At 37.7% G+C, this 72089-nt stretch overlaps 1 protein-coding gene across 3 annotated transcripts; it reads right to left on the bottom strand.

Moving 5' to 3' along the window:
- Positions 1–14401: 14401 nt before the first annotated feature.
- On the bottom strand, positions 14402–67819 carry fli1.S (Fli-1 proto-oncogene, ETS transcription factor S homeolog). Of its 3 annotated transcripts, none has more exons than XM_018226877.2 (9): positions 67256–67819; positions 49269–49480; positions 40651–40802; positions 39096–39299; positions 34570–34638; positions 21956–22021; positions 21149–21211; positions 19676–19723; positions 14402–18048 (listed from the first exon to the last, which is right to left on the bottom strand). In XM_018226877.2, the coding sequence occupies exons 1-9, from the start codon at positions 67286–67288 to the stop codon at positions 17519–17521; spliced, it is 1377 nt and encodes a 458-aa protein (XP_018082366.1). In that variant the 5' UTR covers positions 67289–67819; the 3' UTR covers positions 14402–17518.
- Positions 67820–72089: the final 4270 nt, after the last annotated feature.

The following is a 72089-nucleotide window of genomic DNA, read 5'->3' as shown; positions in this document are numbered from 1 at the left end:
AAAATCTTCTGTGTTATTTCAACATTTCGGCGCCAACATTTGGGCCGTCTTCATATATATTTATATATATATCTATATACAGGGCCGCCATTAGAAATCACGGGGGCCCCGTACAACAAAATATTTAGGGCCCCCCCACCCCAGATCCTGCCCACTCTACAGCACAGTTAAAAGACCACACAGACATCAGCACTAAAAAAGGTAATCCACCCCCACACACACAAGTTATAAAAAGCTATTGGTGATCATGGCCCCCATATAAGTTATATAAGTTTTTATTTTTTAAAAAAACATTGGTGCTATGGCCCCCCCTTATAAGTTAAAAAAATTGGGGCCCCAAAGTATATTTAAAAAAAAAAACATTGGTGCCAGGGCCCCCCTTACAAGTTAAAAAAAATTGGGGCCCTTTGGATATTGATGGATTTGGAGAACTATAACTCGGACATCAAGGGGCATATTTATCAAGGGTCGAATTTGAAAAGCATTCGAATTGAAAAAGACCAACCGAAATTAAGTCGAAGGTTTTTTTTGGCCAAATTGATCCGTATTCGGCAAAATTTGAATCGTATGAATAGATTTCATTGAAAAGCAAAGCAGAAAAACTGCCTAGTGCTAGTAAAGTAAAAGTGCATAAAAACTGAAATAATTAAAGAAAAATAATTTTTTGATAGGATTCTATAAAGTATGGTAAAAGCAGGCTAAATGGCTCTAGAAATCACTTTAATAAATGTATTTTGGGGTTAGTTAATTAACTCATTTCATCATTCATCTCCAATATATTCACAGAAAAGTGTATAGTACTAAAGAAGAACTCTGTTTCTGTCAGCACTGGGGTTCATGCAGGGCACAGCTGGTTTTTGGCACTGGTCAGAACAAATGTATAATTAATGAGGAGAATTATTCACAAATAGCTCTTGGCTAAAGACGCATGAGCTGGATGGAATGTTTCCAATACTTTACACACTTGCTTATTAATCACAAGGAAAGGCTTAACTAGCTAGTCATATTTCATATTGGTTATACTAAGTGCTCTGCAAGATCATTTAATACATATTTTTTGGTCCATCTGCACTGTACAAGTGAAGAGATTGAATTCGATAGGTATTTGTTTAGCCAAGAAAGTGATTACTTCTGGAAATAATGAATCCCATTAACATTTGCATTGGTTAATGAAAAACTGGGATGTTTATAAGTACAAAGGTCTAGTGACTCTAGTCCTGGAGAGAAATCACTTAATGGATCTAGACAATTTAGTGGAATGAATCAGCTTTATCTTATTTTAACTACATTAGCTACAGTATGAACTTATGTAAAGTGTGACATTTCTAAAGGAACATGCAAGGGAACTAGGGAACTAAAATGCTACTTTCCCTGCTGTTCAGGAAGTCCCTGATCAATAATAAATAGGGATGCACTGAATCAAGGATTCGGTTCGGGATTCAGCCAGGATTCGCCTTTTTCAGCAGGATTCGGATTCGGCCAAATCCTTCTGCCCGGCCGAACCAAATCCAAATCCTAATTTGCATATGCAATTTAGGGGCGGGGAGGAAAATCGTGTGACTTTTTGTCATAAAATAAGGAAGTAAAAAATGTTTTCCCCTTCCCACCCCTAATTTACATATGCCAATTAGGATTCAGTTTGGTATTCGGCCGAATCTCTCGCGAAGGATTCGGGGGTTCGGCCGAATCCAAAATAGTGGATTCAGTGCATCCCTAATAATAAAGTATTATATCACATCCTATGTCATTAGTGTTAAAAGGGAGGGGGAATATAACCATGATCATGATAGCATGCAAGTACCCATGGATGAGGGAGGTCAGGGAAGCTAGTATGGTAAAGCTCAATGGTTCAAGTAAGAGATAGTGGAACTAGGGTACAGTGGATACTCCATCAATTAGGGAGCAAGTGTGAGCACAGGACCAGATATTGCAGACACCAGTCCAAGAGACCATCATCTGTGAAATTTCTGCTTGGGGAAAGAGAAGACGTGCACAGCAGATCGATGATCCCTCTAAGTTCTGTGCTCATGCGCACGCACACAAATTTTGAGGCCAGTGCACACAACAAATTGTGGTGCACACAAAGAATATGGCGATAAAACACAAAATTTTGCATTTATTGTGACCGTAGCGTTTTAAAAATGCACACGCAAGTTTAAAAAGTCTGCACAAAATATTTTTTGTGCACATAGCCGAAAAGGAATTAGAGGGAACATTGCCACAGAGGGAGTATCAGACTGGTAGGAATGAGCAGGTAGTAATGAGCGAGTGCTCTCCTCTAACTACTATTGTATGGACTCATAGGGGATTGCGGTAACCCTTTATGGAGGCACCAACAAATCTATTCTAGCATCGGCAGAGCGAAAGAAAAATCTCCCTGTTGTTCACAGGTGGGGATAGGAGTGCCAGGGTGATGGCAAGAGAAAGGAAAACTTGACCTAATGGAAGAAAGTATGTTGTTTGAAACCACTGTGGATGATTTAAGTGAATGTATGTATAATGTAAATCCTGGTGTCCGGATGTGATTTACAACAAGTTCAACGTAGAAGGACTTTATTGGAAAAATACACTGGATAATGGAAATTAGTATTTACTATGTGTTGGAGTGTGGGTTTCCAGCTGCCCACATGTGAGACTAGCTCCTATGACAGCTCACCCCATAACTGCAAACATAAAAACAACAGGCTGTCCTAATAAATGATCCTTGAAATGAATGATCTAGGCAGCTTGCAAAGACACAATATAAACCCATGATTTGTGAACAGCACTGCATTTAGTAGAATATTAATAAATAAAGGAATTTCCAGCTGATTACCCCGCCAAAACTTTCTAATAATTATTAACATTAAAATACTAATGCCAACAGTCCATTAACTCAAATTACAATATTGCCATTAGCTATGGTCTGTTAAACATCAACAATCTCGTATAGCTCTTTATCGTGTATGTTCCTAAAGTGGACACTAGAGGGTACTATTTAGCCATGGCCAATGTCATACATTTATTTCATGGAATAAAGAAGATTACTGTGCACCAGTGATTGGCAGCTCTTCTACTGCTGGGCTGCATGTAGTTCTGATGAATTTCATTTAGTACTTTTGCATAATAATAACAATATAATAAACAAAGAAACAACCTGTGGTAAAGTCTTAGGAAAACTATGCAGCAAAAGAGTGGAAAAGTACATGTAATGCTTCTTACTTCAGGGGGCCCATTCATTAAGTTTGAGTGAAGGAATAGAAGAAAAAATGCTTCGAATTTCGAAGTGTTTTTTTGGCTACTTCGACCATCGAATGGGCTACTTCGACCTTCGACTACGACTTCGACTTCGAATAAAAGGATTCGAACTAAAAATCGTTCGACTATTCAACCATTCGATAGTCGAAGTACTGTCTCTTTAAGAAAAAACTTCGACCCCCTAGTTCGCCACCTAAAAGCTACCGAACTCAATGTTAGCCTATGGGGAAGGATTTAATCATTCGATCGAAAGATTATTCCTTCGATTGAAGTATTTGCGCAAAATCCTTCGACTTCGATATTGAAAGTCGAAGGATTTTTATTCACCAGGGGAATATCGAGGTGAATTAACCCTCGATATTCGACCCTTGATGAATTTGCCCCCAGGAGTCATCTTTATATTCAGCAGCAGAATATGCCTCTCCATCAGTGATAGACCTACAAACAACAATAAAAACCTTGTATTTATTTGAGTTGTACATCAGCCAGCTGAAAAGCAGAAATGATTGGCTCCTATGTCACCAGAGCATTTTCAGGCTAGAAAGGGTGCACACCTGCACCATGAGAAAACCAGGTATACTTGGGAGCTATGTGAATAATAACTTCTTGCAATACTTATTGTAATTGGGTAGGTCATTTGGCAAGATAAAAGCAGTAGTGATACTGCATTTGGTTTATAGTACAGGTATATGGGATCCGTTATCCAGAAACCCATTATCCATAAAGCTCTGAATTATGAGAAAGCCATCTCCCATTGACTTTGTTATAATTAAATAACCCAAATGTATTATAATAATAAAACAATACATTGTACTTAATCCCAGCTAAAATATAATGCATTCTTATTGGATTGGATTTATTTAATATCTAAATAGTTTTTAACTAGACTTAAGGTATTATATCCAAATTACAGAAAGTTCCCTTATCCGGAAAACTTCAGGTCTTGAGCATTCTGGATAATAGGTCCCATACCTGTAAGGAAGGTACACAAAATCTTACAATTAAATAAATTATTGATTTAAAGAAGGGGTTGGATGGATTTTTAGCATGTTTAAAGTCCAATTGCCACTTTGGAGTCAGGAAGGATTTTTTTTCTACCATTTCTATTGCCTTCCCCTGAATCAGTTAGGTAAGTTGTTTCACTTGGTGGACCTTTTTTTAGCCTCATCCACTATTGGGAGAATGTAATAAAAGTTGGTAACGGACAAAATAGCTTATGCCTTTGCGCAAACAAATTTTCCTTTGTGTGAATTAAATATAGCTTTTGCAGAAACTGTTTAGAGACCACTTTCGACCATTGAAGAAGGTTTGCGAATGTTATAGTTTGTGCCAGTGCGCAGCCAATGTAATGAAAGTTCTTACTAAAAAAGTTATGTATGCTCCAAAAGATTATGACACCATCAAGCACTTCTTAAACGTACACAATGCAACAACAGTTTAAGGGCTCTTACTGACGAGCACTTGAAGCTGCACTCCCCTGCGTTCCGTTTTCTGTGTTCAGCCGCAGGAATATCGCAGGAATAGACGCATTAAGCTTTTTTCAATGGGGCTGTACTCACACAGGAGGATGTAGGTGCCGAACGCAGGTTGAGACGCAAAATGCTGCATTTTTCCTGCGTTTGGCACCTACACGTGCCTGTGTGAGTACAGCCCCATTGAAAAAAGCTTAAAGCATCTATTCCTTCGCTCCCCTGCGGCTGAACGCAGAAAAACGGAATGAAGGGGAGCACAGCTTCAACCGCTTGTCAGTAAGAGCCCTAAGGATGAATATTACATTGTGAGATGCAAGTTTTTATTCTTATTTGTGCAAAGTGTCTTTCTATTACAATCCCCGATTTGTGTTTTAATGCACATACCTTTCAATTAAACATTAGACAAATCAGAGAAGAGGCAAACAAATTGAAAGATGCAGAACTTGGAAAGAACCTCAGAGTGGACATGACAGATACGTATCATTTGCTGTTGCAGGTAGGCTGCAACACATTAAGGGGCAGATTTACTAAGGTTCGAGTGAATTTTCGGAGTACAAAAAGTTTGAATTTCGAAGTAATTTTTTGGATACTTCGACCATCGAATAGGATACTATGACTTTGAATTTACTTCGACTTCTATTCGAAGTAAAAATCGTTCGAATATTCGACCATACAACAGTCAAAGTACTGTCTCTTTAAAAAAAACTTTGACTTCAATACTTCGCCAACTTAAACCTGCCGAAGTGCTATGTTAGCCTATGGGTATCGAAGGAGAATCGTACGATCGTACGATAAATTCGTTCGAATCGTACAATTTGAAGTACTTCTAATTCGAATGTTGGAGGATTCTATTTGATGGTCGAATTTCGAAGTATTTTCCACTTCGGCATGCGACCCTTGATAAATCTGCCCCTAACACAATGCAGAAACTTACCAGACTGGAGGAGAACCAATATATATATATATATATATATATATATATATATATATATATATATATATATATATATATATATATATATTTATAGGCACCAGAGGGCCTGTGCATAGGGAGGCAGCTTTACAGGGTGGCTTTGGTGCCTATATAATAATTATTTTTTTTCTAAGAAAGCTTCACTACTTGATTTGCAGAGAAAGTCTCCCGCGGCTATCTTCTGGGGGGATGTGAAAGGTTACCAGTCACGTTGTTGGTGGAAGTGACGTTTTGCGGGTGACACCACTTCTGCAAACTGGGGCCACACGTAGGTCCAGTGCCTAGGGTAGCACCAGACACAGCATTGGATTGTATACTGAAAGTTGCTTATAATTATATTTTCTTTCATTACATAAAATACAGTTTTTGGGCAGATGTCCCCTTTAAAGAGGTTCACTAATTGGCTATTATGAAATAATAATACAATGTTCATTGTTGTTGTTAGGGAGGGATTTGGCAGAAATCATCATAAAAATTCGGGATGTAACCAACATATCAGAAATTAGCATAATCTTCAGTATTTCCTATTGAGTATGAAAAATTAATGATTTATTTTGACATGGCTTAATAATATATGGTTCTTCCTGTGGCATAACTATAGAGGAAGCAGATGCTGTGGTCGTGCCAAAACTATGGGGTCTGATTTCTCTAAAGTTGTATAGAAATACCCCACTATCCCCTTTCTTCTTTTGAAGCTGAATCTCACAAAAGTGATTTAAAATGTGAGTAAATCAGAAAATCATTTTAAGGGAAAGTCAACCCCACAATCTGCCTTATAAAAGAAAACATAGTTCTAAGCATCTTTCCAATATACATTTATTAAAAACGCTCATTTTTTTTAAAAAAAAGTTACAGTATTTGTAAAAACAATTTTATTTGAAAGCAGTATGTACTTAATTCCTGGTTGTTAATTTTTAATTAATGTTGCAAAAGTCTGAGTTCCCCAACAAAGTAAGGTCTGTTAATCAGCTGCATTACATTACATTGTATCAATAGACTGTCTGAGCCATCAGGGCAAAGAACAGAAATGTACAGAAACTGCTTTCAGTAGCAATACATATTCAAATAATGTAAAAACCATAGAAAAATTATAATGAAAATGCAAAGTGGCTTAGAATTATGTTTCCTTTATTAGGCAAAAAAATGTTTTTGGGGTTGAAATTCCTTTTAAAAGATAAATGCACAATCCTTTAAATGCAATTGTTTAATACTGCCCTACATTAAAATGCTTTTCAGAAGCAAATATTTGCAATTACATTTTTAAAAAGATAAAATGGTTAATAATTATATTTTTAATTAAAGGGTTTTTTTTAACTTTGAATTAACTTTTAGTATGATGTAGAGAGGGATATTCTGAGGCAATTTGCGATTGTGTTTTCATGTTTTTATTATTCACAGTTTTTGTTATTTCGCAGTTTTTTTTTTTTTTAACTACCTAGCCCAAATTACCCTAGCAACCATGCTTTGATCTGAATAAGAGACTGCAATATGAATTGGAGTGGACCTGAATAGAAAGATAAATAATAAAAAGCAGCAATAACAATACATTTGTAGCTTTACAGAGCATTTATTTTTGCATGGGGCAGTGACCCCAATTTTGAAAGCTATAAAGAGTCTGCTAGGGCGCATATGCACTGATTTAAATAACAGACTGGAATATGAATAAGAGAGGGCTTGGATAGAAAGACAAGTAAAAAAAAGTAGCAATAAGGATACATTTGTAGCTTTACAGAGCATTTTGTTTTTAGATGGGGTCAGTGACCCCCATTTGAAAGCTGGCAAGAGTTTGAAAGCTGGCAAATCATTAAAAAAATATAAAAATAAAATAAAGAAGACCAATTGAAAAGTTGCTCAGAATTAGCCATTCTCTTACATACTAAAAGTCAACTTAAAGGTGAACCACCCCTTTAATAATTTGATGATTTAGCCAATAATTTTAAACACAGAAATTCATACATATAGTTAAGAAGTTCTCCACTGCACTTTACCCTTAAAGTATGGCAAACAAAAATTATGCTAGTGGGCCATATTAACATGGTTAAGCCATTTAAGGACTGCTTTAAATGAGAGAGGCAGTAAACATAACAAAAAATATGAATTAATATTTTGGATTAACAAACCACTTTATTCCTTTCTTTGGTTCATTATAGACACATTTTAATAAATCTCTAATTAGTAAATTTTTGCATTTATTAACCTGAAATATAAACAAAACAACCAAAAGCGCAGTAGAAAACAGATAACTTGACTGCTGACATATAAAATAATATAAATCTCCCTAATACATGTGTTAGAGAACAATTAAGGTCATAGGTCCACATGCCTGCCCTAAAGAAAAATAGGTTAACGTGGGGCAAAGGGGTAAACTATACTGTATTTATTATATTGTCAAGTGTAATTTTCAGTTAGGTCAATAGATGGTAGCAACCCCTAAAACTAGGAAGTTTCTAGTTAGGGAAAGTCCCAGAGTGCTATGTAGGAAGCCCCTCATTTGCCTGAATAACATCAAAGCAGAAAAATTATCAAGTTTTAAAGGGTTTGTTACCAGTTGAGTTTACATATAGTATGATGTACAGAGTGAGACATTTTGCAATTTTTATTTTTTATTTTATATTACTTGTGTTTTTATATTATTATTATTATTATGTTTTTTATTATTATTTTGTGTTTTTTTCATTATTTAGCATTTTATACAGCTGCTTTTCAGTTTGTAATTTCAGCTGGTTGCTAGGGAGAGGAGAGGGCTTGGATAGAAAGACAAGTAAAAAAAAGTAGCAATACATTTGTAGCTTTACAGAGCATTTTGTTTTTAGATGGGGTCAGTGACCCCCATTTGAAAGCTCGCAAGAGTCAGAATAAAAAGGCAAATCATTAAAAAAATATTAAAAATAAATAATGAAGACCGATTGAAGAATTGCTCAGAATTAGTAATTCTATAACATAAAAAGCTCATTTATATGTGAGACACCCCATAACGTAGGTGCTTCCCCAGCCACGGTCCAGTTGGAGCAGACTAATATGTCCCTGTGGAGCTTGCCTTAGAGGTAAGTTGCAGCCAGGATATTTAGCAAGGGCAGTTTTACCCCAAGAAGGCAGTTAGGGTGACTAGTAAACCTCAAGTTAAAGGACTTGAATGTGACTATTTTTTGGACACACTCCAATAATTGCAAATGATAATCTTGAACCCCAAGCCAGTGCTCCTTTAATGAAAATGCACTGGCCTGTGGTATATTCCTATTAACACTGTGCCACCCATGTTCAGCTGCTTCCTAGTAGTCATTTGGGCTTTCCAGAACCATTCACCTGCGTGATTTACTAAAGAGCTGCACAACTATATCAGACCGTACATTGTGCAACAATATTCCCCTCTGAGTACTTTTTTTTCACTATTGAATATGGAACCTTTCAATTCTAGAGAAATGCCCTCTTTCTCAGTTAATGAACTGACTATGAGAGAGAGTATGAGCCCTGTTTATAGCTAAATAATTAAGTCCCCTGAGGTGCTGCTTTTCTACTATAAACAAATCAATCACTGACAGATGCTCTTCTATTCTCCTCTTCTCTTATAAAATGAACTGCCCTCAGTTCTATAATGTCCTATTAATGAATATGTTCCCAGGCTGAAATGGAATCACATACAAGGTAAACTGGACCTTGTTTTTATTGCACACAGTAGAGAACAGTAAATTATTTGATCTAATTTCTTTTTGACAGTCAATTTTTTTTGACAGGCATTGGGGATGACTCTGGTCATTAGCTCCCTTGACAAGGGGACTCCTCAATTGACCCTTCGCCTTCAGACTTCCCATTAAACCTCATTATTACATACCGCAATGAAACACCGGGAGCAAGAAATTGTGTAAAATGGCCACACCATTTATTATCCTATATCAAATAAATAGGACCTTGCCAGCCTCGCCCCAAGGCAATATTCAAAGCCAGAATTCCATAAGGGATCGCTACTATGCCCTGCCGCTCCTCACTTGAGATCAGCACTATGTTATTATATCCACCACTGAGTATTAGGCTGCCTCTACCTATAGAGAGGAAGGCCCCAAGCTCTGCTATGAGCAGGAGCTGCATCTCCCACCATGAGAGAAGTTCAGCAGCCCTGCTGTCGGTCCGGAATCTGCAGTTTGTGTCGATTATAGGAAATCCAAGCAGGCTGTCACCTAGCACAAGCAGTAGTAGCGTCGGTATCAATCAACCCACTGTGCAGTCACAGGAGAGAACCTCCTTTCTCCCTCTTCTAAATTTACCTGTGCAATATTCTGGCAAGCTCCTACCGTTGCTGTGACAAATAAAACTTAAATACATTATCATATATCCACTGTTTTGATCCAGAGGAAGGCAAAAAATCCAGCCTGAAGCCCAGGCCCGGATTTGTGGAAAGGCCACATAGGCCTAGGGCGGCAAAAAATAGGGGCGGCATGCCGCCCACCAGCATTATGGGGACGTGTGCATCCCCATTCAATTACACCAGCTGCGCCGGCATTTTTTCGCCCGCGCGCTGGGAAGGGGAAGTGTAGGCGGGCGGTAGGACGCGCGGCCGTCTGGTGGGACCGCGCGGCCTAGGGGCGGCCAGCAAAGAAATCCGGCGCTGCTGAAGCCACTGCCATGTACGCCTCAAGAGGGGAAAAATTCCTTCCTGCCAAACCTTTAGCTAAAAGGAGCAGAATTACGTAAAGACAAGAAAACTGGCTTGTACGTCAACTAAATCCAACAACCAGGCCAAGTAAAACAGTAAAAAGTCTTTATTTAAATGACATGTAAAAAAGTTCCATTCCCTCCTGGCACGAAAACGTTGTTTAAATGTCAGGAGGGCCCAGAATGTGTAAGGCTTATTAGTGTGCAAGACTTCTTTTTCCATCATCTTTATGGGCTTTCGATTTACTCATTTAATTTCTGCTCTGAAACAATTAGTTCCAATTCAATCCTCTTAAAAGTCAGGAGTTTGATATTTGGTATTCGTGCCCAGCGCTCTTTTTTTATAACTTCATTGTTCACTAATACCCCATAGGAAATTAATTTGTGAATGGGGTTTTCTGGTTTTGTTTTAGACTCTAGCGGGTGATCTATTGTGGGGAACTATTGTGAATGATGAAAACAGTGCTGCATTACATATCAGTGCTATATAAATCAAGAGAGTTAACATAAAATAACTTTACGACAATACACAGAAAATTGCTACTACAGCATCATTAAACACAGTAAAGAGTGAGATTAAAACCCTCTCCTTTTGCTTTGAGTACACTGCAAAGTTCTACATGGCCCACTGGCTGATGGTACGGTGTGTGCAGTGGAAATCCTTAAGCAATAAGCAATCGTTCTTTAACTTAATGCAGAACTCAAGTGCTTCTGTTTTAGAGAATAATCTTATTTATTCTGGGGGTCTGCCATGACTGTAGAGTAAGAGACTGTCTCATTCTTGGGTTATGATTTCCAGCACAATACATTTCATTGTTTGTCTTAAACGAGAACATTTTCTGTCAAAGCAATTGCCTGTGTCTGTTTAAGGGATTACAGAATGAAATGCTTCTTTAATGTAGCAAGACATTTGGAAAAATAAATTGATTAAACTACTGCTTCATTTTGCAGCTTTCAACAATTACGACTATTGTTTCATACAGGTTTCATAAAAGATTCAGTGATACGTTTGTCTAATAATATTGTGAGGCACACTTACATTGATAGCTTAATTTAGCACAGAATAAGAAATGTTTTTATCATCTGTGATGCTTTTACTTTTTTTCAGTTCCCTAGATGCTAAACCCTGTTACACACCAGCTAATGCTACCCTAAAAGAACTTTTTAAAGAGAAATAAGGACATTTACATGGCAAGAAAAATATAAAAATTCATTATTTATCATATATATATATAAAATATTTGTTTGACTTTTTGTACAAATAGGGGCATGTTTATGAAAAAGAAATGAGAACTTGCCATTGTGAAGTTATACCACTTTCTTTTCAACTGTATTGGATTTTCAGCAGCATATCTATCAAAGGGTTAAAATGGGATCTCACCTATGTCTATCTCTGCTGGAATTTGAACTAAAGACCTCCTGGGTTCTGGGTGCCTTTCCTTAAGCCAAAAAATGGTCAGTAGAAGTTGCTGTGGAATATATTACAACAATAGAGTCCTTCCATTGGAGTATTATTTTCTGAACTCCACAGTAGTCAAAACCAAAGGCGGATAGGACTGTAGGCATTCTTGTCTAGCATTTTAGCATGTCCTTGTCATTGTATTCTTGTATCCTGCTCCAGTTTGTACTTTTTTACACCCCTTAGTAGTTCCAATTTCTCTTTGGCCACTCCATCTTGGATTAGTAATAAATAAGGAGTCCTTTTGAGGCAGTACTCCACTCTTTTCTATTCAAAAATGATTTTGTGTATAACTCAGTATTATCAACATAATAGAAACATAATAAACATTAAGATATTCTTTCCAAAAGACTTTGAAACAGTTAGTATAGTTTTATTTTATCATCTTAAGGTATGGGATATTTTATGGGTGTTTCTGGATGAGGTTTTTTTCTGTAATTTTTTTTACCATACCTTAAAGGAGAAGGAAAGTCATCCTGCCTTTGGGGACGCCAAATGTTAGGCACCCCCAAGTGATTGTATTGACTTACCTGAAACCCCGTCCGGTGTTCCTATCAGCAGAAAACTGCACCAGCCCGGGGTTATACCAGTGAGCACCATGGAGTAATCCTCTTCCGGCTTTTTCTTGCTTCAAATTTCCCGAAATAGCCGACTTTTTAGTTCAGCATTTCATTCTACTGCGCATGCACAGAAAGTGAAAGATTGAAGAGGATCGCTCCGTGGTGCTCACTGGTATAACCCCGGGCCGGTGCAGTTTTCTGCTGATATGAGCACTGCCCCGGGGTTTCAGGTAAGTCAATACAATCACTTGGGGGTGCCTAACATTTGGCACCTCTAAGTCCAGTAAACATTTAAATATTAAATAAACTCAATAGGATTGTTTTGCCACCATGCAGCTTAGTTGGGATCAAGTATAAGGTACTGTTTTATTTTTTTTTGTTATTATTACATACCTGTACCAATTTTGCAACATTAAACAGCTAAAGTATGGAGTGTGACCACATTCTATGACCCCCCCTAAAGTCAAAATGTCAAACACCTTCTCCATTCCAGTTCTATTAGCAGAATAGGCTTTAAAATTGCCTCCGGTATGAGAAAGTTCTAGAGAATATAGACCACTAAAATGTGCTAGGCATGCTCAGAGTCCAGAGCACAGAAACAATGGTCAAAGCAAAGCACTCCAAGACAAGGAAATAATTAGCTACAGAATTTCCCTGCCTTTGCTGTTGAGGGAATGTGACTGAGCAGCTGGAGGAAGTGGCCTGGTGCCAGAAACAAACCAAGGAGGACATTACACATCTGTTGCTTGAGATGGAAATGTATAAGATTACATCTGATGTGGATATAATTTCATTGTTATTTCATTGATGCAGCCAAGATAAAATAGATATTAATAGTGCCCACATGGTACTTAGGATCAACATGAGAAGATGAGACCAGATATAATTGTAGTGCAGAACTACCAACAGAGCTAGAACTGGTCAAATATTATGTAACCATATAAACAAACTGTCTGTGCATAGAGATTAGATAATACAGGTATGGGACCTGTTATCCAGAATGCTCGGGATCTGTGGTTTTCTGGATAACAGATCTTTCTGTAATTTGGATCCTTAAGTCTACTAAAAAATAATGTAAACATTGGATACACTCAATAGGTTGATTTTGTTTCCAATAACATAGTAACATAGTAAGTTAGGTTGAAAAAAGACCCACGTCCTTCAAGTTCAAACTTTTAACTCTATTTTAACCTGTCTAACTGCCATTTGATCCAGAAAAAGGCAAAAAAAAAAAAAACCATTTGAAGCCTCTCCGATTTGTCTCAGAGGGGGAAAAAATTCCTTATTGACTCCAAAATGGCAATTGGACTAGTCCCTGGATCAACTTGTACTATGAGCTATTTCCCATAACCCTGTATTCCCTCACTTGCTACAAAGCCATCCAACCCCTTCTTAAAGCTATCTAATGTATCAGCCTGTACAACTCATACAGGGAGAGAATTCCATATCTTCACAGCTCTCACTGTAAAAAAAAACCCTTCCGGATACCTTCCTCCTTTCTTCTAATCGGAATGGGTGACCTTGCGTCAGCTGGAAAGTCCTACTGGTAAATAAAGCATTAAGGACTAACTATATATTAATTTGAATCAAGTACAAGTTACTGTTTTATTATTACAGAGAGAAAGGAAATAATTTTAAAATTTGGATTATTTGGATAAAATGGAGTCTATGCGAGATGGTCTTTCAATAATTTGGAGCTTTCTGGATAATGAGTTTCCAAAGGCATCATCTTATAGACAGGTGAATCTCATTTTCTGCTTGAGGATTTACAACTACCCCTTTTCTTAACTTCCCAACAGCTGCCCACACCGAGCATGTGTGTGTCACAGACACTCCCAACAAAACTCAAGATGATGAACTCCTGTGACAACTTTGAAGGCCTGGAATATTACTGATCTAGAGATGCTGAACCTCTAGGCTTGTTCAATAAGTTCAGAAAGTACTATTTGGCATTTCTTTCCATATTCATTTTTAGGGTTTAGTTCTCCTTTAAATAGTTTGGAGTAAATATCTACTCTAGAAAAAAAATGCAGTGCACTGAAACATATACATCCACATTTACACAATGCTCTTTATTTATGTTCTACTGACAAGATCGGAAACCTTTGCATATTTATCCATGAATATCTGAGTTTTTACAAAAGGACAACTAACCCTTTGTCATGTTCTTGAAGTATCTCCATTTTCTGTGAAATTATAAGGCAATTTTAAGGAAAGATAGTCACACCTTTTTAAGAATATGAAAATACTTTTTTTATTTTCCCTTTTCATTGCAAAAAAAAAGAGATTACTGTAAATACAAAGTTTAAAAGCCAAAATGTACAAAAAAATGGAAGATTAGAAAAATAAGTGGAAAACATCCTGTAAAACACTTAAATCAAAATACAGTTCATTAAAAATTAAAAAAAAACTGCATTTCTGTGACCGAGGTCAACTCGTTAGTTATAAACTTTGTTAAAACTTTCACTGCTAAAGAGAATGCCATGCATGAGACTCTGTTAGTAGTGAATATGTTTATGCTGTGAAACATAGGAAAATATAATTTATACAGTAAATTGGCCTCATGGCTTGTGGAGACTTCAGATTGCTGCTCTGACAAACGCACAGCGTCTGTGAATCATTCAAGGCTGTAAACGAAACGTGGAAATCACTAGCTTTTTGGAAGGGAAAGCCATTGTTTACTAATCCAACCATAATTTCAGCTTTATTTTTAAAAAGAGAGCATCTCGTTCAATGCTTTTTACAGGGATCATGTTACCTATACCCCTGAACAATACTGCTTCTTGAGGGAGCAACACCATATATAAATATTTGGAGGGCTGCAAAGTTGGATTGATCCATGGGTAATTTACACTTTTGGAATTACAGGTGCATTGTTGGTCCCCATCTTAGTTATTCACAATGACCAATTCGTTATTTGCATTCAGATAACATAACCAGTGAAACCTAATGCTTGGATTGCTTCTGGACTACAAGACCTGGACTTTACATGTGTTATTAAATCACCCTCTTACGTCCCATAAACATTTTGCGAATGTAGTACAATGTTAGCACAGATGCCCAGATTTAATTCTGAAGTAGAACTAGCAGTGCAGTACTCAGTAAAAACACAACAGGTAAATGTTCATTCTGTTGTTTGACATTCATTGACAAAATAAAATAACTATGAAAAGCAATAAAAAAAAGTGATCAGAGTCACAATAACACTGTAAAAGAGCTATAAATTACTTTTCACTGGGTTCTATAGTATGCCGTAACAGGATGAACATGAATCATTGGTTATGAACCATGAATCCATGGTTATTTCCATTTGTACAGAACATTTAGCCAATCAATTTACAAAAGCCTTTGTTTTGCAGGCTGATCTGCAAAACAGAACAATGACTCTCGTTAGCAACATCTAATTACATGTTCTAGTTCCACAGATCCCATTAGGGTTCCCTCCTTGTTAGCAACATTAATAAACACATACAGCACTAAAATAATGCTGCTCTGAACAAGTTTTAACTTATCTGGGCCGAATACTTAATAGCTAGCTGAATTCATTTTCAGATTGGAATCCTCTAGTGAAGGCACTGAATACAGCCCTTACTGAGCCATTTGTTCCTATTGCAGCAACCTTAAATTTGAAATTGTCTATTCCTTTAAGAACTTGCAACACTGATAAGAACAGCCTTTGGAAACCTATATGCTCTGGTCAATATAAAAGTCCTCTTTCCCCAGACCCTGTTCCATTTTTTAAGGTTGTGTTGTCACTGGGGACAAAAGCAGCAAAGCATTAGCATAATACCAATGACATATTTAACGGACCGGGAGGATCAAACACTCTATCAGGACCAACAGATAATTGCATTTCACTGCTAATAAACCCAACAAATGAAGAACTAACCATTTTTGTTCTCAACTAAATCTTATGCTGCAAACAATATTAGTGTAACACAACAGATGTTGAATTAACTGAACAAAATCTGAACAATATAGAAATATGTTGCATAGCACAATATTGATGCACATTCTATGCAACTATCTTAATTCTTGAAACTTTATCTACTTACATAATCATTTGGTTGCATTTTTATTGCACACGTTCCCCTTCCCACAGACTGTTTGTCTGACCTTTAGTCTGACTGGATTCTCAACTTTAGATAGAAACATCTATTCTAATAGGCCCTGGTACCACCCATGTGTCATAAGCCAATCCAAATGTATGTTGCTTATTCATATAAATTAAAATAAACTTGGTAGGTGACACAATATACTCAACGGACTGATAATTGGAGAATATATTCAATTTCCATCTTTATCTTTCACTGAGAAGTGCACAGGTTACGTGAGTTTCTCTGCTGCAAGACGTATCTGCATTAAACATTACTTTTCCAATTACTGTGCCGAGCTTTTAAAAGTGCAATCAAAACAGTCTGTAGACGTTAGTAGTTCCAGAAGAGTCATACACAAACAATTTGTCTATTCGGAACTTTTAGAACTACTGTTATCCAGGTAAGAGTTCCTGAACTATCATAGGCTGTTTGATGATTTTACTTTTCAACATCATTAGTCCAATTAAGTATGTTGTATTTTTTTTTCTTAAAACACTGGGTGGGTAACCTGACTGGCAGTGAGATGAACTACCATATACCATATTTACAGCATGTTTAAAGTAGAACATGTTGAGACCCATAGCTTGTACATTCCAGAGGAGGTGGTTGAAATGTCCTAATGGGCATTACAATAATAGTATTTTATTTTTTCCAGTTGTTTTAAAAATGTATCACTATTGCCATCCAGTGCGTCTGATTCTATAATTTTCCAAGGCAGAATTATATTAGGAACAACGTCTTTAAAAAATCACTTGCTTGAAGGAATTAAAGGGCATATGTTTGGTTAGCACAGAGGAGCTGCTTATTTGCTTTTTACCATATCACATTTATAGATTCATCCAAGAACTTTCTCTTGAAACCATGTTAAGGCAAGTGCAAGCTTTAAGTAATACTGGCCCACAAAGATCAATTTCCACTTTTGGCAGAGAGGAATAGAGTGTCTGTCAAAATACTGGTCTTGTGTCCATTTCTGACTGCTTTTGTCTCCAAGGTCAGAAATTATCCAAGAAACGTGATATTTTCCAGGTCAATGTAAAAATACTCAGTTAAGTCATCTGACATGAGGAACATGTCTAGTAAAAACCACCTAAGTGGGACTGCACATGGGTATTAGGGTGACGTGGCACATTTGGGTTTGGATAAATGTTTGCACTTGGTGAATTCCAGTAAGGAGATGTTGCTCCAAAGAAGCCTGATGATGTTACCGGCATAGAGGATGGGTGTGAAGGGACAAAATTAACCTTCTGTTGATGTGAATGGTAAGAAGGCATGTAAGAGAACTCAGAAGGATATTTGTACATTGAAGTATCAGTTGGATGAGGCTGCAGTGCCTGAGCAATGCCGTGAAAGTCAAATTTGTAGGCATAACGTTTACCATGGACTTTAGTCATTATACTTTTATCATAATAGTATCTTAGTGCTCGGCTTAATTTGTCATAGTTCATGTTAGGCTTGCTTTTCCTTTCACCCCAACGTCTCGCTACTTCATCTGGGTCGGTCATTTTGAACTCTCCATTAGTGCCTTCCCATGTGATACAACTAGCGTTTGAACTGTCAGATAGCAACTCCAAGAGAAACTGCCACAGCTGAATTTGGCCACTCCCTGCAAGATAAAATGTTACAAATCAGCAAAGTGTTTAAACCCATTCTTTAAACGTACAATGCTTTAAAAAATTGTTTTCATAATAACAAAAGACCAGATGTAGTACGATTTTCATCAAGCTATGATTTGAGCTTTCCTTTAAAGCTTCAGATACATTAAGTCATTTTTACATTTTGGATAGCAAAAAGAATTTGTGTATATCCTTTATTTCCTGCTGTGCTTTCCAATATATGATTCTCTTGTCGCTTTATATGTGATATCTTGCATACCTTGAAATAATCTATTGTTTAAAACACAGTTGTGAAGCAGTTTGAAGTGTTTTTTTTAATATAGGCTAAAAGGCACCATAATTACTCCAGTCATCTGCGGAGAAGTCATATTTAAAGGGAACATATTTTTAATTTCTGCTATAAATACAGTAAAACTCAGCCTTTATGTTTTCCAAGGCACAGGTACAAATTAATGTAAAACTCAGAAAAATTAAAAATCTGTGATGTGTATGAGTGCTGGACTGAGAATAATTGTCAAATAATCCTAGAAAATGTAAACACGAAGGACATAAAATCAGGGTTCTACTGTATACCATTGCTTCAAAAGAATATGTAAAATACCTTGCTAAACATATCATGAGTGGAAAGCAAAATGTCCCTTGTGAGTTGCAACAGTGTGAGGCTGTTACACACCTCCTGAAACTTTCTATTTTGATGTGATATAAAAATTTTAAATAAACACACACTTTTGCTTGCAAGTGTTACACTTCATTTTTTTGCTGCGACATACTGGTTGGGAGGTACCAGAATATCTCCACTTGTGCTGAATACCCCTTTGTTTTTGGTATGCAGTGCAACAGCTACAACTCAGTTGTAGCAAAGAGCTTAACTAATATTCTGCTTAATAAAGATTTGCTGTTGTTATTTCACTAATAAAGGCCGCCTGCCTAGTGGATCTCATTGCTACCTTCTTGCTGAGCTATAAACCACACTTAACCATTACTCTGAAATAATATGGAATATCTGTGCACTCAAGTCCATGCCGTTACTGATTTTCTTTTCCTGAAAGGGAGCACCACCTCACATTCTTCTCATATCAACCCAGGACTTGGTGTCTAGACACTGCTGCAGGGAGAAGTGGCAAAGAGTTTGGCTTGGATAAGGGTTTGTTACTGCCCTACGATTGTCAAACCTTTTCATTTCAAGCCCCCCCCCCCAGGTCTTTTGGTGAAGGCCCTCGTTGAAAATCCAACCTTTGATCACAGCCCCGTTAGCTCATGAAATAGAGACATATAGGAAAATATGAGTGTATCAGCCTTTGAGTCTGATTCAGTCTGAGAGCAAATACATATAAGCCCCAAATAACACCCTAACTAGCATTCAAGCTGGGTTTTCAGGTCTGTTTAGAAGAGACCATTCTCCCCAATTCTCACCTAATTGCCCTTCAGTCTGATCTCATTCGCCTCTGCTTCAATCTCCCCAGGGGGCTCCCACAGTTTTATAAAAACCTACTGCACCTAATACCATTAGATTTATGACAAAGCAAGCAATTACCCAAAAGTTAATGCTTTTATGTAGCCTTGAGGATACATTTGTTATTCATGGGACCAGCAAATGATATACATAAACATCCTTACCTGGGTTAGCCAGTCTGCTGCTTGTGGGCCCTAATATTTGGTATGGATCTGGAGAAGAAAAATACATTTTATCTACCATTTTCATACATCTCAGCAAACACCTATTTCTATTAACTGATGATAAACTTAAATCACACTTTATAGAACAAACTCTCTGTCACGGCCGGCACCCAATACCAGAACAGGTGCCAAGTACCCTGGTCTCGGCTCAGCTTCACCAGTAGTGTGACCACCGTTGGGCTTCGGGAGGAGCCCTCAGCTTACTTGGGTGCCACCTGGACTTAACGAGGGGTACAAGGCGAGATGTTCTGGCTGGCAGAGGGGCACGGCAGGTAGCCTTTTGGGCCGAAGGTCACGGTACAAATGGAGCAGGCAAGAGAATCGTCAGACAGGCTGGGTCGAGGCAGGCAGATATCAAGAATTGTCAGGCAGGCAAGGGTCAAAACCGGGTAATCCAACAGATGGGGTCAGGCAGAAAGAGTAGTCGAGATGCAGGCAAAAGTCAGGATTCGGATATCAGAATTGTCAGGAACAGGCAGGGATCAAAACCAAATTAACAGACTGAAGTTACACAGGAACAGATAGCACAAGGCTTCAGGAACCACAGAAACAAGTTTCTATCACGGGCACTGGCTGGGAAAAAGAATGGGCCTTATATAGGTTCAAATTTCGCGCCAAACGGGCGTCAAAAACGTGCTGGAGCAAATGCCTTTAAGAGGCGCGCAGGCGCGCCGCGCGCGCCCTAGAATCAAAGATGGCGCCGGTGCCAGCGCCGGCTCATGGACCATGCGGCGGGCGTCCCCGCCGACGGCGCGTCGGGCGACCCTGCCGCACAGGTATTGTTACACTCTCATTACATAGCATTTGATTGCAGTATCTGAAATTAAACCATGTTTCATTAACATTATATGGGTGGTGGTGTATAGTGGCCATTTATATAATTAAGTACAACTAGGGAGTTCAACAAGATACTTGGGAAAAAAAATAAATTAAGAAACATATAGAACTTCAGATGAATGTAATCTGCACAAAAATGTGTTGAGTAGCTTGTAGCTTCAGACAGGGCTAATTTGGATCCTCTGGACAAACATATTGTTATGTTATTTAAAGTAGGGCTAAATGCTTTTATTTTTTTGTTAAAAAATGTTTTTTTTAAAATTCTGGCTCTTCAAAATACAGGCATGGGTTCTATTTTCTGGAATGCCTGGGGATTTCTAGATAATGGGTCTTTCTGATGCCTGCCCATTGATTAAACATTAAAAAACCCAATAGAATTGTTTTGCCACCAATATGAATTGATTCAACTTAGTTAGGTACTGTTTTATTACTACAGATAAAAAGGAAATCGTTTTAAACCATTAGAATTATTTGATTACATTGGACTCTGTGGGAGATGGCCTTACAGAAATAAAGAGATAATGGGTTTCTGGATAAGGGATCCCACACCTGTACAAACTTCATACTGCTTCTTACCTGGCTGAGAACGTTGCTGATCCCCGCTTTTATTCACATTTTGGGTTCCTCCCATGGGAGGACCTGAAAGGTGAAAAGTGAAAAGATAATAAGACAAACAGAAAGAAAAGGGAACCTGTATGTATGTATCTACTTATCTCTGCACACACAATATATATATATATATATATATATATATATATAAATATATATATATATATATATATATATATATATATATATATATATATATATATATATATATATATATATATTATAGCATTTTTAATATTCAGAAGCACACAACTGTTTCGTCAATTTTTGACCGTGTCACAAATTTTTCTGCAGTTTCATGCATTTTCCGTCAAAGAGAAATGGGACATTTGCTCATCACTTAATATAAATGTTAAAGTATAGGGCTGATTAGTAGTTAATATGGATAATTACACAGTACATGTCCGCACAGAAACCAGTGAAATTAGCATCAGAATTTAATAATCAGCCCTGTGGCATCAGCTTATATTACAGGCCAACCTCATTTTCTGCTTGATAATTTGTGACATCCCCTAAGCTTAGCTTCTCAACAGCTGCTCAGAGCCCACTGAGCATGTGAGTGTCACAGACACTTTCCAAGATGGTGACACCACGTGATAAGTTTGAAGTCCTGGATCATTGCTGCTATTGACAAGCTGAAACTTGACTGGTGCAATAAGTTCAGTATATAAAATATGGCATTTTAGCCACATTCATTTTAGTGTTTAGTTTTCCTTTAAAGAGGTATTTTTAGTCTTCAATTCAAATTTTTTTTAATAATACACAAATACTTACTTTTTGTGACAGGTGAGCTCATGGAATTTCCCCATCCAGATCTCCTTACCGCTTCATAGGAGGGATCTATGAAAATAAATAATTATGCCTGTTAAAAATGTTTTTTTTTACATTTTAAAGGGGATGTAAACCCAAACATAAAATGTTGCCAAATGAAAAAATTAAATTCTAAATACATATTAAAGAATTAATTACAATTTAATTAAAGAATGCCAGTGGTTTTAATGTTATTTGTAAACATCAATGCAGTTAAAAGCAGTATGAATCTGTTTCTTTCTGCACTATTGGATCTTACACACATAAAAGAATTAAGCTACCCTACAGCAAATGCTTTGTTTTCCACAATCTCTTGCATGCTTCTTTAGAGATCAACTGTCTCAGGCTACAATGTTCCAAAAGAACCAGCAGTGCAAAGAGGAGCAAGGGAAAGATAATACTTTTAATTGCAATTACATTTACATTTATTGCTCTAGAAAAATCACAGCAGTCCATTCACCTGATGCTAATATCATTTGGGAGGGGATATTACAGCAACTGGAGGCTATTGGAGTTCCAAGTACTAATTCTACTTTCTCGTGTGGGAGATGGATGCATGAATGATCCACAAACAATCACCCAGGATATTAGTGCTTGGATTTTAATGCTTCAGTGGCTAAAAGGCCTCTGTGTTTGGCTTCTCACTAGGAAAACTGTGATCAGCTTAAAATTCATGTGATTCAATTTGGTTTTCCCTTATGCCAAACTACTTATGGGCAGTGTTAAGCTGAGGTGAAAGGGACTCACCAGAAAAGCATAGGTCACTTTCTTGACACAACTTAATTCTCCTGGTCTTTCCACTTTACATACATCTATCCTTCTTTAATTTTTTTACTCTTTACTGTTATGTAGAAAAAGTGAATGACCACGGTATAGGCATACAAGGCCAATATGCGTGTTTGATTTTAAAGGGGTGAGGTGGCAGCCCTAAATGCAGCACTCGGACAGTTGAAGAATAACCACATGCATGTAGAGCTGTAAGGCCACAGGTAATGACAGTTGACATCTTAGCTAGGCTTCATATGGGAGGCTGTGCTGTATCATCATCCATCTGGCTCCAGCCAATGTCCTATGACAGTTGAAGTGGCAATATATAACTATATACACCATAGAATTTTCTTAATTAAAAAAATAGGCAAAAAGCATGTTCAGCCAATTCATTGAACAAAGTGAAATACTGTTCCTTTAGAAGTAAAAAGAAATGCTCAGTAATACAATTATACTGGTCTTAAGTTTTTTTAAATACATAATTTTTTCCATAGTTATAAAAACAAAACCACACCATATTTCCCCTTTTTCAAATACAACTTAAATATGAGTATAAAGTATCACATTCATCTAAGCGTATAGATTAATGGAAAGTAAATAAATATTCTGTTGGTCTCCAAAAAAGCAAAGTTCTGGAAACAAATAGGTTAAGTCATATTTAAGATTGCCAGAGTTTTTTGTACTTCTAAAGCCAGAGATTCAGACACCACCCACGTAAATAGAGAGTGTTTTAAGAAAAGAAAGTTTTAGGCTGACACAGCCAGGGAAGGCAGCCAATCTCCCTGGAAAACAGCAGCTACCCATGTCTACACAGTCAAAGAAGAGGAACATTGGATTGGGAAGCACGGGCCTTTTATCTCCAAGGAAACAGAAGGATACTTAGTTTTCTATATACAGCTCTGTCCTTTCTCTGTTGTTTCTGGTATAGACAAAGCATAGTCACAATACATCCTCAATGTCACATGGCACACTTAATAAAACAGTTTGATCTTATCAAACTGTTTCACATACCCAGAAACATTTCAGGTCCCCCAACTGTGCACTCAGCTCTGCTGTAGTATAGATAAGGTTGGTTGCAACCAGATGAGTTCTACTTGGGTAGCAGCGAGTGACGTGATTTAGCATGGGTTGCAGGTGACCCATTATTTTGCTTGGGGGCTAGGTTCTATACATTTTTGCGGGGGGGGGGGGGCTCAGGGCTTCAATGTTACACCATTGGTTGCCACCAACTGTTCTTGAGCAGAACAGAGCCATAAGCAGTCTGAACTTGCAACAACGGCTACAACTTGGTCCAATATGACATTAATTTTACAGCAATACACTCAAAGAATTTCTAAAACTGCATTGATGCCTATATAACTTCCGTGAAATGTTTTTCCATACATTTACATGCACTTTGCATATGCATTGTCAAGCATAAAATGAATGGAAATGATGGAGATCTTCACTGGGATGAGCGTCAACAGCCATGGATGTTAACTGGTGGATCTTGTAATACTAAGAGCAACTGGTCACAATTATTATTAGTATTCTACTTGTTTGCCGCCTGAGAAACTTCCGTCTATTTCTTATTAAAATACATTTTTATGTGAAGGACCACTTCAGAAAAAATTAAAAAACAAACAAAGATCTTTGAATTATGAAAAAACAAGGAAGCTCTTCATTTGGCACTATATATTTCTTTTACAATACAGTATACAGGTATGGGATCTGTTACGGTTATTTGAAAACCATAATATAAAAGCAGTTTCAAATAAAAGAAAGACCTGTAGAAGCCATAAAATGAATTACTGCCAGTGATGGTGAAAACTTTGTTTAAATAGATTTAAAGGATACATATCCAGGTTTTGTTTCGCTAATGAAAAGTTGAAAATCTTTGTAACCAATCACTTTGTGCATTTAATACAGACTTAATAAAATTGTTGTTCTTTTACTTGCAGAAATGGATGTATCATTACTTAGAATGTGTCCCAGACAGGCTGTCAGGTTTAATTCCACAAGCTGGAGTCGGACTCTGGGACAGGCAGAGTTGGGAGAGTCCCATGTGAGTTGAGTTTCCTGCCTCCACCCCCCAAGTTTAACACAACCAGTCTTTGTCTCGGGCTTCCCGTGAAAAAACACAGTGGCCAGCCGCTGAGGTGGGTCAGAACGAGAAATCAGACAAAACATTAGCTAAGGAATTTCAAAGGAAAACAATTAAAAGAAGGAAAAGAAAAGGGCCAAGAGAAAAGAGACTTAAAAAAAAGACAAAAGAGAAAGATGACTCAGCATCATATTGTAAATTACAGAGAGACAATAAGAAAAACAGAATAGAGAAAACCCATTTTAATAAAGAAGAAAAACGTTTCCTATTATTATGGGAACTGGAACATTGGCGCTGCTTGAAATATTTTAATCCTTTGCACCAGCAGTTTCTGTTTCCAAAGGAATCTGCAGCAACATTTAATAGACTTTTGCCACCAGTTATGCTGTAAAAATCTAGAGAAACATAGTACAGATCCACTGATTTCTCAAACATCTAACTGGGGAATCCAGAAGGTTTCTGTGCAGTTCTATATGTTTTATGAAATATCAATATTTTCCAAAGTTTCAGAAAATTGTTTTGTAATTGACTCATGTGTCAAAGATTAATCTGTCAATTAAAGGAAAACTTTACCCCCAAAATGAATTTAAAAACAGATAGTTTATATCATAGTAAGTGACATATTAAAGAATCTTAACAAACTGGAATATATATTTAAATAAATATTGCCCTTTTCCATCTCTTGCCTTGAACCACCATTTTGTGATGGTCTGTGTGCTGCCTTAGAGATCACCTGACCAGAAATACTAAAACTCTAACTGTAACAGGAAGAAGTGTGGAAGCAAAAGACAAAACTCTCTCTTTTAATTTGCTAATGTGACTTAATATGTATGGTTTGTTTGGTTTGTTTGTGAACCCTACCGTGAATCACAGTGAATCCTACGATCCCAGGGGACGGCCCCTATTTTTTAAAATGGCAGTTTTCTATTTATGATTACTCAATGGCACATACTACTAAAATGGATATTATTATGAAAATGGTTTATTAACATGAAGCAGGGTTTTACACATGAGCTGTTTTATGTGATATCTTTTTATAGAGACCTACATTGTTCGGGGGGGGGGTATCGTTTTCCTTTAACATGTGCGGAGAGAAGTTACAAGCTATTCTTTTCTGTGGCAGAACAAATCAATCAAGCACAGAACATCCTAAATATCCAGTAAGTGAATATAGAACTGTAATGACCAATTTTTGAAAAGTTAAATTTTTCCTGTACATATATATCTTCTATTTATAAAAATCTGAATTTGTTAAAAATTGTCCATAAAATTTTCCTTTTTGTACCTATTTATGGTTTTGCAAGATATTTTTGCCATTACCGTTCAATAGCTAGTAGCCCAATAGTGTAATAATGTAGCCCATTTAGGAGTTCAAAAGTCTTTTAAAAGTTTGCATTTAAAATCAGAAAATTAATAAAAACATTATCCCCTAATTTAATTCTGGCACATAATAGAAAAAATGTAATTGATATAGAAAATGTTTTGCTTGCTTATGTTTATACTAAAGATCATTTGATGCTTAAAAGGCACCTGTTAAAAATAGGTGCCTGTAAAAATGCTATCCCCAACCAAAGGTGCGGGCTAATAGAGCCCACATTCCGGTTGGGTATAACAGTAGTTAAAAAAAAAAAATGCCCCCACCAGCTCTACTCTACCTGCACCGGGAGGGAGCTCCCAGTGCGAGCAGTCATGTTGTGACTGCTCATGGCGTATTTATTGAGGCACCGGAGGGCCTGTGCCTAGGGCGGCAGGTTTTGCCCTCGGGTGCCTCTAAATTCATGTCGATTAATATTTTGAAAATAACATTTTTTGTGTCCATATCACTTTAAGAAAGCACCTTAAGAGAATATAGGAAAGCTGAGATGAGGACAAAAAATAAAATTTTCAATCTATGATAAACACAGGCCTACAACATTAACATGTGCCTGAGGGTTTGAGAGCTTGCACAGCTAAACACAGCTTGTGTAAACTCAGCTTAGTTAGTAAAATAGCAGAAGACATTTGTGTAATACTACTATTTCAAAGCAATTTACTAAACTTACGCGGCTCTTTTTCTTAAGCCACTGATGCTCATGTACCTCTAAAATATGAAGCAATTTTCTGTGACTGGTATGGTGTACATCTGTTATTATATCTTGTACTTATAACACCCGTTAGTTGTATCTAGCCTTGAGCATCTAGTGCAGGGCTTGTGTTCACAGGGCTTCTGGCATTATGGTAAGGGGATGCCCAATCACTTACTTTACATGTCAACAGGGGAGTATTTATCAAGGCACCCGAGGGCCTGTGCCTAGGACGGCAGGTTTTGCCCTCGGGTGCCTCTAAATTTATATTTTAAATTAAAAAAGAATTGCCCAGCCTCTTCCACGGATTTTTGCATTTACCACCTTGCCCCCTTATGCTTAAAGGAACAGTAACGCCAAAAAATGAAAGTCTTTTAAAGTAATGACAATATAAGGTACTGTTGCGCTGCACTGATGAAACTGGTGTGTTTGCTTCAGAAACTCTACAATAGTTTATATAAGTAAGCTGCTGTGTAGCCATTAAAGGACAACTTAAGCCAATACAAGTAATCATTGAATGCAGGGTCGGACAGGGGCAGCCATTCAAAGCTGAAAAAGGAGAAAAGGCTCAGGATACACAGCATATAACAGATAATCTCTGTAGTATACAATGGGATGCCTCAGAACGTATCTATTATCTACTGTGTATCCTGTGCTTGAACTGCTGCCCCCATAGTTACACAAGAGCTTGTTTATATAAACTATAGTAGTGTTTCAGAACCAAACACCATTTTTACCAGAGCAGGGCAACTGTACATTATATTGTGATTCCTTTTAAACACTTTTATTTTTTGGTGTTACTGTTCCTTTAATGAGTCCTTTATTATCTCAGAATTTCTTGTTGGCTATTGCCTGTATAATTTGTGTTCAGTTAAAGGCATGAATGCAAATCCTGTTTTTAAGAACTTTAAATATGATGCTTCTCCTTTGCACGTCAAACTCGCTGTAGTAGCTTAGATATTATTATTTATATAAATTGTGGTAATTGCAGCAAAATGGAATTACTAAATGTAGCAGCTCCACCCTCTTTCTGGCTTACATTGCCAAACCTCAAGATATTGATAGAACAGGTACATGGTAAGCGCCCTGCAAAATACAAATACCAGCAAAGAGAATGTTGTTTCCAGGATAAAAATAACATATGAGATTACTTCAGAGTTACCTCATTTTTTCCTGCTGACACAGTGTGTGCCTGTTTTGGACAGGGCTGATCTGTTCTTATTCTTGTATTGTGTAGTTCTGTATGCTTTCCTGGCCATTGCAGAATGTGCCCTCTTGTTGCATGGCATAGTTTGAAAGATCAGATACTTATTAAACTGCAAACCAGTATCAGAAGGCAGACGTGTATGCTAATATGCTAAAACAGAGACCATCATTGGTTCTGTGAGCTCCTTCACTCTTTCGAAGTCAAAAAGTCATGATTTGTGGCATGAATTGACAATAAATAAACAAACCCTACCTTGTAACAATTTTGGGCAGGCTGAAGGGCAGATTCTGCTGGGCAACACACACATACAGTATATATCTATATAATACACAAAAGCCATGAATATCTTGTAAATGATATCCTTATAAACGGTGAGTTCTGATGTCATCAGTTATAAAGGTGAGTTCTGATGTCATTTATGTCACATGACTCCCTAAAATGTGTGTATTATAATAAATAAAGTACCCCCAGTTGCAAAATATGAGGATATTAGAAGTAACCTCGGAGTTCCATGACCTGTATAAAAACACTCGGCCTTCGGCCTCGTGTTTTTATATGGTCATGAAACTCCTCGGTAACTTATAATATCCTTATATTTTACAAGAGGGGGTACTTTATTCACTATATAATCTACAGTCTGGTCATTTCCCTATGGGACCAGACTGTAAATGATATCCTTATAAACGGCTCGTTCTGGTGTCAGAATGCGCCATTTATAACAGGGGTCCCCGGCCGCCGAATTTTAGGCCCATGTCCGTAGCTCCTCTACGATAAGACATCATAGGACCTTGTTGGAATTCTGAAATTGAGGGGTATGCTGAAATAGATTGGCTTATGTATCTCAATATAACTCAGCAAGTCCGAAATTTAAATCTATATTGGACAAACATTGGCATTTGTTAAGAGAAGCATACACCTCAATTTCAGAATTCCAACCAGGTCCTATGATGTCTTATCTTAGAGGAGCTACTATAGGTAGTAAGTTAGTAAATGCAGATATACGTATATCCCCAAAGAATGCGATGTTTTGGGATCCCAAGAGAGAAGGCATGTACAAATGTCAAGGCTGTGCTTAGAGCCGATATGTACTCAAGGGCCCAGAGTTTGATCATCCCCATACAGATAAGAAATACAAAATCAGGGGCTACAATACATGTGATACGAACTTTGCTGTATATATGCTAATTTGTCCATGTGGGTTGGTCTATGTTGGGGAAACTACACAAAAGGTGAGGGATAGATTTTCCCAACATAGATCAACCATAAATACAGGTAATAGATCATTGCCAGTTTCCAGACATTGCTTAGATCAGGGTCATACATCTGATGACCTGAGATTTAGGGTCATCCAATACGTTCCACCTCTCAAGAGAGGAGAGGATCGTACTTTAGCATTGAAAAGGGCATGGTTAAATGGATTGATAGGTTAGGTACTCTCAGTCCACAGGGTTTAAATTGTGATTTTGACCTGCATTTGTTTTTGTAAGTATTTTATGGAATTTATATCAATAGTTCGATGTATAGATGTAATTCAAACTGGTCAGGATATAGTGAAAAATGTCCATGTAATTTGCTGTTATCGCTATTTACTTTGTTGTAACTATGGATCTAAGATAGTAACAGGAGGGTGGAGAGATGCAGCCGCTTACGTGCAGATCAGTCCCTATTATGAGGACGCATCATCACAGTGACCGGCTGCATCTGCTCCGCCTGACAAGGAAGTAATCTGTGCAATGGAGTCCTACATGCTATTACACGATACAAACGCTTGAGAAAGGGAATAGATGTTTCCCGAAACTTTTCGTGAGTGTGGACGAATCTAGCGTTATTACTGGACTTCAAACAGATAAGTGTTACAAATGACGCTACATTTTGTTACATTTTAAACAAGCTAATAAATGCTATGTTTTAACTTCGGAGTGCGACCTGGTTGTGCTGGTCCATTCTGAAGGTTACACATTTCTCTGACCATAGCACCCACAGATAAAATAACGGAAAGAGTGCAGGTACTGTCTGGACATTTTTTATATATATATATATATATATATCATTATCAGCAACAATTTTTAAATACAAGGTAAAGAGATTATTCAAAGTATTAACAGTATTTTTTTTTTCAGGCTGCTGTGCATGACTTTTGGCACAGTTGCCAAGAAAGAAAATTTTGACGCATGCGTCAATTTTGATGGCCCGCGTCAATGTTGACGGCGGCGTTAAAGTATATGGGTGGCCGAATAATCTTGAAGCACGGCGGTTTTGATGCAAGCAACTTTTCCAACACATGTCCAAGATTATTCACCGGCAAATTTTTGCGCCAGTTTCCTGAGTTTATTCGCTGGCGCTGAAACGCATCTGGCGAATTTATTCGCCCATCACTACTGACATGGTCTCCTCAGTTTGGAATGCACTCATTTGGGGATGGGCTTAGCTTCTTCTTGTTGCTATTCTGTGCCTCTAAACAGGTAAGGAGTGAGATGCTTCATTTAGATTATTTAAAAAAGTGTTAGACTGTGCAGGTACACTAGCGATGAAGGTGTAGGGAGGAATTTTCTTGTAGGATTGATAAGTATAAACATTAGAATTAACAGAATAATGAAGATGTTGGTGTTTTTATTAAATGTTTCAAGTTAACATCGCAATTCCTTTGTCATACAATGGCATTGGGCAAAATTTTTAAATTCAGAGGGGAAAAAAATAAATCCCACATCGTTCAATCAAGCAGACCTTAAGTCAGCAAGTTGCCCATTACATTGCACCTGCCATTTACATCATTGCCAAAACAGGGAGGGAGAATAAATAAAAAGACAGCAAAATGCAAATTATAAAAGAGGAGAAGATCAGCAGGAGAATGTCGGGCAATATAGTGAGGAAAGGAAAATAAAAGGATCATCTTCAAAAAATGAATGTGTGTGTAAGAGTGTATTTTGGGGCTTAATGTGAAAGTACTGAAGGGGTCTTTTGTCGGCAACCATCAAAGCTCTGGATAAGGAGAGCTTACTGATTATCTTTTGTCTTGCTAATGCACCTAGATTTATAGAGTGAAAGCCCTAGTACATCCAGGTAGGCAGGCGGCTGGAAAAAGCCAGAGTGAGTAGGTACTTGAGCTCTTGAGTTTATTATGTAACAGACAAAAGCTGCACCTGCAATGACATTGTGATTTACCATATATGCTGTGATACATGTGTCCCAGGCTCCAAGCAATTCAAGTGTTAGCTTAGCAAACAAAGATGAGCTAAACCCTTCCCATGATATAGTTACAGCAGCAGGTCATTAAGCATTTTCCATAGACCCATATGTAATGGGTTTCATAGAACTGTCCAAATCATGGTTAGAAATTATGAGCTAGGACCAGTGGGCCAGGAAACTGGGTATTCTAAAAGATGGTTAGAAATTTGTAAACACATTTTACAATATTAAAGTTGAAGATTTTACACACAGGTCAAAAGGGAGATAGTGTTATATATATATATATATATATATTTATATATATATATATAAGATTGAGTATCAGACAGCACCTCATACCAGACAAGCAACACCTTGGCTGCCCCTGTGCACGGACATAATTAGTATATAGTCCAATCAAGAAAAAAACACCTTTAACACCCTTAAAGGACCTTGAAAAAGGTCCCAACAGGGACCGAAACGTCGGTGATACATATGTTATAATACAAACTTTTTTCATTTCTAAAGACCCTTGGTGCTGTTTTTTTCTTGATTGGACTATATATATATATATATATATATATATATATATATATATATATATATATATATATATATATTGCAAGTTTAATCTGTATGTTTCTTTTATATTCATTTTATACGTGGAACTTTATATGTGGATCATATGAAACAAGGCTAATATTTCAGGGGCTTTATAGAACTTGGTACAAAACTAGAATCCAGAAACACACGTTAAATAAGGATATGGCTGAAATAAGGATATGGCTAAATGAGATTATTACTTAACAGATGATGATAATAATCATTTACATTCTCACCCAAAAACACACAGGAACACTCTCACTATCCATAAAAACGCCACACACTAGTAAACATTTTTGAAATGTTGTTTGGGATGTAGTTTAAACTATCCATACACAAGTCACATTCTAGCTTTGTTAATTAAATTTGGTCTGAGCCTCTGTCAGTGAATTTGTATGCCCCCTAATGATTGATCTGACACTCAAACTCTGTTATGGTGACAGTAGGAAAACACTGGGAATGAACTGCTTTGTCCTGCCCCATTAAAATGTGTGGCAGTTTTGGCCAACCTTGTGGGGGTTATTTATCAAAATCAGTTTTTCTGAAATATACTCAGACCAAGTCCGCAACGGGTTATTCCCCCTTATTTACCAATACACTGTCCCAAAAAATTCGAGAAAAATCTCGAAAAAAATGGTGAAAATCGTACGAAAATTCAAATTGTACAAACTTTTCAGATATTCTGCCCTAAAACTCAGATTTTTTTGGATTTTTGCTATAAAACCACAAAATCTTCAGATTTTTGCATGAAACCCAGCGAAGGTCAGGATATCTTCGGGACTTCTCCCCTTGACTTATATATACAACCTCGGCAGGATTCTGACTTTTTCCATCCTCGTGGCATAATAAATCACAAAATTCTAGTTTTTTTACCAAAGATTGTTTTTGGCATTCAGACTTTAATAAATAACACCCTGTGTGTAGATTAGTCAGACATCATGAAAGTTGGGCTACAACATGAGTCATGTTTAGTAAATATCCTAAAGAGATTTCACCACAATTCACTGGGGAGGGAAACACTGTATACGATTTTTAGGTAGTGAAAACATAATTTGCAGTATTTTCACCTTAATATAACCCTAAAAACACATTAAACAAAATATATAATTATAAATTTCCCTAGACAACTGAGAAGCTCCAGGAAAAGTTCACTCGATCCAAACAATCTACTATTAAAGGTTCCCTACATGTTCCCCATAAAAAAGAGCTTTACTGACAAAGGTTAAATGATAGACTTTGGCAAAATGAAACAATTCAATGCAAAACGCATGCCCTGTTACGTGTATGACATGAAACTAATGCATTACATATGGTAATCTTTAATGTACATACATAGAATTAGTATTTATGGTGCAACACAAAAAGGAAAGTAGAGTTAAATAAACTATAAACATTTAGAGAATGGGCCTTGTCGCTTACATATGCTGCTCAGATCTATTATCAAAACATTTATCCATAAAACTGTTCAACCCTCGTTGTTCAGAGCCAGTGACAATAATAAAGAACAAGTAAAATATTTATCTTTTAGCTGCATTAGAGCAAAACTGCATAGTCTTGCTGGTCAAATGATGACACACTGCTGCACAGAGAGTTCTTATTGCTAGAAGGTCATTTTTAACTAAAACATTTAAAATGAATGTACATGTAGCTTTTATCAATAATGGTAACAACTGTACCTGGATTGAATAATTACACTTTCTTATTATTGTCAGCAAACTAAGGTATAAAGTGAGCATACACATGTTTTCAGTTTTGTTGTAATAAAATTGTGCCCATATACATGGAATTTTCCTTGTTGTCCTTGGTGGGCACTTTTAAAAATGAGTTAATATAATATTCTCATTGTTTCTTTAGCTGGTTATGTGTATTTTGATACGTTTTTAAACCAAAACAAACAAGGAAAAAGCCCAGTAATTTTTGAGAAATATAATTTTAGCCCTTCTTACAGCCACAGATTTCACATTTGCATGTTATAGGTTATTCATTGCGGTATTGTGATGGAATTCAGCTTGCACACAACTGTCTGGCATGCAAAGAGTTTAAATCTAGGCAAATTACTCAAAAGGGATTGTTATACCTTTGTTAAGTTTATCACCAATGCTCACCAATTTTGAAAGAAGGCAAATATTTTAAATGTCATAAAACAACACTCCTAGCTCAAATATCTGCAGCTATATAGTCCTAACAGACCGACTGATGACAACAACCTTGTTAATAAAGATTTCAGATCTTCACATTAATCAGCTGAAAAAAGGTTCAACTTATGAAATGCATGGCGATACAATTTCTCGTACAAAAGCTTATGGGAAGCGGGTTGTATTGGTGATTAAAGGGATACTGTCATGGGAAAAAAAATGAATCAGTTAATAGTGCTGCTCCACATGACCATGTCACATGACCAGGGGCACCTGGGAAATTGACAAAATGTCTAGCCCCATGTCAGATTTCAAAATTGAATATAAAAAAATCTGTTTGCTCTTTTGAGAAATGGATTTCAGTGCAGAATTCTGCTGGAGTAGCACTATTAACTGATGTGTTTTGAAAAAAAAACATGTTTTCCGATGACAGGATCCCTTTAAGATATAGATGTCTCTTGTTATCCAGGAGATAGTCACAATTGCAATTTACTTTCTATAAGTACTGCTATGAGAGAATATTACAGGATGTTCTAAAGAGAATTAATACTTACCCTCTTTGGCTGTCAAACGCGATGATTGGTCTGTATGTGCCTGAGTGTTATAACCCAATGATGAGCTACCTAAAGAACAAATTGAGTATTTTATTTTGTAATATTTATAACAAATTGTATCAAGTTATATAACTATTAATAGTTAAAAAATTATAAACTAATGAGGAATATCAAAGGTCCACCTTTACGTTAACTTTTAGTATGTTATAAATTGGCTAATTCTAAGTAACGTTTCAATTGGTCTTCATTATTTCTTTTTTACAGTTCTTGAAATATATGCCTTATTCTTTTGATTCTTTCAAGCTTTTAAATAGGGGTCACTGACAAATGCTCTATAATGCTACACATTTAGGGGCAGATTTAAATACTTTGAAATCCGACCATCGTATTTAAATACTTCGAATTCGAATGTCAAATTAGAAGTTTTTTCAGCGAATTTGGCATTTGTTCGATCAAATTAAACGACTCAGCGATCGATCGAAGGATTCTAATTCGATGTGTAAAGACTTGGAAAAGGTTTGTAGAAGGTCCCCATAGGCTAACATAGCAATTCGGCAGGTTTAAATTGGCGAAGTATTGAAGTCGAAGTTTTTTTAAAGAGACAGTACTTTGATTATCGAATGGCCGAATATTCAAACTATTTTTACTTCGGATCGAATTCAAAGTAAATTTAAAGTCGTAGTATCCTATTCGATGGTCGAAGTATCCAAAAAATTACTTTGAATTTCGAATTTTTTCTATTCGAAAATTCCCTCAAATTCACTTCGACCCTTGATAAATCTGCCCCCAATTGTTACTTTTTAAAATGTAACTATAATATCTGTTCAGGCCCTCTCCTATTCATATTCCAGTCTCTTATTCAAACCAACGCATGGTTGCTATGGTAATTTGGAGCCTAGCAACAAGACTGTTGCAATAACAAACTGGTGAGTGGCTGAATAAAAAGTTAAATAATTCAAAAACCACAAATAATAAAAAATGGAAACCAATTGAATATTGTCTCAGAATATCACTGTCTGCATCATACTAAAAATGTATTTAAAGGTGAACAACCCCTTTAAGGCTTGTTAAAACAATATATCTACATTTCTTATAACAATGATAGCTATATTACCCAAATGTTTTCCTTCTCTACCACACAAAGCAACCCATAGCAACCAATCATGATTAGTTTTTTTTAGCCAGCTGTAGATAGAACAATGAAAATGAAAAATCTGATTTCTTGCTAAAGCTTTCTGTCCAGGTGCAAGTTTGCCCAGTGTTGAAAAAAGTCTTTCAATGTCCTAAAACATATGTCTTTACTCTTCTCATTAAACTGGGTTGCCTTTATTGTACGAATAAAGTAAAGTAGTTTATAGTATGAATGGCAAGTACCATATAGGAGGAGGGAGGAGAATCCTGCTTGTATTTTAAGGAGAATCTAATAATGCCACGTGAGTGTCTATTTTAGTTTGCATATAATGATTTTAAATTTACTGAAAGAGTTAATTCAGATAAAATCCAATAGACATTTTAATGCTTATAAATGAGGACATAAAAACACAAATGTTTGGCTAGAAGTTTCCATGCCTTTAGTTATGTTTGTTAATTATTTTAGTAATAGATCAGTAACACAAAATAATGATGTTTATAAGGATTTAAAAAATGGTACTGTGACCGTGCATTGGTAAGCTGGTACAGTTTAAATAAATCAGCAGCTGTGTAGCCAGGGGGGGGGGCAACTGTTACAGCTGAATAGTGCAAACAGGCACCTTTATCCTCAGCATATAACCTGTGCATTATAAAGTAAGTTTAGTCATAAGGCCTCACACATTTTTTGTTGCTCATGTAGAGGTGTAGCTTTGATTTTATTTACGGCTAATAGTACAAGTTTTTTTTAAAAAAAAAAAACACGTGCAAAAAAAAGCCCATTAACTTTCCATGAGTATTGACTGCAAATGCAATGGTAACTAATGCATGTGACTGAAATACACTTTTCCCGTTGCATTGCAATGCATTGAAGTCTATGGGCGGAAAATTATTTTTTGATGCGCAACAATTTTTTTCACCCATTGGCGTTTATGAGTATCTTTTTTGCATCAAAACCTGGCGAAACATTTCGGTCATCCATACTCTCTACAAAACTGAAGAATGAAAGCCTTTCTCGTATAAAAGAAGGCATTTGTTGCAAATAAATAGTTACATTTTAGCTGATTGATTAACAGATACCAACTTTTAATACAAAGAAATATTTACACAACTTCAGGTGATCCTAGTGGTGACCAAAAAATGAGCAACTACTTGGGATTAACCTTGAAAGCAAGCAAGTTGCAGGTAAAACTTAGTCCCAGTGTAAAATGTATGATGAAGAAAATGGAGGTTGGCCTGAATTATAAACTGATGCTAAAGGGTGATTATTAAATTCTGATGCTAATTGCACTGGTTTATGTCTTGCAATGTAGCAATTATCTGTATTAATTGCTAATCAGCCTTATACTGTGACATTTATATTCTATGTGTACTGTATATTTTGAGTCAGTCCCTAAGCTCAGTAAGTGACAGCAGCTCAGAGCATGTGCAGTAAATCACCAGAAAAGAAGATGGGGAGCTACTGGGGCATCTTTGGAGGCACAGCTCTTCCCTGCAAAAGGGCTGTGGTTGCCTTGGGCTGGTACAGAAGCCCAAAACATAATGTACAACATTTCTATGCCTACGCCTTTAGTTAAGCTTTAGTTCACCTTTAAGTAGCTTTATTGGAAAAATGTCTTATGGGCGGATTTATTAAAGGTCGAATTTTGAATGTATGTGAATTTTTTTACTCTAATAAATAAGAATGTACTCAAAATTCGAATGGGAGGTTATTTCTGAAAAAATTTGATTGTCTAAAATTTGATTAGAATAAGAACGAAATTCAAATCAAATTTTCCTCCAGACCACACTGATAGTGATGGGCGAATTTGCGCGATTCGCCGCCAGCGAATAAATTCAAAAAAACGTGCGCCGGCGTCAAAAAAACGGGCGCCGGCACCGTTTCGCAAATTTTTCGCTGTTTCACGAATTTCGCGGTGAAGCGAAACGGCGCAAATTCGCCCATCACTACACACTGAGCATGTGCATGGTCTTGTTCTTGCAAGGGGTTTAACAAAGTTACAAGATGATGACACTCTGCGGCCAACATTGAAAATAAATCATTTGTTTTATTAGGCTTCTGGTGCAGTAAGTTCATGTTTATATTTAGTATACAAAATACAGGATTTCTAGCAGTATTCTATTTTAGACATGAGTTTCCCTTAAAAGAGTGTAAAAATAGGAGAAGCAATGGATGCAATCAGCAAGATTTTTGGTCACTCCAAATGTAAAGACAAACATCTGACACTGACAGATACGAATGTCCATTCTAATAAATCTGATGTAAAAGCAAACCTTTTAGTTATGTTATGAGATTATTGACCGTTATATTGAGAAAAGGATTGGGCTCCCCCATCAAGTGTGCCCTTACTGCAATTCTTGGCTCTGAGCCTTTTAACTTGTCTTCAATAATATCATAATATTGTGTAACTTTATAACTTTCACCCACTCTTTAAAACTACAGTTGAATAAAAATCAAATGTTATTAGACAGAAAAAACATGTGTTTCTAGGATGAAGAACTTCCAAAACTCCAGTGTTGCAACATTATTTTTAAAGATTCATTTAATTTTAAGATTCACAGCAAGCATGTTCTCCCAAATCACTCCGTGACCCTAGTGGGAAGCAGGTCAGGGGTCATAAGTGGCTGAGCACAATATAAGATTGGTTAGGTCCGTCACACATGGGATACAGATGTCAATTTTATCCTTGTGAAAGGGAGGGCAAAGTTATTTCCTGTAATCCTTGTGCGGGGCACTAAAGTGAAAATTCACTAATAGTTGAATAGGAGTTGATAGTACTCTCAGGAAATAAGGAACAAAGGTAAGTGCCTAGGAACCACAAGCCAGAAGAGGTAACATGAAGTCAAGACAAAAGCAACTATGTTCTGTGTTCCTGTTTCTGTGCTCACTGGTTACTCTACTTTGGCGACTTCAGTAACAAAGCTTGTTCTGTCTGCCTGTTATTTTACGCTGCCTCCTACTATGCTTTCTCGCTGTAAAATCTTACTGACTTATATATTTAGTTATATCAGATGAGTGGTAACATTTGAGTGAGTTAATGACCAAAGGTTTCTAGTTTGTTTATTCATTATGTGCATTAGCCACTTCGCCCCTTAGTAAATCTGCTCCCTTTTGTTTTATGAAAAGAAGAAAACAACATTTCAAAGACCTTGCCTATTTGATAATAAACAAAAGGTTTTTCATTGCTTGGAAATGGTTGTTTTGAAATTAATTTCATTTTAAACATTCCGTGGGGGGGAAGGGGAAGAAATAAATGATGTAAGCACATTTACAAGCTTCGTACCATAGGGAAAAATAGCACAAGCAGAAGTACTTTAAAAACTTTAAATCTGCCACAAAATAAAACCAAGTGGAAGGTATATTTCAACATTTAAAGAACTGAATATGTAATACTTACTATCCCTGAGGTAGTTGAGATGAGAAAGTAAAACCTCTGTGTTATATATGGATGTGCTCCGCAGGAAATCCTCTTTGCTCATTTTACACAGTTCCTTGCCATCAATATTCTGAAAGAGGGAGCAGTCAATTTCCACAAGTCCATATTCCTTAATTGCCCACTCCAGCCACTGGCGTACGTGGTCCTGGCTCCACAAAGCGGGATCTAGCCATCATAAAAAAACATTACATCAGATACAGGATTATTCTTTTGAAACAGTTTTCTGTTCTGAGATCTAAGTGAAAAAATAACCTTTTCCATGTTATAAACAAGATAATAATGCTAAGAATCTGTCTCTAAAGTTTTTTTTAAAGAAAATAGCTGTGCGTTTTCATTTTAGTTTCATGCTATAAAAACAAATAATAAAAAGAGGCTATGCATAAATTATGTAAGCTGCTTTATTGTATGTTTCATGCATTTATGCCTGTACTTATGGTGCAAGCTGGGATACATTCTTAAAGGATAACTAAAGTTTAACTAAAGGTGTAGGCTCTTTAGTTAAATAATCAGCCCTGTAGCATCATCTTACTGTATATTACAGGTAAAGCTCATTTTCTGCTTGATAATTTGCGACAAACTCTAAGCTTAGCTTCTCAACAGATGCTCAGAGCCCACTGATCATGTGAGTGTTACAGACACTTTCCAAGATGGTGACCCCCTGTGACAAGTTTGAAGTCCTGGATCATTGCTGCTGTTGAAAAGCTAAAACTTTAGACTGGTGAAATAATTTCAATATATAAAATATGTCATTTCTAGTCATATTTTAGGGTTAATTCTCATTTAAAGGGGAATTAAACAAAGGGGTTTCTTCACCAGCTGTAAATATGCTCTTCCCTTGAGTAAAAAAGTACTCAAATTATATGTAAATTGTAGCAAATCTGAATCACCAGATTCCCATTCACCACAACCAAAAGGTATTTCAGGCTCTTTGGCCCCTTCTGGAGTGCAAATTTCCCACAGGAAGCAATATGTCGAATGTGTAATTGCCCTTATACAGGCTTCCTATGACCTGCTGTTATGTATGTAGTCTGGACTGGGAGTCAAAATAAGCCCTTACATTCCAAGTACACAGAGGACCAAACAGTCCCTGGCCACTAAATAACGATTGTCTATGGCATCTTCCAGTTGCCCTTCTGCCATTTGCCAGAATCCACAGATTCCAGTCTGGGCATTGGACAAGAAACAAGTTGTTTTTATGGGTTATGAGACCTGGTGCAATCTTTGACGCTTTTATTCAATTTTCCCCTAATATTAAACCTGTTTAGGCTTGGATACACTTATTTTGGATACCTCACTTTGAATAAGTGACAATTAAAAATAGTTATATGTTTAGAGCGCCTCTGCATTCTCATTAATATGTATTTGGTTGAATCTGAGCATAAAGGAGTGCATTGGTCATATGGTATGAAGCTTAAGGTACAATTTATCTCTCTCACATATTTGTATAATAATAACTGGATATTGTAATGTTTAGAGCACTCCCTGGGTAGATTGTCCTGTTAATCTTGGTACATACCTGCAGGTACAATAACCCTCCTTTCATTTGTAGTCATATTTGGGGGAGGGGGGCCATTCTTTTCATCCATGTAGGTGTAAGTCATTGCATTGCCCTCCGACCCTCCAATGAGTTTGCTACATTTGTTAATGCTACAGTCCACCGGTGACTCCCTAAAAGAACAATCACTGAGATTATTGTGATTAAGAAATGCTCATGTAACAACAGCTTGGAGAAAGCCAAATATATTAAACATTATTGAACATTAGTACAGTATCTGTATTTCTATAACTAGAAACAATTCAAGTTCCCCATTCCCTAGAACTACTCTATACAGTACAGCAGGGATCCCCAACCTTTAGAACCTGTGTGCAAGATTCAGAAGAAAAAGGAGTTGGGGAGCAACACATACATGAAAAATGTTCTTGGGCTGCCAAATAAGGTTTCTGATTGGCCATTTGGTAGCCCCTATGTGGATTGTCAACTTACACTGAGGCTCTGTTTGGCATTACATCTGTTTTTTTATGCAACCAAAACTCGCCTCCAAGCCTGGAATAAAAAAACAATATTTACAATGTTCGGAGTGCTCAACCCTTAAAGTAAACCCTGTGCAGGGTATCAGGTGCTTAATCTGGTTGGCCCTTTCCTGCCCAACAGGTCCAGCATACAATGTAGAGAATAATCCAGTAGCACACTGATTATGGTGTGATAAGTGATAAATTGTTTATTTAGCCCACATACATACAAGGTAAGGGCAACATTTCGGACCCCACTGGGCCCTTTGTCAAGCCTAGTGGTCAAATACAAACACATTTTTACATGGAATAAAAAAACAAGCACCGGCTTTGAGGCCACTGGGAGCATCATCCAACAGGTTGGAGAGTAATATGTTTCTCACGAGCTACTGGTTGGGGATCACTGCAGTACAGTGTCAGTACATGAGAAATCCTCTATAGCAGGGCTGTCCAACTCTCCCACATGAAAGTCTGCCTGCTGTGTCTACTTACCATGTGTAAAATTTAAAAGGTATCACTATTATTATTATTAACATGTATTTATATAGCGCCAACATATTGCGTAGCACTGTAAAGTAACTGTGATTATACAACTACATCACATGAATTACATACATAGAATATATGGAGTAACAAACATCACAATCAATACAGGTACAAAGAGGTGAGGAAGGCCCTATGCATAGGCATACAGTCTAAAGGGAAGGGAGTAATACACAAGGTGTGGGAGTGGGCAAGATCGAAGTAAGTGGGTGAGAAATGTGGTGTTGTATGTGGTGTTGCGTTTGGTAGTTAAGCAGAGTGAGGGTAGGCTTCTCGAAAGAAGTGAGTTTTCAGAGATTTTTTGAAAGCAGAAAGGTTGGGAGAAAGTCGGACAGATCGTGGGAGAGCGTTCCAGAGGAGGGGTGCAGCCCTTCCAAAGTCTTGAATGCGAGCATGTGAGGAGGTAATGAGAGAAGAGTTGAGTAGCAGGTCAGTAGAGGAGCATAGTAAGCGAGTGGGTGAGTATATAGAGATGAGTTCAGAGATGTAGGGTGGAGCAGAGTTGTGAAGTGCTTTGAAAGTCAGTGTCATTAATTTGAATTTGATTCTGAAAGGTAACGGAAGCCAGTGCAGGGATTGACAGAATGGCGAGGCAGAGGATGAGCGGTTGCTGAGGTGTATGAGCCTCGCAGCAGTGTTCATTATGGACTGGAGAGGTGGCAGTCTCTGGAGGGGGAGGCCAATTAAAAGAGAGTTACAGTAGTCTAGACGCGATATGATGAGAGAGTGAATAAGAATTTTGGCAGCGTCTTGGGTGATAAATGATCGTATTTTGGATATGTTCCTTAGGTGGAAGTGACATGATTTAATAAGTGACTGGATATGAGGAGTGAATGACAGGGCAGAATCTAGGATAACCCCAAGGCACCGGGCCTGGGGAGAGGGGGTGATAGTGGAATTGTTAACTATGATGGATACTTCGGGGATGCTACTGGTGTTTCTTGGAGGAAAGAGAACCATTTAAGTTTTAGAGAGGTTTAATTTAAGGTAGCGTTGCGACATCCAGGTAGAGATAGCGGACAGGCAGGAGGAGACGCGAGTTAGGAGTTCTGGGTTGAGATCAGGAGATGAGAGATAGATCTGAGTATCGTCAGCATAGAGGTGGTAGTGGAAACCATACGAATTTATTAATTTGCCAAGGGAGGAAGTATAGAGGGAGAATAGTAATGGTCCCAGGACAGAGCCTTGAGGAACTCCAACAGAAAGAGGTAGGGGAGAAGATGATACTCCATTGTAGGAGACACTGAAGGAACGATTGGTGATGTAAGAAGAGAACCAGGACAGAGCTGTGTCACGAAGGCCAAGCGACTGGAGGGACTGGAGGAGGAGAGGGTGATCTACAGTGTCAAATGCGGCTGAGAGGTCAAGCAGTATTAATAGTGAGAAATGATTGTTGGCTTTAGCGGGTTAAAAGGTCATTAGTTAGTCGAGTCAGGGCAGTTTCCGTGGAGTGTTGTGGCTCAAAACCAGATTGTAGGGGGTCCAGCAGGTTATTGTCAGAGAGGAATGAGGTAAGTCGTTTGTAGACTAGGCGCTCAAGTAGTTTAGAGATGAAAGGTAGCAGAGAGATAGGTCGGAGGTTATCAAGATTGGAGGGATCAAGAGAGGGTTTTTTCAGAATGGGGGTGACAAGAGCATGTTTTAGTTGAGAAGGAAACAGTCCAGTTGAGAGCGAAAGATTAAATAGGTGAGTTAAGGCTTTGATTAGACAAGGATTGGTATTGCGGAGAAGTTTCGAGGGAATTGGATCAAGCGGGCAGGTGGTAAGGTGAGAAGAGGCCAGAAGCTTTGAGACTTCCTCATCAGTGACAGGGGTGAAGGAGCACAGGAGAGACTGGGCAGTGTGGAGGGAGGGTGGTGGAAGTCTAGGGGGGTTGAGTAGTGTAATGTCCCTTCTGATAGTGTCAATTTTGTTTTTGAAGTGCTCAGCAATATCTTGAGCAGAGACAGATGTGCATGGAGGGGGTGGAGAAGGGGAAAGGAGAGTGTTAAAGGTGGAGAAAAGTTTTGCTGGTTTTTTAGAAAGGGAGTTAATGAGTGAAGTAAAGTATGTTTGTTTGGCTTGGAAGAGGCTGGTGTTAAAGGAGCGCAGGGCGGATTTGTAGCTCCAAAAGTCTGATTCTGAACGGGATTTGCGCCAGCGACGCTCAAGTGCACGTGAGTGTCTTTGGAGCGCTTTTGTATGAGCAGTATGCCAAGGTTGAAGTGGTTTGGGTCGAGAACGTTTAGTTTTTATAGGAGCAAGCTCATTTAGGGCAGTGGTGAGAGTACTATAGTAGACAGAGGTAGCCACATTAGGACATGAGATGGCTGAGATATTAGAGTGAAGAGAGTCAAAGGAAGAAGAGAGATGTGACACGTCTACAGCTTGCAAGTCACGGTAAGTACGTGTTTGGGGAATAGCAGGGGGTGAGGAGGGAGTTAGTGAGAGTTGAAATGTGAGCATATTGTGATCAGAGAGGGGAAATGGGGAGTTAGTAAAATTGGAGGTTGAACAGAGTCTGGTAAATATGAGATCCAGAGCATTACCATTGGAGTGAGAGGGGGAGTCTGAGCACAAAGATAAGCCTAGGGAGGAGGTTAGTGAACGAAGTTTAGAGACAGAAGAGTTGTTGATGTTGTTAACGGGTATATTAAAGTCACCTAATATGATGGATGGGATGTTAGATGAAAGAAAGTAAGGAAGCCAGGCTGCAAAGTTGTCCAGAAATTGTGCAGTTGGTCCTGGTGGTCGATATATAACAGCAATGCAGAGTGAAACAGGAGAAAAGAGCCTAATGCAGTGAGCCTCAAATGAGGAGAATGATAAAGAGGGAACAGGTGGAAGAACTTTAAATACTGGCCCCTGCATTGTTTAAACCTCAAATTCAGACTATAATGCCCTCTTTACACATGTAATCCCCCCTACATTGTTCACACGTGTAACACCTCTATTGTTCACATCCCTAAAGCCCTATCCTGTTCACACCTGAGACCCAAATTTAAACTGCACTGCTGGAGGGGCACTTACTCTGTGTCACTGTATGTAGCACAGTATGAACTGTCCATTTTAGAGTCCTGATAGGTTTCCCTCCATATGTGTGTCATACTCTGCCTGCCCTATGCTCCCTGTGTGTGCCATATTCTGTCTGCCTTATGCTCCCTGTGTGTGCCATACTCTGCCTGCCCTATGCTCCCTGTGTGTGTCATACTCTTCCTGCACTATGCTCCATGTGTGTGCCATTCTTTGCCTGCGTGTGCCCTGCTCTGCTTTTGGAATATACGCCTGGTATTTGTTCTGTGGGACTGTTTGCATTTGAAAATTATTGTTAGGGGCCCCTAAGGTGTTTAATCATTATCCACAGGAGAGCAGGGCCGCTCCTGCCTTGAGGCAAGGTAAGAACCTTGCCTCAAGCAGCACGGAGCGGCCAGTTACCAGGGGTGGCAAAAAGCCGTCTCTGGTAACTTTAAGATCCGAATTTCAAAAAAAAAAAAAAATTCCAGCCCTCTGTACCACAGAAGTTGGACAGCACTACTATATAGTATTATAAAGCAAGACTTTACATATATAACAACGTAAGCCACAACATCTGTTGTAGGTTGCTACCCCTAAAAAGTTCCTCCAAAGAACATGTAAACATTTTTTGTGGTAAGGATAGGTAGGAGGTGGGAGATCTAAGGTCAAATACAGTATTGGTGTGATTTGAAGTCTATTAAATATTCAGCATGAAATTTGGATATTTAAAAAATGTTAATGCTTACTGGCAATACAACTAATTCTGCATATTAAAGAACATATTCCTCTAATAGTAGCAAAGATCTGCATCTTCAGTGTCTACTGGCAATGGAGGCAGTTGAAGTGATATGGGTGTTACATACTATATAATCATGCTAAAAGGAAATCTGGATCTTTTCTCCATACTTTCTTCATGGTTTACATTTCTTTTCCTTCACTATAATTTAATATTGAAATATTTTATTTCTCTATATGTGGTAGTTGATCAACCCACAGCTGTAATTTGGTCGGGGGCTACCCTTGGCACCGAACCAAGGGTAGCCCCCGGGGGGGGGGTCACTGGCTCTTTAACTGTTCTAAATTGATGCATTTACTTGATACATTTGTTATCTTTGTCCCTGCTGAGCAGAGTCCCTGAGTTTCATTAAAGGCAGCTGTTAGAACTGATACAATAGTTACTAATATTCCACAGTATTCCACTGCTGAGAAATGTATCAACGTAATGTAGCAAATTGTAACAGTTCAGAATCTGCTCCTGGATCACTGAGCTGCCAGACTGAAACACCAAACAGGAATATTAGACTTTAAGCTAAATTTGGGGAAAATGGTAAAAAATAAATGATGGAAAGCAATTGAAAAATTACTTTCTTATGGTGAAATTAACTGAAAAAAGTATTTGTAAGGGGTATAACCCCTTAAAGAAATATCTATAGATTTTTTTTTACTGCATGAAATAGGGCAATCAGTGACACAAAAGTAATTTCACATTTCCAGCTTCCAGGTTCTTCTGAGCAACAGTGGAAGAGAAAGAATCAATCAAAATATTAGCCCACTGATATTCTGGAATTTCCATGCATGTTTTTTAATTAAAGATTCCATATTTGTATCAATGAATGGACTGTATGCTGTTCTGCTAGGTATTTTAATTTATTATGTTTATTATTGGGAAAGCAGTACATATTGTTATACCACTGTTACTTGGCAACTGTAGCTACATCACCTCAACAACTACTATATACAGTATATACAGTATAGATTAATGTGCAATCAGTCTGTTTCCACTTACCATTGCAGACCACTATTCTTAGCTTTACTACCAGTGTACAAATCTGGTTGCTGCATGTACATTGACAAGGGTTTTTTTGGAGGTCAACGTAGTTCAAACCACTTCACAATGCATTACAATAGCCAGTTGTTATTGTCATTAGCAACAGAACTGAACAGTTTTGCTTTATAGAAATAAAAGGGGGATTTTACTTAGTAATGTGTTTCTGATCTCTTGTGTGGGTTAGCAGTTCATCTCTAATTTTTTCCGAATGTCTGTGCAGGGCTGCCGATGCTGCAAAATGGATATAAGATGTTGACTAACATATGTTTGAATTTAAGTTTTCATCTTTGGCTACTGTTTTTCCAGGCAGCAGACCAAATAGCTCATTACAGTCCCTAGAGGATATGGAAGATAACTATTTTGAGGGTGTAACAGAGGTACAATTGTTAGGTAGCAGCTCCCATCTTACACATGTAACCAGTTACAGCACACGTGTGTTGGCATTTACAATTATGTCTTGTTACACAGAGAAATGCAACCAATTTCTGTTTGGGTATTCCCCTCTGTGTTGAGTCAAAGCATACATAAATAAATACATACAGTACACAGAAAAGGGTATATTTGCATCATGAACTCATGAGTTCACAATAGTTGATAAACTGACCAATAAGAATTAAATTATAAATATAACAAAGTGTCTGTGTTTCTCATTTTTTACACTTCACCAAAGTTTTAACCTTCATTAAAAACTTCACCAAAAGTTTTATTCCCCTCTGTGTTGAGTCAATACATAAATAAATACATACAGTATACAGAAAAAAGGTATATTTGCATCATGAACTCATGAGTTCACAATAGTTAAATGATAAATGTATATATAACAAAGTGTCTGTGTTTCTCATTTTTTACACTTTACCAAAGCTTTAACCTTCATTAGTATCTATATGAATTATATAAGTCCAACAATATATGAAATTATGTACGAGTTGTGAATATCCTGTAAAATGTTGCCATCAATCATAATCACTGCTTAGTGATATACTGTACTGACTCACCAAAATGTATGTGTGTTATGGTAAATACCCACTTTTCTACAAAAGTGTTTCCAAAAGGGTTGAAAAATAGTTGTACAAAGACACCATATTAAATATTAAAACTGTGAAATGTTAATTTTTTATATTTATGTAAAAGTATATGCTTTTACATAATAAGTAATATAATTTTCAATTAGATGCCAGCAACACATTTGAAAAAAGTTGGGACAGGGGCAACAAAAGATTGGAAAAAGGTGGGCCACACCAGCCCAGACCTACTCCCCATGGCTGCTGCACTCCTAGATTTCCCCACATCCAGATTGTTAGCAGAACAGAGCAGGTGGTACGGGGGAGGTGGTTTGTGGGCAGGGTGATGGGCCGTGGAGGTGACAGAAGGGGTTTCAGGGTCGGGCGGGCCTGATTTGCCAGCACCAGTGGGCCCTGCCCCCCCTCAGTCCTAGGCAGATATCATCCCATTTCATTTTACTTACTGTATATTTTACAATGCCACTGTATATTTTACAATACAATAAAGATACTTGCTGTATAAAAGTAACATTAAGGCCTACAACACACGTAGCATTATCACTCAGAGTCAGTAATTAAATCAATCTTTCTTTCTGTCACCTCTACCATCATTGCCTGTGCTGGCAGGTAAGCACAATCGCTGCACACACTGTAGCATTTAAGAGAGATGCAATGCTGTCAAGACCAGTGTATATCACAGACCAGAAAGGCTCAATGAGTAAAGTTAGTAAACTACACTTTTGGGCAGATTTCCTGATTTTTTTTACACGCATTGCAGACTTTTTCTTCCAACAATTCCAATGTTACTGCAGTCGAGCTCACTGTTGCATTCACTGCAATTGCATCCAACATGTAAAACGAACACAGCTGGGGTGCACTATTTTAGCAAATCAGACTCACTTGCACTGAGTCTAAGTTTGTTAGAGTGGATATTGTTTCATATTAGGCGCTAGGCAGAAGTTTGTGTGTTATTCACTGAGTCTGTTGCATCTATTGATGCAGCTTTCAGAGGGTTCCCCTGCATAAACAGATGTACTTCTGGCAATTCAGAACAGGAGGTTGGATGAACTCAACTGCATGTACTCACACAGAACACAACTATTGGAAAGTGCAAGGAGCATCTTTTTACGCAAGTTTCTACAAAGAATTCTTCCCTTTCCCACAGCACACAACTCTGGAAAAGAAAGCAAGGTGACAGGGAAAACACTTTACAGAAAGGCTGTGCAAAGTACTGGACAGAGTAAAAGTTACATGGAAACATGTGTGTGGTAGGGAAAGAAATTTAACTTTTAGGGGGTTATTTACTAAAACATGAATTTTTCATCCTTCAATAAAAAAAAGAAATTCAACCAAACTCCCAAACCTTGAATGCCCTTAGTTTATCAATAAAAGTTCTCAAAACAACAAAAGTTCAAGATCTAATCGCTTGACTTTTTCTATTGTTGCTCTGTAAACTCAACTTTATTGACCTTTTACTCTGAAAACTCAAATTTATTTGATCATCAAATGAAAACCAGAGCAAACAGCCTAAACTAATGAGAATTCTGAAGGTAAAAAACATGTTCCAATTGTTAAAGGAATCATCTGCCATTGACTTTTACATGATTTTGACCCTCATGGTTTTAGCTGGAGTACCTCGGATGGGGATATTTAGCAGCTTTGGAGCATAATAAAGAAAGAAAAATCCGCCCATCACTAATCACAGAGTGTACAAGGGAATGGCTTGGCATGTGGAGATCTGAATCAGTTAATCTCACCTGGATCCATTCATGTGCTCATATTCCCTTTTAATGTTAACTCGCATAGGTTGGTTGATCCAGTCCTGCTGAGGGGGTATGGGGTTAATTTTGTGGGGCTGACCATACTCGGGGTTTGCTGATGCCGTCATATCAGCCTTGGAGAGATGAGATGATGCTCCATATGCTGAGTCAAAAAGTGATTGGTCGTCACTCACCACAGACAGAGCTTCCTGCAAAAGAATAAAGAAATCACACTAAGGAAGTTCATGCTGAGCATGCACATTTTAGAGAGAAGGTGCCGAAATTAAATTAAAATATATTTCACAGAGTATATACAGAAGATCCCAAAAACTATGCCAGTCAATTATTACCAAAGAACTATAAGGGGCCCATTTACTAAGGGTCGAAGTGAATTTTCAAATTAAAAAACTTTGAATTTCGAAGTAATTTTTGGGTACTACGACCATCGAATAGGGCAAAATTCGATTCGCATTAAAAAATCTTCAATTCGAAAATCGAAGTACTGTCTCTAAAAAAAAACTTCGACTTCCACACTTCGCCACCTTAAACCTGCCGAATTGCTGTTTAGCCTATGGGGGACCTCCTAAAACCTCTTCTTTGGCTAGGTTTTTAGAAGTCGAAGATTTTTTTTGTACGATCGATCAAACGATATTTACTTCGCTCGAAAACGGCCATTTTCAATCAAAAAATTCTTTGGCTATCGAAGTATCAAATACGATGGTCAAATTTCGACGTTTTTTAACTTCGAAATTCGACCCTTAGTAAATGTGCCCCTAAGTGTTTAACCAAGCAGCTTGCTTCTTCCTAAACCACTTCTTCTGTGTCCCCTGCCCTTCAGATTTAGCAAAGAATGCTGAACTGCACAGATGCAAGAACTATATATGCATTGAACGATACTCATTGGTATTACAGTATGGCTAAGAGTGTACACAACCATGTGAACTGTCACTTAGTAGTTACATAGTAAAACAGTCACATGAAGAATGGGCTATTTTTTGTTGTTTTGTCATCATATGCAGCAACTCGGTTACATTTTTAAAGAAAATCTAAAGCCAAAAATAAATAGGGCTATAAATGCTTTTTTATTTATTTTATATGCCAAACCTGTTGCACCAGCTCAGAGGTTCAACAACCCTTATAACATTAATGATTGATTACTTCAAGATTGTAATCAGGAGTTCCCCATTTAAGATATTGATAGGCCATATATTACAGTACATGCCACTTGCTCAGTGTACACTGGCCTGTTGTTTAGAAGTTTAGCTTAGCAATCATTGCAAACCATCAAAACACTAGCAGAAAAAAGGGGTTATTTCTGTTATAGAAGCTGATGGTGCAGGACTGATTATTGTGATTTGGAATGTACTGACTTCTATGTTGTCATGTAATGTGAATCTGAATTAATTATTAAACAGCCTTGTATCTGAAATTTTATATTATATGCCTATCGTATACTGACTTGGTCCCGAAGCTTATGTAACAGACAGCAGCCCAAAGCAAAGTCTGCAAAGCAGCAAAAAAATATAAGGTGCTACTGAGGGCATCTACCTAGAACAGAAACCCAAAATGGAAAATGATGCTCTTCTGGCCAAATTCTTAACTGAACTTTAGTTTTCCTTTCAATTAATTTCAATAAATGTTCAGGTAAAAAAATACATTTCTTGGGTGATCAGCAGGTGGCTCCTTTTTTGTTGAATCACAACATCATTATACCTCCCTCTGGTGATTGCTCAACATAATTTCAGTATTCAGTGTCATCTATGTCCTCGATAAACAGCACAATAATATCACATAATTATACAAGATCTATCAATACTAGTATAGGTTTAGCAGCATCAGGCTGCCAAATAAAAATATTTATTTCCAAAGCAAATTGTAAATAAACAAAACATTGTAGGCAATATTCATTACAGTAATGCTAGCATGAGTTCCATTATTCCAAGAAACATGCCATAGTCACTTTAATCTCTGCTATTCCAATGATTCAATATAGCATAAAGGCCTAAATTATTTTTTTGTATGTTTGTTTTAGGGCAACTCGGCTGCAGGATGTGGATATTACCTACAAATTCGAACAACAGTTACAATTACAAATAAAATGCAATGAAAACAGAAAATACACTATTCAAGTTGCAGATGGCAAATTCGAAATTACAGTAGGTGGTAGTTATGTAGTCTAATAAGCAAATGCTCTTATTCCTTTGAAAAAAGGTACATTAAGTTGCCAGTGGGACAGCCAATCAGAGTGCAATGTCTGGCTTTCTCCTTCATGTCTCCATTACGTGGAACTGACACAAGGCCTTTTGTGTAGATTTAGTCTGTGAGCTGTTTATATGGCCCATGGGATATATAGGCTTCAGTCAGTGTGAAGACTTCTTTTCACATTCCTTCCAGAAGCACAGCAAGAACAAAGTTTATTTCAGACGAATGGACCAAGTGTAAATGCTGTCAACATGAAACTATGCAATCATTCCAAGTTGTTTTGGAATCCTTTCTGAAACTTTAGGTAACCAATAGGTTAAATTGGTAACTGAATATCTGCAAAGACCTGCTTGCAAAAGTTATACTGTAATATTATAATATCTTACAGACATAACTCATTAGAGGTCTCCAAGCCCTACTGTTTTTCCTAAGAAGGGATTATCATCAAATCTAAAAATATTACCTTTTAATAAATACCAACCAGTATACACAAAGCAACAGCAGAGAGAGCATTTCAGACAATACAAAACAACGAAACAAAAATCAGAGATAAAAAAAATAGATAGAAAGATAGATACAGTAGATAAATAGATACAGTAGATATATAACAGCCTACGTACAACTAACATATCCTTTGTACACAGAATATATATTCGGCCTGTTTTTTAATTATTTAAATAAAACTATGCTTTTAAACTAAACTGCCGATAGGTTCCCAGTGTGCACTCATTTACTTTGGAAGATATATATATATATATATATATACAGTCCGAAGCTGGTGCACTCGTTACACAAAGGTAATGCCTGGGTGCTGGTTAGAAAAAATCATCTGTAGTGCACAAAAGAACCGCACACACAGGTCTTTGTAGTCTACAAAGACCTGTGTGTGCGGTTCTTTTGTGCACTATATATATATATATATATATATATATATATATATATATATATATATATATATATATATATATATATATATATATATATATATATATATATATAGCATGGGCATAGTCTACAGCACTTTACAAAAATAGTTCATAATATTTATTTATTTGTTTATTGCTTAGAAAATGAATGTAACCCTACAACATGTAGAATGCCAATTCTTTATGATGGCCAGATCACAACAATATCGCTTGCTTTTCAGATGATGAACTACATTTTCAGAGTGTTCTACAATTATACAGTACTAAATGGAATTATAATATACTCATATTAAGTTCAGAATTAAACGCAAATATAAAATAGAGTATTAAAAGTTTGTGTAATAAACTCTGTTACAAAATTATATAACTTTACTAAAATAATTATTGTTTGTATCATAAATGTTTTGTAAAATGTGATATCATAGACGTAACAGATGTTGATAATCTGTTATAAGATTTTAAAAATGATGTCACAATAAAATAATAAAATCAGGGGTTGTTAAGGTGACATGCAATAGCACTCATCAAACCCCATGATAATTTCAGTGCAGGAATGTTGCCAATCCTAAATTGAAACGTTGCATGCAGAATAGATGAATAATAAATATCTGGCCGAAGCAACAATTTTAGGTTTTCACCACTTATTGGAAACATCAGCCTTTATTTACTGTCATAGGTGCAAAAATGCATACATGCTTGTATGTGTTACATTTCCATACACTTAAGTAGTTGCACCTTTGTTTTTGTAACAAAAACAACAAAGTGCCTGGTTTTATGCCACCAAAATACTGTGCACACTGAGGGGAATGTAACTCGTACCATACCCAACGTGCTGTAGATGACACAACCTTTTTTGTATTCAGAAGGGACTTGAAAGAGTGAAAGGGCATTTTAAAACATCCATTCCTCGTTCAATGCCTATGGAGTAATGTTTAATGGTGTGCATGTTCCTGTGCAAATGTTTGGCAAAAACAGGAAGTTAGGCTAGTATTTTTAGAAGTTAAACTAGCTTCTGCAGCTTTGATGCTTGAGATTGTTATTTTGATACTGCAAACCACAAACGTCAGTTGAGAATTTTCAGGACTAATTGAGTCTGTGGTTGATGGTGTCTTTAGGACCTACAGCTAATAATGCTCCAGTTAACAAAGAGTCTTTTAAGTAATAATAATTTAACTAAAAGACAAACGGCAGTTTCATTTCTGTCAAGGTATATTGATTTCCTAGTAATGCAGTAATAAAAGCATGTAGCAGGTACCCATACTATAAAAGAAGGTTAACATTAAACAATTATAAAAGTAAAATGAAAGTTATTCTAAAATACCAAAAGCCACAGTTGTCAATTTACAACTGAACAGAAAAAAAGGGACTAGGACTGCCCAGCAGGAAGTCCACAGCTAGATGTCACCATCCAATGCAATTGTACTGAGGTGAACACAAGGGGGGTAGATTTATCAGTGAAGTTAGAGATCTCCACAGTCTGCAGAGTGAAATATTGCCTCTCTCCATTCATTTCTATGGGATTTTTAAAGGCGTATTAATCAAAGGGTCATAGTGAAATTTCACCTTTTGATAAATACGCCTTTAAAAATCCCATAGAAATGAATGGAGTATTTCACTCTGAGGACTGTGGAGATCTCTAACTTCTTTTATAAATCTACCCTTATGTTTTAGTCTAACTCATTGTTTTACTATTATCTGGCCCTCCAAGACATGTTATATCAAATAATCAGTCCACTTTATGTAAAACCTCAATCCAAACTCCATTTGCAAACACATTTATGTTGTGCTTTAGCAAGTTGTTTGCTTACAGCAAGCAGATTCACTTTCATTTCCATCTATAATTGGGGAAATGTAAATTGAATATATGCAGTGTGCTGAAACAAGAGATAAACTGCATTGAATTGAAAACTTGCAGTAACAAAGTTATCATCAGATGTGTGGTTGCTAAATTAGGCCTAGTTTGCTCTTCCCAAACTATTTAATTAATTTCACAAAATTCATTTAATAGAATTAAATATTAACCTGTGTGCTATAAATATTATCTTTTTAAATAATTATTGGCACAGTATATAAAATAAACATTTGTATTAAAAGATATTATTGTGAGCAGTCAAATTGATTGTCTCTGATTAGGTATTTATTATATGATCCAGCATGATACAATCATTGGTTAATGGCCAAAGCTACAGTTGAATGTGTTTATAGATAATGGCTCTGCAGAGGGAATATAACAGCTACAAAGTCACATGCACAAATGCAATTGATGTACAAAAAAGCATTGTCTGATGCACACAGTGATATATTAGCCTTATAAATTAATGCTGAAATATACTGTTTCATTTTTTTGCAGTACTTCCTTTATTCACATTAGAATGGAAAGCCAGTAGATGAGGTTGGAATGTGAAAGGTATGTTCTCAATAACCATCTAATGCTTTCTAAGCCAATAATATTTCTGTTGTTTGGTCAGAAGTTAATGTTTTCGTGCGGGCTCCTGTACATCATTTAAGCTGTTTTGTAACTTAGTTATTTGGAAGTGGTGTGAAATTATTATTGTTGATAAATAATATATTAACTTGATACATTCCTTATGTTCCTGTCTAACATGTAGGGGCCGATTCACCAAGGGTCGAATATCGAGGGTTAATTAACCCTCGATATTCGACTGGGAATTAAAATCCTTCGACTTCGAATATCGAAGTCGAAGGATTTTAGCGCAAATAGTTCGATCGAATGATCGAAGGAATAATCCTTCGATCGAATGATTAAATCCTTCGAATCGAACGATTCGAAGGATTTTAATCCAACGATCGAAGGATTATCCTTCGACCAAAAAATTTAGGAAAGCCTATGGGGACCTTCCCCATAGGATAACATTGACTTCGGTAGCTTTTAGATGGCGAACTAGGGGGTCGAAGTTTTTTCTTAAAGAGACAGTACTTCGACTATCGAATAGTCGATTAGGCGAACGATATATAGTAGAAGTCAAAGTCGTAGGTCGAAGTAGCCCATTCGATGGTCGAAGTAGCCCAAAAAACACTTCGAAATTCTGAGTTTTTTTACTTCGAATCCTTCACTTGCAGTTAGTGAATCGACCCCTACCTGTGTCAGTATATATTATAGTATAACATTCAGCAAATACTATTCAATCACTGCAAGTGTCAAGGTCCTTGTGGTAGCCATGTACATTTCAGCTACACATATAAGACTCTGGCCATGCTGTGCCCATTAGTGCTCTATCCTTTGCATCGGATGAGGACTCAATAATAAAGTAATAAGGGATGATCCCGGGGATGCTGCCGCCTGAGCTGCTTAAAACATCAACGTCAGAGTGGGTCAAAGGAGGACTGCATCGATCTAGTGGAGCTGCCGCCTGAGGCAAGGTTCTCATCTTGCATCAAGGGCCTACCCAAAATCTGGTCAAAAATTAGGCAGATTTGAAAATCCAGGACCAAAAAATCAGATCAACCTGATATGGCAAAACCCAATGATGCTAAACAAGCAAATCTTTCAGTTTATGGCAACCATTAGATGACTTACTTGGTGATACATACCAAAATAATCCTAGAAATAATGTAGTCCAAGTGCAGCAAAGGAGATGCACATAAGATACACCTATAAATACCATGTTTGCAAAGCTTGATCTTATTTACAGGAACTAAATGTGGCACTACAAACACTGCAGTAGTTGTTTTTTTATTTTGGAATCAATCTCCATGAACCTTATTTCACTATACTGTATACACCAGAGCTATCTAACTGAAAGTCTGAATGCAATCTAGGGGTCAGACATGTGGAACGCAACATGTTTTTGCTCCAGCTAAATACCATATTGCTATAAAAAAACAACGTTAACTATATATAATAGGTACGATTTCAGATGATGAAAATAAAGTTAAACCATATGCTGAGTATTAAACATACATTATGAGTAAAAGAACAATAAAGACTCCTGATGTAGAACATACTGTATCAGCAAATTGTGTAATTTCTAACAGGTGATGGTATAACACTGTACCACGGACGGACACTAACAAAATTACTGAACATTCGGCTTCTAAAACAAATATTAATTTCCAAAATAGAGTACAAGTTCTCCTAAATGTTTCAACCCATGGTTAACATTGTAAAATCCAATATTCACAGTGTACTGTAGTCCTGATCTGAGTTTTATGAAAATCTGGTTCTGTTGTATACAGCTTAGTAAACCTGAACCTCTTATCTTTTCACTTTAATGGCTTGACAGCAATGGGATGGGACTTGGAAAAAGAGGGTCAAATATTTTCTTTGTTCTGCACAGGAAATAGGTCAGGAAATGCTGTATGTGTTCTACCGGAAGTCTCGTTTGTTCTGATAAAGAAGTGAGGTTGCTTTGGATGCAGTTAGATTTTAGTCATGTACCAGAACTAAGGATATTTTTAATTAACTGTATTCCCTAACTGCCATTAACCCATTTGATTTGATTTAATACCTGCACAGTACAAAATTAAAGACCTAAAGTCTAAGCTTGGCACTGTCTGCATTCAAAAATGAATTCAAATGTAAGCCCTTTTTAATTAAAATAATATGCAGTCATGTTAGCATGAGACAACTAAATAAACTTTAGAGTGGATATATGTTTCCTTTGCCTATGTTTTCTACCAGTGGAAAAATGCCACACACAGTAGCCCAGCACTTGAAATCTGGGGGGGCTGGGACAGTGACCTCAAACCTGTGGCATAATTAAAATGGCCTGCCCCCCCTCTCAAAAGAATTTTGCCACACAGTATCTACTTAACCCAGCCACCCACTACTAAACCCAGCCACCCACTACTAGACCCAGCCACCTGCTACTAAACCCAACCACCCACTACTAAACCCAGCCACCCACCAGGGCATCAGTAAGCAGATAGAAGAGTGGATGGGGAGGGAGTTCTTTAACAACTTTAGAGGAAACAGACCAACAGACCATGCGGTCCGGGGGCCCCCCTTTCATCTGTCCCCCACCCAGACTGCTTCCTCTATAGTTACGCCCAATGCCCCAAAATAAATTGTGCCTTTTCTTAATTGCAGGCTGGAAAGACAAAGAATAAGGAGGCTAACAACAAAAAAAAAACAAAAACATAAAAACGAATGAAAATGAAAAGTCAATTAAAATTTTTGTTATAATGGGTTTATATTTAACTTACTATACCCACATTTAATGAAAGTCAAAACGTTTGCCTAGGTCTAGTCACGCATAGCAACCAACAAGATGGTTGTTTTTAAACAGATGAGTTGTTACTGCGACCTGCTGATTATTTTAGGTGACTAGACCTATAGAAGACATTGCATTTTACATTAAACCTAAAAGTTAATAAATTCATTAAGGTAAACTTCCAGTTTAAATCATTATGAAATCCGAATTGAGTATGGTAAATATACCCATGCCAGTAGACCTGTCCACCCAGACAACATAATGTGGAGGGAAAAAAGACAGGGTGCGAGTCCACAAAACTTTTAGCAAACCACAGTCCCACACCCATATTTAAAAGGTCATGTCTAGGTTAGCATTAAGGAAAAATAAGGAACGTTCATTTTACAATAGTGTCAAAAAAGGGGGAAAATTCCAGTAAACATAGACATATATTCCGATACTGACAATAACAGAATAAATCTGGCATACATTTAAAATGCTGCAAAAGTGCTCAGTGCACTGTTTTTAAAATCTCAGTATATGCAAAACATGAAAAACCTGTATTAGGAAAGAAAAGAAGAGGTTGCAAATTGCAACTCACCAACACATGAACTGAAACTGTTTTAAACTGATAAACCATTTACCACAGAATTAACCTTTACCAATTACTTTACATAGTGAACTTCCCAAAACTGGTATTTGTGGTAGGACTACTATTTAGAAATGGACTTGAATAAAATGCTAAAAAATTGCAAGACAGTGATGTTCTTTTTTCCCTCCATATATGGGTGTATTAATGTTCTGAGAAATATGAACAGGACTGCCATCAGAAATTAAGGGATGCCCATGCACTATTACATGTCCCAACGCACATACACGGAATCTTTCATGAAGGATTTGTCTGAATCTACACATGAGGGTCACAATGTTAAAGCACCATTATTTCTTCCAATATTACAATGTGATATGGCTTTTAAACATACTGCTAAAAAATAGTGATTGAAGAAGGGTTTCTTGTACAACAGCATAAACTGAAACATTAAATCTTAAATGCCTTAGCAATAGATTATAGGGTTCATGCCCAATGCCCCACACAGTTTGCAAAGTCCAAAAAAGGCTGCAATCTGGCATTTGTGTTATACTTTGCACAATGTATGGGCATTGTGCAAATAGCCACAGGCCTCTGAGCTCTAAAATAGTCCTATGGACTGCACTTTGAATCAAGTGTGATTGAGATGAATGGAAAATATATAGATAGATAGATAGATAGATACTGTAGATAGATAGATAGATAGATAGATAGATAGATAGATAGATAGATAGATAGATAGATAGATAGATAGATAGATAGATAGATAGATAGATAGATAGATAGATGGTTTATAGATAGATGGTTTATATGGTCTCAGTATTCCTTAGTAATGACCAACATTTATAAATGTACAGTACTGGGTGAAGTATCCTTATAATTTCCTATAATTCTGAAGTCACAGCCACAGATACGCTAGAGCTACAGTATATCGCAAATGCCCTCTGTAAGCACCAATTGCTCACTGTAAACACCATTTCCCTCTCCATCTTTTGTATATGTTATTGGTTGCTATGTATGTGTAACCTGCTTTTCTGTTGCACCGACCCATGTGACCATCTGGCCTGCCCACTCAGCCAGCCTAGGGATAGTCACTGCAGCAGGCAAAACAACATGAACACATCAGGCAGCGATACCATAACTTTATAACATTTTATTGATGTGCACCTGTCTGGGGCCCAGTAAAACAGTAAGGAAACACTGCCACTTTTAGGTACATCAAAAGGCCACCGACCTCTTCTGTGGAGCTCATGCACTGAGGAGGTATCAGACCAAATGAAAGAACATACAGGGGGGATTAGGGAAAGTCCTTTCTGCTCAGTGTGTGGCTATGATTTTTACACAGAAGTTGGCTGGTCTGTTAACTTAATTAGAATCTAATAAACAGTAAAACATACAACTTACATCATATGTATTATACATATGTAATTCTGTATGTTCTTTGTATAAACCCATATATTTTACAGCGCTGTCGAATATGTTGGCTCTCTAAAAACACATGTTAATAATAATAATAATAATAATAATAACAATTGATTCTTCCATGAAAGAAAGTATAATAAAGTCTGCAGCTGTCAAACAAGGAAACCTGTTAGTTTTACAAGTGTTGCTTTATACCAGCAATAGTAACAGTGACAAACTAGGTTGTCACCAATGCCTTTATATTACAGATAATTGGGATTTCCATATGCATGGACACCCGCCTAGCTGTTCTGTAATAAATGCTAGAATTTTATGTAGTAATAAAGCATGTTTGCCATACCAGTAGCAAATACATGGAATAGTATGTAGTACTGGCGTGCAGTACCTTTAATTTTAGCTATTTGCACTGTGTACAATGTACCCCAATGTTGTATGGCTTTGGATACCTTTTAAATTATTGAAACTTGTCTACTGATGAACCAGCAGCATTATTTGTTAAATTTTTTGCAGAACTGATTTCCCTACCTTAAAATGATACTGGTACAGTATGTGTCTATCAGAAGTATAGCTATAGGGCAGCAGACCCAATAGTCTTTGAGGGGGACACCAGGCGATGGTGCTTGGTATGAACCCTCACCCCCAACTCAAGCCAGCACATGAACTGTGATCCTTTGCTGTAAATGTGGACACATGTTACTATCACCATTAGTAATCTAGGGCCCTGTAAAATACCCACTCTTGTGCTGGAGACATGCTAGCAACATAGCTAGCAACAGCACCAAGTGCCTGTAGGGGAGATATCTTTGCTACACAGGTCTGCTGCAGAAGGGATTTTGTGTAGAAGCTACGCCTTTTGCTACACAAAGGAATATTTATAGTTTTTTAACTTTTCAAAAGCATGCTTCAATAATTGTGTGGGAGAGATATGTGACATATGACAAATCATAATCAAAACATGTCTCCTAAAATCCTTGTTAAATAAATTATAGTTTGGGTTTGTCATATATTTAATTAACAATTTACTAACTATAACACAATATGTTTAGTAAAATCAATTACTTTAATACCTAACCCATAAAAAAGATTTTAAAGCAGATCCAGATTATTTATATCGCCATGAAGGGCATATGCAAGCAATTTTAAGTCCATCCCAATAGAAAAATTTTGCTTGGTTTTACTTTTTTAATTTTCTAGTAAATTGAGATTTTATCTTTCTTTCTCAGTTGAAATTTTCTGTACACGTTAGTCACAATGGTATTGACAAGTGAAGCTTTTTACAATCATCAAAAGTTTTACAGTCTAAGGGTTTTCATATGGGATGTATCTCATTGCTTAGGTTGGCCGTTGCTGTATCCTGAAATCAATGAGAAGTGCCAAAAATGTAAACAATGCTAAAAGTAGCAACAAACTATGTAACATTATTTTAAATATGTGTGAATGGTGTTTCAGTAGCTTCAGTCAAACTAAATAATTGGGGATGTTGCAAACACATACAGATACCCTCCAAATCATATAGTCTGATCACAATGGATCCCCTCATACTTTAGCTTCTATTTAAATGAGATATGAGAAGATTCTAGATATTGTATTTATTATTAGTTTTACATTTAATTTAGATACCTTTGTTACTATACATTGTAAAACGTGTCATAAATGGGAAGAACCACTTGTTTGGCAGTCACCAAATAACTAAATCTTTGCTAAGTTCAGCCAGCAAAATGGTGGGCCACACTTGGCTGATGCAATTTTTTACCTCTTGGCCAGAAAGCATGTCATATTCCAGCCCCTTGCAGACCTATTGGGTCCACAACCTGATAGGATCCTTGCCAACACAACTTTCCATCTTATATTTATTGGAAATCCAGTTAAATATAATCAGTGGAGACTGCAGTTTCACAGACATGGTTAAGGAGTGGCTGAGCTGGCAGTGTTGATCAGTGTATGATCAGCTCAACCCTTACATTCATGGACAGTGACAATTTATCAAAAGTTTATTTCACCTTAAATATATCCTAAATTAAGCAGAAAATGGTAGAACACTTACAGTATTTAATTTAGCTTATAAAGGATATCCCAGGGTAGATCCTAACACACTGCTGCATCTCTGAGTTACATTGCTGTAGCACAAGGAAGTATGCACCTGTCTAAAATTCACATAATTGCACTTTCCCACTGTACTTGATCCTACACTAAGATTTTTTGAATCCTTAGGGCTATTCCACACGGGGAGATAGCGACGCGTTTGCGGTCGCGGCGACAAAGCGCCGCGCCAGTCGCCGCGACCGGCGCAGGCGACAGTTTTGTATGGGCGCCTATGTAAAAACGCCTGTGCTAACCACACGAGGCGATGCGCTTTTCAACAGTCGCCTGAAAATGCTTTTTCAGGCGACTGTTGAAAAGCGCATCGCCTCGTGTGGTTAGCACAGGCGTTTTTACATAGGCGCCCATACAAAACTGTCGCCTGCGCCGGTCGCGGCGACCGCAAACGCGTCGCTATCTCCCCGTGTGGACTAGCCCTTATTGAAAGCAAAACCAGCCTATTTGGGTTTATTTGATATTTACATGAATTTATGGTAGACTTTAGCTATGAAGATCCAAATTACGGAAAGATCAGTTATCAGGAAAGCCCCAGGTCCCGAGCATTCTGGAAAACAGTTCCCATACCTGTTCATGAAAGGAAAAGGGAGGCAGGTTTGCACATACTGTACTTACATGAAGACCCAATAGCTCTCTCCTTTACCTGGATACACAAAGCTAACCATAGGACAGCAGAATAAATGCTTACCATTACCATATGTCATCCATTTGTCATCAGAGGATCCTTAAACGTGAACCCATTTGTTTCTAGTCATGATTGTGGCTTGCCAGAATACCACACTTGATGTACAACATAAATCATTTAATGAGTCAGGAATTCCTACTGCACAGATGAAGCAAGCAGAGTTTCAAGTTGGGTGCATGCTTGCATGAGCAGATGCTACTGACAGATTTTGACATTAAACCCTAAGTAAGTTCCACAGAACGTATAGGCCCATAGATGACTTTGTCAGCCATTATATAGTAACAGATGCTGAGATTATGTTAGTAAACAAAACAAGGCATATTTTAAGATATTAAAAAGTTGGAGAGTTCCCTGGGGGAGGCAGTGTAATAAATTGGCTAACCTTTTAACCTGGGCAAGATCACCTAGTCTATAAAAGTGGGAGTTTGCTTGGGGCTTCAGTGGCGCAGTATTAATTCTGTTCCCAGGTGTTCCTTACATGGGTTTGGGCTCAGCACATACAGTATGCATTATGGTAATTCTTGGAAGTTACAGTGTACTGTACATGCACAGGGGCGATCCTGGCCCCTCCGCCGCCTGAGGCAGCAGCAGTTGTTGCTGCCCCCCCATCCCCGTGCGCTTACCTTTATACACCTGATGGGGTCCAGGGGGGTTCACGAGGGCAGAAGAAAGGGCCAGTATGCTAGCAGAGAGCCTTACTGCGCTCTCTGTGCTAAAAGAGTCGAATTTCCTCTTTGAAAACCAAAAATGTGGCTCTTAAATTACCAGGAGCTGCATTTTTGCTACCCCTGGCACCTAGTGAAGCGCTGCCACCTGAGGCGACAGCCTCAACTCGCCTCATTGGCGAAGCGCCCCTGTACATGCAACCACCCCAAGCCACTGAAGGAAGCAGCTATAAGCAAAAGAAAAATTGTGGCATCACACCCACAGAGAAGTACCCTTGTTGCTACAGTCCCATCCACTAAAAAAAAAAGATCACTGTACTGATAGAAAGATCATTGATTAAATATTGGCAACAATAAAAAACATCATTAGGTGAATCTACTTTTTAATAATCAATAACATATGCAGAGTTACTTACTTCAGAGATTTATTAGTGCAAAATCAGCACAGCAGATAATATAAAAAAAATGTGAATATCAATATAAAAGCATTGCATCATAACGTACCACAAGGCAGTGTCTTGCTCCTGTCTGCATGCCTCATATCAACCACTCCCTCCATATGGGGTATGCAGACGGGGGAAGAAACTGCCTTGTGGTATATTAAGATGCAATCCCATTATATTGATATTGACATTTATTATATCATCTACTGTGGTTATTTTGCACTAATAAATGTATGAAGTGAGTGTTTATTTATCTACTTTCTGGTTACTGAGGCCCATGATCACAGCAACTGGATAGCCTTTTTACATTTCAGACTATCGAGAGGATGATTAAAAAGCTAAAAGAAAAAAAAAGAATATTGGAAAGCTATGTATTTTAGAATATTACTCCAAGTTCTGTTGATAGGTTAAAACCTCCCTGCACAATTCATATGCCAAAACTACTCATACTTATTCACTTGCTGCACTTTATTTCTGAACTGCATTTTCCAGCAGGTCAGCAGCTTTCAGTTGAAAATACACAGATCAAAAGTGCTCCCCACCCAAGGCATGGAGACAAAATGCCACTATAAGCAGTTCAGTCTGTGGGCTCTGCCTGTTAGTTGACATAGGCAGACTACTTCATGTTTCCCACCCTGTAACCCCTTCCATACCTGCAGTGCATTGCGAACACAACTACTAAACACATTTTCTCCTCTTCAAACCCTACAAACATTCCCATAAATTAATAAGACTTTTTAGCATAAATAAATGAGATATAAAAGATTAATAACATGGATAAAGGGGTTGACTAAGATAATTAGATGGAAAAGTGACTGCTGTAGCTTTATAATAGTAGTTTTCCAGCCTAGATCTAGAGAAATTACTTTTGGCAAGCTATGCTTTTGGTAAAAGCTACCAATTAATGGAAGTTATTCAGTGCCACAGTTATGACTGGCAAAAAGATGTGTAAGTTTGTAAATGCAAAGTTATTTGCCAGAATTTGTAGTAGTAGCGTAGTAAGTTGATGATGTCATGGCAAATTTTCATTTTTTTTCATTTTTCGGCAAATATGCCCCTAAAAGTTAGATGCTATAGGAAAATAAGGACTGATAGACTGACATATGATCTGTATTTTGCATAGGGATGCACCGAATCCACTATTTTGGATTCGGCCGAATACAGAACCAAATCCGAATTTGTATATGCAAATTAGGGGTGGGAAGGGGAAAACATTTTTTACTTCCTTGTTTCATCATGTGATTTCCCTTCCCTGTCCCTAATTTGCATATGCAAACTATGATCCGGATTCAGTTTGGCCGGGCAGAAGGATTCAGCCGAATCTGAATCCTGCTGAAAAAGCCTGAATCCTGGCCGAATCCGGAACCTAAACCTGGATTCGGTGCATCCCTAAATTTGCATGACAAATATAAATATAGGATAACTAAAAATCCTGAATATGTATTTTGCTAAGGCATGATAAACAAATATATATAGCTAAAGTAAGCACTGCAGCTATGTGGCTTCTGTGTTTAGGGATTGAGTGAGTTGAGGGGTGAGTGGGAGGCCCCAGAATGACACAGCTAGAATGGCTAAAGGCAATTGGATAATGAGATGTGTATATGCAGTACAAGTACATCATATGTCCATTTAGAATATAAGATTAGTATAATGTAGTGGGGTGTGCAAAAGAGGCAGAAAGGGATACACCTATACAGAACAGGACAAAGTAAGCAAAACATGAGAATTTAAGAGGTGGAATTGAAAAAGGACAGAGAGGTGTTAGTAAAGTGAGTGACAAAGTTAAATGTGTCCCCATGTAGAGCTTGTGGAGTACATCAGTAGAGGGCTAGCAAACTCGGAGGAAAAGAGGCATGGGGACAGAGAAATGGGGGAAATATAAAAGTGCACAGAGCACAGAACTGTACAATGGCGGGACTGTGATACCAGCAGCAGCAGCTGATGAGCCCGATGACTTGCCTTCCACGGGTCCCAGCTGTGTGCCAAGCGCTGCATTTAGTTTCTCTGCTTCACAGGCAACTTGCCTTGCGCACCTCCCTCCTCTGCCCGTTCTGGGTACCGCTGCGCCTGGCCGGGCCTACTTTTCTCTAGGTACCTCGTAATTACGGTAATTACCCTTACTATTTACAGAGATAGGATGCCACTGAAAACGCGTAGTGCAAATGGAATGAATGAAGACAAGTGGGTAGGATATACCTGAAACCGTCTAAAATAAGAACTCTGCTACACATACCTGCAAATCCCCTATACAAACAAGATTAGGTTGCACTGCAGGCTGCAGCACAGTTATCTCTCATTATAGCGCTGCTCAGATATGTGTTTATTTGCATCGCCCTCACTGTAACCGCAGTTGCACAAGATTTCTGGCTCCTTCCTATTGCAGCACATTATCTGTGTGGGACAGGATGGAGAAGGGACTGAAGAAAATAGAGAAAAGTGAGCAAAGAAAACACAAGTGACAGCAAATGATTAGGGAAATGTATTGGGCAGCGAAGAAATGTGAGGGATACGAAATAGTAGAAAGGGAGGGAGTTTAGAAGAGAGAGAGTGGGAAATGACATGAAGGCAGGCTAGAGTTAAATTACTGCTGAATTGAGAAAAAAAGAATATGTGGGTATGAGAAGGAGAAGAGAGAGAAAAGCAAATAGGACTGATGGAGTCAATGTGAGGAGGAGGAGGGTTAGGATGTTGGAAGAAGGTAACAAAAAGAAGAAAGAAAGAAAAAGAGCGAGTAATGCAGTGTATGTAGGTTCCCTTACTAGTAGACGGAGAGAGCGAGCACACGGAAAGGCAGCCTTCGTTCCTCCCCTTACCTTAATGGTTCCGTCCATGTGTCTGTGAGTTGAGCAGAGCCCGATACCTTCCCACACATTGACCCGGCTGTTCAGTATCCCAATGCCTAGTCTTCCTACCAGGCTTCTCTCTCGGCCGGGAGACAGACACACACAGACAGTTACAACCGGATGAAACTTTTTTCAGCTAATTTTGGGAAGTGAAGTCACTGGACTTTGTAAGGAGGAAGCTGTGAGTTGTTGCCTCCTGCTCCCGACATGACACACACACAGGATATTTGCCATAGGAAGATAAGGAAAGAGGGAATTGTTCCTGCGAGCGGGTCCTTTCCTGGTTCTACACAAAATAAACACATTCTACCAAGTTGTTTGTGTTGAGCCTTCCCCGGCCTTTCTCTGGGCTCCGCTCTCACATCCCTCTGATTCACTGACACCTCCTCTTGGATAACTTGCCTCCTTCATTTGCCAGTGAATTTAAAGATATACTATAAACTAATCATTAAACCCAATAAGACGGAACTTAACCAAATTCCCGTATATTATTCCCATTTTGGCAAAAGTCGCAGAGGCAGGTGGAAAGATGTAGGTTGAGGTAGACCCAGTGTATGAAGCTAGACATAGTGCTAAATCAACAAACAGCTACAAAGACGACAGATTGAAAAACAGATGACAAATCGGCCGATAGATGGATCGTTCAGCAGGCGCAACACTGGTCATTTTGTTTTATAAAAGTATTGCAGAATCAACACTATGATTTCCTTTTCCTTATTTATTGTACCTACCGTGTACCTGATACCTTGCAGTTACATTAGTCTATAATCATGTAATGACCGCACACATATAGATTCCATCCAATCGATGTAGGCTGATTTTCCCTTTTCTAATGAGGAAAAGTTTGGGCTGATCGATTCCCGCCAACAAGTAGTAGTGCCATACGTAGCCAGGAGCATAACTGGCTATTTGTGTTTGGCTACACCACAGCCCATTACAATACAGGAGCCGGCACCCACCTTCCTGTGCTCTACTAGTTTCTTGAGGTGCATCCCTGCGAGGAATGAGGCTCTAGATTAATCCAGTGCTGGGGCCTCTGACCGTGGATGGAATGCAATCCAGAAGATATAGATCCACCAGGTATATTGATGATGTGAGGGCACAGAGCAGTGAGCCCTCTTTGGATGCAATTTATGTGTCCATTTGCCAGTAGATGTAATCCCCAAGTCTGGTCTTAGTCCTGCTCTCACTCTCTTTCTTTCCCTCTTTCCCTTTGCCTTATTATTTTTCTTTCTCTCCCTCCCCCTTGAAATTAGCCTCATCAATTCAAGTGCAATTTTCAGTGCAGATGTAGGGTGGGGGTTTGCTGTAGGTTAAGGAGGGAGGCTCTGTCTCCATGTAGACTGCTAAGGGGGAGAGAAGGAGGGGAAATATGAAGGGTACTCACACCCCCTCCTTCTGTCTGCTCTACAATCCAGGGGTCTGCATCCAATGTCCCCAGAGCCTACCACATCTGGATGCTGCTTGCGGGGTCATTTCTCCCCTTGCCTGGGGGGAATGGAGTTCCACCTCCTATAAAATCAACTTTAACCCTTCATTCACTACCCTGCACCCCCAACAAACACTTTCTAGATCTAGGATCGTTCTCCGTGTTGTCTGGCACTTGCTTTGGTGTCTGAACCCCTCTTTTCTTTTCTTCTTTTGGTTGTAGTTTTTGCTTTAGTTCTCACTACCTTCTGACCGCACCTGACAATCTGGTGTAGTTATGGTTAAACTAGGCTGCATGTAAAGGTGGGGAATTGGACATAAGCTTGCAGTATATATAAGGGGTGGGTAGAATGGGTCATATACATACTTGCAGACAGGTAGCATTAAATTAACTAGATTTTTTATGGGGCCAGCATTTTTAAAAGCAAAGCATCATATTATTGTAAGTACATTTTTAAAACAAACACAGCCCACAATAGTTTGGGAAATGAGACTAAAAGCTGAAACTGATATATATTGATCTGAGGCAGTGATACTCTCCGCTGTGGCAACTGTACTTCGATTTAGGGCAGTGATTCTACCGACTAGGGCAACTATACTTCAACTTAGGGCACATCGATATGTGCGATGAATGATACTAACGATCTGAAATAATCATACTATGATTTGGGCAGTTATACAGTAAATGGGTGACTTATATTCTGTCTGGGGAAGTGATACTAATTATGGACAATCATACATAGATCTGGAGCAGTGTTAGAATTCGATTTGGGAAGCAATACTAGTGCTGTAGTCAGAGGCTGGAGTTGCTGTGGAATTAAAAGGAACAATAAAGTAAATACCATCATTCTTAGAAACTTAGTTCCTGGCATCAATAGCTGGTTCTAGAACACAACACTAGGAAAGGTGCAAGACATTATGCATGTATGTATGTATATTATAATTATATAGCGTTACTCATGTACGCAGTTCTGTACATTATCACATTTGCTCTCCTAGATAATTAACAATGTAACTATATTATATTGCCTTGTATTATTTGTAGCTCTTTCTCTATTTTCTTGCAAACACGTGTAGATTGTATTTTGCAACAGGCACAACAAAATATTCGTTTAAATTAGTGTCAGCTTGTTATTCCATAAAGCAGTTCGCAATATTTGTAACAATCGTTTTTAACCTTTTCTATTTAAGGGCCTTTTTGAGAAGATGATCTTGTCTATATACCGTAGTGTTTTGCCTACCAACTTTATTACCCCTTGGTTTTATCAATAAATATAATTTACTGGAATCCAAATCCCATTCTCTTAGAAGTCACTAAAAGATGATTACTCGTGGATGGATTTGGAAAAACAAGATTGTGGCACTGCAAGTCTTCACCACGGTCATTTATTTTTCATGATTTATTCAGGCTCAAATAGTACACACTTTGAAATGTTATAGAAGTGACTGTTCTGTGAAGATGCCCTTTATATATTTTCCAGTAGCCAACTCCCCAGGGTTAGAACACACTGGCATACACAAGAGAAGAATACCATTTTTTTTGCACATAAAATATGACATGTTGGCTGATGACTCTCTGTAGGTTGTACAGTGTTTTTAGACACTAGTGTGAAAGCATCACGTATAGTCAAGTGTCTGTTACTCCAATGGCAGATTTCTGAAGTGGCAGTAACGTTGGCATTACTTTCTAAGAGGGCTGAATAACACCTAAACACTCGCAGCCTTGAGCCAAATACTAAATATACTTACCACACCGACTGCCCCACGCCAAAACCGTTGTTCTGATCTGGCATTGAGATTTCGGGCTAAATGGGTATAGTTTAACCCAATCTCCCGGCCAAGAGTCCAGACATCTAGTAAACAAGGGGTGCACAGCAGACAGAGCAGACAGAGCAGAGCAACTGACAAGCAGGTCAGTGAACAGTTGCAGCATTACATAATACAAACCAGCCATGTTACTCTATAATCCAATATCCTTTTCTACTGTTTGACTCTTTACAATTCATGGGGCCACATCCCATATTTTAAAAGCATTTCAAGAGGAAAACCATCTGGGAGTCTGCTGGGAAGGTTGTCAAGAAGTAGAGGAAAGTGGTTGCATTATATAATGTATGTATGTGTGTATATGTAACCCCCCCCCCAACAGTACAAAAATCTACTGATTTCCAACTAGCTGGGAAAGAAGTGCCAGAATTTTAGGCAGCAGTTGTGTAGCCTGGGCTGTCTGGCCTCTTGCTTAGGGCCATAATTAATTTGAGATTTATTTTTATTGGAAAGACTCAAATCTCTTCTGACCTTAGCAAAACAGCACTGCAAATGGGTCACTGATGCGCTTGAATAGAATCAAATATTTGCTGTGAAGTCATTTTTTCATGGTCTGCTTTCAATTTACCTTTTCGAATTCTTGGAGTTCTCCATTAAACGAAAAGATTCGAGACCTTTTTCTACTTTCTTTTCCCTCCTAATTTGAAGCAAGGGAATAATATACATTTCCAAATTCCACTGCTGCCACTACAACCTGCAGGGTGCCATAAACACGATTTCAGTACCACCTCTAGTGTGCCAGGGGTTAAATATAACAGAAATCCATAGTGAGCCTCAGAAATATCTAGAAAAAATTGGAAAAATGACAATTTCGAAACTAAAGAACAAATGCGCATAGTAAAGAGTAATCTTATACATACGTATAACGTGTGTGTGTATGTGTGTGTGTGTGTGTGTGTGTGTCTATCTATATATATATATATATATATATATATATATATATATATATATATATACACACACAAGCATATACATACATACATACATACATACATACACACGTACACAGGGCTAATGAGTTAATGAGAAAAACTAAATAAATAGAAATGTAAAGTGTTAGACCCCCTTCTTCCTGCCATGAGAGGCGTCTGGCTTTCGTTTTAATTTTTTTAACCTTGTGGAATAACGTGTTACTGCTAAACTGGACTTTGTGAAATAAAAATCTCTGAACTCACACAGTATTTACATTGCACTCGGAGTGACAGACTAGATCCCAGTCCTAAGCTGAGCCCTTGGTTACCTTCTGGTTTTCATTTCATGTGCATAGTTTTATGTCTGACATCTGCTAAACATATTAGCAGATAAATGAAATATTGGGAAGCACAAAAGAGGTAAAATCAGCCAAGGCTTATCGCTGCTTATCGGTTAAAAAGGGCGATGTTTATTTTTAATTATTGTACCCGCTTTGGTATGAAGTAATATCACGACACCCAAGTATTGCTACAGATCTTTCCATATCATGCAAAATATCAGCCAAATATTTTTCCCTATCATACTCAATATTAACTTAAAGTCAAATACAAGAGTCCTCTGCACTCAACCCATTATCAATATATTTAAGACAGCGACATTTTGTGCATACTGCTACTAAAAAATGCCTTACCCTTTAAACAAAACAGGGATTGTTTGTCCATATATTGCAATATATTTAAGCTGGCCAACTACGTCAAAGTCATCCCATATCTGGCCAGCCTATGCTCAATTTTATCTGATTCATTAAGAATTCTATTGCTTCATTATACATTTTACAAAGGGACTAGGTATTACCTGCAACTTAACTTGCTGCTTTCAAAGTAAACCTCCATACTTGGCTGCCCTTTTATTAGACACCAGTGGGATCACCTGACTATAGCTGGGAAGGGTGGGAGCTACAACATGGAGCTGGTCACTGCTCCTGTATAAACTATAACAAACAAGGGAAAGTTGTGCTCACCACTATTTTTTAAAACCATTAGGCGGGGGTGCAATGAGGCTGTGACCACAAAATACATATAGTCAAATACAAGAGTCCTCTGCACTCAACCCATTATCAATATATTCAAGACAGCGACATTTTGTGCATACTGCTACTAAAAAATGCCTTACCCTTTAAACAAAACAGGGATTGTTTGTCCATATATTGCAATATATTTAAGCTGGCCAACTACGTCAAAGTCATCCCATATCTGGCCAGCCTATGCTCAATTTTATCTGATTCATTAAGAATTCTATTGCTTCATTATACATTTTACAAAGGGACTAGGTATTATATGAAGCAATAGAATTCTTAATGAATCAGATAAAATTGAGCATAGGCTGGCCAGATATGGGATGACTTTGACGTAGTTGGCCAGCTTAAATATATTGCAATATATGGACAAACAATCCCTGTTTTGTTTAAAGGGTAAGGCATTTTTTAGTAGCAGTATGCACAAAATGTCGCTGTCTTAAATATATTGATAATGGGTTGAGTGCAGAGGACTCTTGTATTTGACTATATGTATTTTGTGGTCACAGCCTCATTGCACCCCCGCCTAATGGTTTTAAAAAATAGTGGTGAGC

Source organism: Xenopus laevis, chromosome 7S, assembly GCF_017654675.1.
Source record: "Xenopus laevis strain J_2021 chromosome 7S, Xenopus_laevis_v10.1, whole genome shotgun sequence".
Taxonomy (NCBI): Eukaryota; Metazoa; Chordata; class Amphibia; order Anura; family Pipidae; genus Xenopus; species Xenopus laevis.
This window is presented reverse-complemented; position numbering and strand designations above follow the sequence as displayed.

Bases quoted from the DNA above. Each gene is read 5' to 3' on its own strand.
- fli1.S (XM_018226877.2), bottom strand. From the start codon at position 67,288: ATGCACCTCAAGAAACTAGTAGAGCACAGGAAG. The intron at 21,212-21,955 runs GTAAGTATTTGT...TTCACCTTTCAG, and splicing joins GAGCTCACCTGTCACAAAAA to GTCCTCCCATGGGAGGAACC. The intron at 19,724-21,148 runs GTAAGAAGCAGT...TTTCTTCTCCAG, and splicing joins TCAGCAACGTTCTCAGCCAG to ATCCATACCAAATATTAGGG.